The sequence below is a fragment of the Pogoniulus pusillus genome, chromosome 26 (assembly GCF_015220805.1).
Source record: "Pogoniulus pusillus isolate bPogPus1 chromosome 26, bPogPus1.pri, whole genome shotgun sequence".
Lineage (NCBI taxonomy): Eukaryota > Metazoa > Chordata > Aves > Piciformes > Lybiidae > Pogoniulus > Pogoniulus pusillus.
The window spans coordinates 7,742,501-7,797,062 of NC_087289.1; the positions used below are offsets into that span (position 1 = coordinate 7,742,501).

At 40.4% G+C, this 54,562-nt stretch overlaps 2 protein-coding genes across 4 annotated transcripts; one reads left to right on the forward strand and one right to left on the reverse strand.

The window, feature by feature from the left end:
* The first annotated feature begins 5,771 nt into the window (after window positions 1–5,771).
* On the forward strand, window positions 5,772–10,050 carry DNAJC19 (DnaJ heat shock protein family (Hsp40) member C19). 2 transcript variants are annotated; one of them, XM_064165579.1, is made up of 6 exons: window positions 5,772–5,879; window positions 6,385–6,436; window positions 6,709–6,782; window positions 7,112–7,188; window positions 8,092–8,162; window positions 9,418–10,050. In XM_064165579.1, exons 1-6 carry the CDS (start codon window positions 5,877–5,879, stop codon window positions 9,486–9,488), a joined length of 348 nt encoding a protein of 115 aa, XP_064021649.1. In that variant the 5' UTR covers window positions 5,772–5,876; the 3' UTR covers window positions 9,489–10,050. The 2 variants fall into 2 exon arrangements, with proteins under 2 accessions (XP_064021649.1, XP_064021651.1); XM_064165581.1 differs by lacking the exons at window positions 5,772–5,879; window positions 6,385–6,436 and adding an exon at window positions 6,496–6,516.
* A 1,235-nt stretch (window positions 10,051–11,285) lies between these two features.
* FXR1 (FMR1 autosomal homolog 1) lies at window positions 11,286–47,124 on the reverse strand. 2 transcript variants are annotated; one of them, XM_064165576.1, is made up of 17 exons: window positions 47,024–47,124; window positions 37,428–37,480; window positions 34,136–34,229; window positions 32,854–32,925; window positions 30,595–30,743; window positions 30,068–30,161; window positions 28,842–28,958; window positions 28,577–28,747; window positions 23,605–23,683; window positions 21,312–21,421; window positions 20,506–20,592; window positions 19,611–19,818; window positions 17,498–17,701; window positions 16,609–16,809; window positions 15,784–15,864; window positions 13,238–13,329; window positions 11,286–12,306 (listed from the first exon to the last, which is right to left on the reverse strand). In XM_064165576.1, the coding sequence occupies exons 1-17, from the start codon at window positions 47,072–47,074 to the stop codon at window positions 12,136–12,138; spliced, it is 2,034 nt and encodes a 677-aa protein (XP_064021646.1). In that variant the 5' UTR covers window positions 47,075–47,124; the 3' UTR covers window positions 11,286–12,135. The 2 variants fall into 2 exon arrangements, with proteins under 2 accessions (XP_064021646.1, XP_064021647.1); XM_064165577.1 differs by lacking the exon at window positions 15,784–15,864.
* Window positions 47,125–54,562: the final 7,438 nt, after the last annotated feature.

Here is a 54,562-nt window from a genome sequence, read left to right on the forward strand (position 1 = left end):
ATGTGAGGGAAGTAAATACTGGTTTAGAAGTGCACAAGTGAGGATAAAGGGTACCTGTGTCCTGCTGCAGCTTCAGATGCTCTTTAGATACTGGTGTATGCTTCCACCTAGATGCATACATATGCCTCAGATAGAAACTGTGAGATGCCCTGATAGGATGTTATGGCCAGAACTTGAAGGAACATTTCAGGTAGCATTAGAAGCCAAGCCTAGATCTACTGTAGATCCGAGCCTAGATGACTGTATTTTATAAACAGGTATTGGTAAAAGACCCTGAAAACAAGAGGGTGTTCGCACATCATAGTGCCCTTACCCCACTCAGTGTCTTTCCAGTATGAACATGCAGTTTCTCCTGCCATTGGTGACTATACTTAACCACTGGGCTGTCTTAAACACTTGATAATGCTTACAGAGAATGGTCTGGCAAGACACCACCTCACCAGTGTCCCTGCTGTAAGGAGAGATCCAGAGATGTCACTAACCTCTTCCTCTGCTTCCCACATGAGGTGTTACAGAAGACCTAGGCTGCCCTTCCAGCTCTTTCCTGTTCTGCTTACTATCTTGCATCTTCTCTCCCTAAGTCAGTCATCTGCTCCTAAAAAAGCAATCTCTCCCTTCCTCTTTTTAACACAGTGTAACATGCAAACCAAAAGCAAAATCCAATACTGCCTGTCACAGCTTCCATTGTGAGCCTGAGCATTAGTTTCAACTTTTAACTTTAATATCACCAACAAAACTGAAAAATTCTCCATGCTCTCCTCAGGGGAAAAAAAATCCACTTCATGTGTTGAGAAAGCTTCTTATAACATCATCACTGATGAAAGCCATTAAAGCTTTTCTCTTAAGCTTGTAGCTTTTTTCTTTTTGGTCCACCCTCAACTTTTGCTCTCTACTCAGCCCAATTTTTCCTTGATGCCTGACAATGTTGACACTTCAATTGTAATCCTGAGCAGATTGCAAATCTGAATCAGAGACCAGAGACTATCTGAAAGCCGATTCAGGCTGTGATCCTGCAATAATATCCATGCAGGGGAAACAGAAGAGTCAGGACCTTCGTTCTGAGGAACTATTGCTCGCTACAATTCACTGTCAGTGCAAATAAAGGCTTTACTCTTTCCAATTTCTTTGCTACAACTACCACAAGCTTGTTCTCCTAATATTTCACAGAGTTTCACAGAACAGACATACAAAGTTTCAGCACCAATCCAGGCAGAATACAAATCAAAAAAATTAAGAGTCAAGAGTAATAATAATCAACATAAAGCCAGAAATAACAGCTCTGGTAAAACACATCAGCATTCTCTCATTGCTTTTTCCTCAAGTATGAAGCATGATTCAGGACAAGGCAGGCAAAAGATGGTAAGTATCAAATCTGACTTTAGACATCGAGGGAGAACACATTCACCTCTAGATTCTGTTCAGTTAGTTGCAGGGAATTTTGTGACTAATTTAAGAACAACGGCAAGCATTCTCTCTCCATCACTTTCCAACAATCTTAACTGAGCTACAATGACAAACAATGCCCACAGCAAGTCAGATGGATTCTCTTCTGACTCATATGCTACCTGCCACACATACACACTTCATACCTGGTGTCAAATTATAGGGAAATCTTACTTTGATTAAAAAAAAAAAAAAGATCCACAGCCACTCTTAAAAGTGAGAGCACCTCAGTTTATAATTAATGTCACCCACACTATGCTCTAATAGTTATGATTATCAATTTAATGAGAAAGTGATGCCACACATACTCAACTAATTTAGCCCCAGGCAAGAGAGAGTGTACTCTAGCACAGATGTTGAGCACGCAAAAAGATAGCAGGATCTCAAAAAGAACAAATGAAAAGAGGTGTGAAACATCTAATGGACAGGCTGGCATAGCCAAAAAAAGTGGACTGTGGCTAAAAGCAGGACAAAAGTTTGCAGGTCCCTCTCCTCCATAAAGTATTGTACTTAAGCTTTATTTTTACCTTACAGATCTTTAAATGCACATAAATAACGTGCTTTAAAGTGCCTAGGAAACTCTGTTTCTTGATAGCTCAGCCACTGCACATACAGGAATAAGGTCTGGCCAGCTATGAATATGACATCACAGAAGTGTGATTTTCATTTAAATATTCAACAGCCTTACAGAGGTATTTAAAAGGAACACCACAAACCTTCTTAAAGGATAATTATACATTTCACCTTATGCCCAGTTGGTGGAAGATAGAATTATGCAAAGGTACTTCCAAACTTCTGCAGAACTGAATAAATAATGAGAAGTTTTGTACTCCAACTGTGAGTATAGGTCTTAAACAGTAACTTCACCTCCCTCTTGATTTCAAATCCAAGCATTATACAGAGGGGATAAAAACTACAGTGCATCTACTTCACTTGAGCCCTTTATGGGTCATTTTCCCCTGGAAATGACCGCCCACATACCACTAAAAGGCTGACTGATAGAAAAAACAGAGGAATAAGGTTCTATAAAATGAAGTAAAACCAAAATAAATGGAAGCTCTGATGGCAAAAGAAGTCAATTCCAAACAAAAATCCGGCCTCTGGTTCCATGAGATTTGCTGCAAATTCTGGTTTTGATTTTGATATTCCTCATGATGCCTGATTCCTGCTTCCTACAAATAGCAGTAATAACTATTATTTTAGCATCATGCCCCCATGTCTGTATGACCACCAACGTGGCCAAAAAGCTCTATCTGTAGCAGCTTGAAGGACTAAGGCTTCAAAATCATGAAGCTGCCTGTTGTGTAATGAGCACAAGATTATTATTTATTTACAGAACCTGAACAAAGTCAACTTTCCACATTTGGCAAGACTTACCACAGTGTTTGCCAAGAGGGGCATCTAGATTATTAGTTTCTAGGGAACACAACCTATGCACAGGTAGTAATTCACAAACCTTATAGTTTCATACATAATATCTCACAGCTCTGACTCTTCAAGCACTTGTTATTACAGCTACTCAGATACATAAGTGTTTACTGGCTTTGCATGTTGAAATATGAACCACCATGACTGTAAACATAGCTTCTAAATACCCAATTACTTTCTGCACCACGTAGGTTTCCTGAGTGGCAGATGAGGGAAAGAGAACAGATTTAGACAAACTTAGAGCAGCTATCTGAAAATACGTGTACAGAAAAAAAATATTTCAATTCTGATACAGATTTGGAAAGCTTAGTGGCAGCATTTAGGTACTGTGATCAGTAAAAAACACAGAAGAGTTGATGTTCATCATCCATGTCAGAGTCCCCTACAGATGGGCAGTACAAACGAAGGAAAAGTAACTGTTTCTTTATTCAGCTAGAAGGTGGAAGAATGTTTCATGTATACTTTACCTCTGGCACTTACAGCCCAGAAGAAAGACCATAGTCTAAACATGTCAGAAGTCTCCAGAAAAGCCTCTTCCTCAGCTAGTGAGACATTTTGTAACTCCATTTTTGTCCTCTTCACTCAACACAATGTGCTCACGTCAAGTTCTTTAGCTCTGATAGAAAAGCACAACTGACTGCAGGAGGAAACAAAGTTTGTATTGTCTCATGAAGTAAAAATACATCCAGCATATTTTACAGGATTTAAGACATTTGCCCTTCAAATGCTGTATTATCAACCATTTTATTTAATAATTAAAACTGTTAATGATTCCGTGTCTAGGCTCAGCCCACAGTCTTGGTCCCATTGCTGGTATCAAACATGTACCAATAATGCAAATCTCTCCATCCCAGTCTTGTCAGGGCTCCCTGATTACAGAAAAGTTTCCTTTCTCCTCACTAGAGAGGAAATCTCTCTCTTAAGCAAGCCGAGTCATCCCACAGTCTCCCTTTCTGGATGCTGTTTTAAGAGGTCTGTCATAGAAGGAGGATTAGGTACACTATTAACCCATTCCAAACTCACGGGTGTTTGCCTACCTCACAACAGAAAGTATCCAGATCGAACAAAAATGCTCTGTCACAGTGGAAGAAGGAAGCCTTGTGTAATTGACTACAGGGAAGAAGTCCGTTTCCTACTTTATTGGTTTAGATGATACAAAACATTAAACACTAATCCTGGTAGAGTCATGACCACCACCCACACACACTGTTTTTGTACAGCTGTGTTTTGATTGCAAAGGGACAAAGAGGAAACCACCCTAAAAACAAATCTTCTACATGAAGAAACTCTGGTTAGCTACCAGATGTACATCTCTACAGACTTTCCCCACACACACACTAAAACAAATGCCTACTTGTCTGCCACTTGATAGCTCCTCTCTCCATAATAAAGAAGGTCTTAATAGGGCTGTCAGAAGCCTAGTGCTCTGCAACAAACATATTTGATAAAGGAATCAAATTCAAGAGTTTTCTTTTACTTCCATCCCATAAAACAGTTGTGCAGCAGTGTAAGGGACACGCACAAAAGGTTTCTTCTACGCTCTTTAAAAGGCAAGTGATTTTCTTGTAGTGTTATTTGGATGACAGGGAAGGATGGAGACAGGGGACTACCTCCAAACATTACCTCAGAAGGTATTAAATCAGACACTTGAAACTTGAGTGAATAAAAAAAGGAAGCAAACTACAATTAGAGCTCAAAATGAAGTTCTGACATATTCAATGTGAACTCAGTAGTCGCAGAAACTATACAACAGAAAAATTCTATCTTTCACTGCAAGAGGCAGCAAAATTACAAGCTGCTTAGCCAACCATCAGCTCTCACACTAAATAAACTACTTACGTGAAGGCTTGTGAGTCCGGGGCCTTAAGCAACCAAAAGCCAGCTGCCTTTGATCACTAGGTCCTCCAGGAGCCCATGAGGACACTGACATGTTCTGCAAGCACAGAGGATGACACTGAAGCTTTTCACTCCTGCAAGCTAAGTATCAGACAGCAGTGCTCAGAGCTTTGAGTTGGGAACAGTTTGAAATAGTACCTTAGGGCTAAAGGTCTCACTACCACATTATCCAGTTTCCAGAGTTGTGACTCCAGACTGGGATTACAGACACTCCACCGGTGTGCTCTGTATTATTAACAGATGACACTAGGTTATTAATAACAGTCAAAGTTAAGTGCCAGGCCTGTCATTCTCCCTCGTTTCGTGCTAATCTCTTGGCAATCGAGTAACTGAGCCTGTCCATCTGGAACCAGTGCCTGCCATGACATTCCCACAGGCCGCCGGAGTGCTCTGGTCAGTCCCCTGAGCTGACAGCGCAGCAGGGACGATTCCATTAGCGCAGCAATGTCCAGGATCAGATGGTTGAAGAGGCAAGGGCAGAAAGAATGTGGCAAGAGCACAGCTCACAGAAAAACTGACTGGTCAGAGAGCTGGGGCAGACTACTAAAACACGAAAAATGGGACGAAAAGTACGTTTGCTAAGAATCGAATGTGCGGAGGCTCTAGACCAGGGACAGAACCGCTCATGTGCACCAAGAGTAGGGTATGTACTATGAGTTTCCTAACGCCGAAGCGCTGCACTCTGCTCCTTCCGCAGCAGTTCCTGCCCAAAGCCAAAGGCTTGCCCACAGCTCATCTCTGCAGCCAGCCACCGCTGCCACCTCCGCGCCGAACCGCGCCAACCGGCGACCAGCCAGGTCCCGCACAAGCCCGGAGGGCCCAGCCGCCCCCCAGGACACTTTCTTTGCGTAGGCAAAGGCCTCCTGGGGCTGCTCCCGCGCCCCTGCCAGCTCTGCCGGCCCTGCTCGCCAACAGCCCTCACCGCCCCGCCGGGCCCCGCCCGCCGCGCTCCCGCCCCTGCTCCCCGCCCGCCCCCGCCCCGCGCTGCTTTACGGCAGCCGCCGGTGGCTTTGCGGCCGGCCCGGGTGCCGTACGGCGAGCCGGGGCCCGGGGCCCAGCGCCAGCGCGGCCGGCGATCGCCAGTGCGCGGGGCCGGCACCGGGGCAGCCATGGTGAGTGCGAGGGGGGCCCTGGCCCAGCCAGCGTTGCCGGAGGAGCCAGGAGCCGCTTGTGGCTGGGCGAGCAGCTCCGATCCCCTTCCCCGGGCCGCGGTGCTCGGCACGTCCTTGGCCCGCCCCAGCCGCGGTGCTGAGGGGCTCGGTGGCCTGCGCCGCGCAGGCCGCAGCGCGCCCATGGCTCCTGCCCCTTCTCCGAGCCGAAGGGCGGATGGTGCTCCCGGGCGGGGTTTTGCTTGTTCCCCGCAGCTGTGGGTGGGTCCAGCTTCTCCCAAGCGCGTCCGACCCCCAGCCCTGCTGCTGCCACAGCTGCGCTGCTGTGGCCGTTCACCTGTGGTCACTTAAGAGGGGCATGGCAGAACTGAGTCGTGTTATGATCGCTTTCCCGATTTCGACTTCGGTGTTTGAGCCTCTCTAGAGATTGCCGGGTCGGGTTGCCTTTTTTTGTTCCCTCTCCTCTTTTCCTTTGGTAAACAAGTACTTTTATGTCTTCCCTGTGTAGGCCAGCACAATGGTGGCAGTTGGCTTGACTATAGCAGCAGCTGGATTTGCAGGTTTGTAGATGATGGGAAGGAGGGCACTGAGCAGCCAGTTGTGCTTCTCATTGTCTGCTTCAATACTGAAGAATTCTAAGGTATTTTAATAGCAGATACAGGACACTTTTTTGGAGAGAGCCTGTATCGAGAAATGTGTGTGTAATTAAGATCAGAGTTCTTACTCTTTCATGTCCCTCCCCATGTTCTAATCCCCAAGTTACCACTTGTACTGAATTGCAATCTTTTGTGCAACACCATATTTAGCCTTGTTCCACACTGATTCATTTAAGGTCGCTATGCAGTAAAAGCTATGAAGCAAATGGAGCCACAAGTGAAACAAGCACTTCAGAATCTACCAAAACCTGTAAGTTTTTGTTTTATCAATGATTCTATGATCACTCTATTTAGTGAGATAACTACAGACTGTATCTCTGTAGAACACTGCTGTATCTCCTAAATATAGTTTTGTCAGTAATAACAGAATTAATATCAGCAATTTTGGTGATGTTTGAGTAACAGAACTTATTTTGGCAAACTTAAGTATAACTTAAGATACTCTGCTTCAACTCAATTTATTACAGGTGCAAAAGAGGCTTTACAGTATTTAATAGAGACTAAAAGCAGCTACTAAAGCAATAATAGCTTAACTGGTACAAATTAGTGGTTCTTAAACTAACTTGTGCTCTCTTTCAGGCCTTCAGTGGTTATTATAGAGGTGGATTTGAACCCAAAATGACTAAACGAGAAGCAGCTTTAATACTAGGAGTGAGGTAAAAGGAAATGTGTTAGAAATGAAGGTTTATAGAAAGGAGGCTGTGGTGTTAACTAGTTGCTGGGCTGCTTTGAGAAGGACACGGTTGTCAGTGCTTAGGACTCTCCTGTGCCCAGCTTCTCCTGGGAATGTCACTGCCCATTTGAGGCATATGAAGTGACCATTCAGGATTTTCTGTACTTGGGATCCTCTGCTGCATGTTAATTAGCTTAAAGCTTACTCTGGCTTTAGGGACATCCATACACCTGCACATCCCTGGCACATTCAAAAGCCACATACAGGTCCAGGTAAATATGCCCTTTTCAGGAAGCTTTGAGCTTTACTCCGTGGTTCCTGTCATTGCTAGTAAATTTCTGACTAAGCTGCTGCAGACTGACTTCTTGCATGTAGAGTAAATTCATTGCTTATTCTAGAACATCATGGATATTGTATCTTAGAGCAGTAGCTCTCTTGCCTAAACTTGGAAACTTCAGACTAAGTAGACAAATTTATCTAGTAAGATAAAGAGTAAGAAGCATTTCTCTTTTAAGGCAACTTCCAACTGTAAATTTTGTATACAAAGTTTGTTTGGTTTAAAAACAAACAAAAAAAAGAGCAAATTCTATTTTACTCATTTTAGGAAGTTGTCCAACTAAAAATGTGACGACACATTTTTGTTCCTTTCCAGCTGTGTGAATGACACACACAGCCCCCTCCTCCCCAACATTAGACTGCTAGAGCACTTCCTCCTGAGCTTACAGACTTCTGGAAAAATCTTAGAAACCCTTCCCAGGACTTAAGAATAACAGGAAATGATATGTGTAAGCTAAAGGGCTTATGGATAAGAGTGCTTACTTCTTCTGAGACATCTTGGGGGGAATTGATGAGGTTCCTTGAAGTTAGTTTCTTCTCTCTTTTAAAGCCCTACAGCCAATAGAAGTAAAATTAGAGAAGCCCATAGACGGATAATGCTACTGAATCATCCAGATAAAGGTAAGTAAATTAAGTCACATTGATTCATTAATGCATCTTTTTAACACAGATTAATTGAATTGTAGGGAAGAAGTGACTGACATACAACTGCCTCAGCTACCAAAAAAGTACCCTCTAAAGCTCTTGAGTGAAAATTAATTTTAGGGTGCCATAACCCTTAGGGTTTTGGAGCACATTTTTGTGTTTGAATGCTCTAAAGCAAGCTGCCAGATCCAGCAAGTCAGCTTCTTGCTCTATCTGCTGTGCTGAAGAGATTAACACAGGATGTTAAAACAAGACTTAAAATTGCTGTAATTTTAGATGAAAGCCCAGAGTGTATTTGTGTGTTTTAGGTACCATGTGAGCCTGAGTTCATCTGAATGCATTAGGAATTAACCATAAATGGCAGTATTAGGCTTCTGTGTCTGTTGAAAACACTAGCCTATGAAATGTTTGGTTTTTGTGGTACTCTGAAGGTTCAGCATCTAGTTAAAAGTTAATAACTTGAGGCTTCTGAGTCTGCTCTAAATTCTGTTTACTTCAGTGAGTCAGAAGCATGTGTTGGTACTTGGTGTTTAACTTCTTAATCCTCATGTAAAAGGTAAAATATCTTTCTTTCAAGTCACTGTTGATTACTTTTATGTACCCAAATCCAAGGTAAATCCTTGAGCTATGCCTTTCATAGAAAATACTTAGCAGAAGTCAACTTCAAAATTAACTGTATTGGATATGTGCAGAACCTAAAAATAGCAGTCCAAAGCCTGCGAGGACTGCTTCCTATGTTTTACATGGCCTAAGTAAGTTAAATTAAGCTTCAAGTAAATAGTGTTTCTAGTACTAGCAAATAGTAAACATCACTATGCCCTGCAGGTCTTTCCACTCATTGTTATAGTGTCTGTGTATTTCCATTATGGATTCTGTTGCAGTGACTTCCTAAATCGTGTATCTCATGTTTAAAACCTGAGCTATTCCATTGGTACAGCAGTGATTCCTACACTGGCCTTGACTTAAGGGGTGAAAAGTTTACCTTGGAGACCTGTTAGTTTAATGCTTCTGTATCCTTAACAAACTCTATGCTTGAAATCATTAGTGACCAATTAACTTGTAACTGATAAAACGGCAGAAAAAAACCCACTCCAGTAATGCTACTCAGTCATGCAGCCTGGTCTTTAACCTGAGTAACTTTCAGAGCAGTCTCTTCCTCCTCCTGTCTACATTATTAACAGGAGAAAATATTTTTTGCATTTGATCTGACATGAGATTATCTTTCTTGTAGGTGGCTCTCCATATGTAGCAGCCAAAATCAATGAAGCAAAGGATTTACTGGAAGATCAAGCTAAAAAATGAAGAAAATCAGAGAGTGTGTCCAAGAAAATTATTTTTGATAAATGGCTTTTAAAAAGTTCTAATGTCAGTCTTTGACTTAAAAATCAGAAATGAAGTATGAATTCAGGGAGGTGCTTCCTTCCCCACTCATTTCTTAATCACTTTTGAGGGAAATGTTTGCGGGAGTGAAGCTTAAAGTGTTTTTCATAGCTCTTCTTTATAACACAGCAAAATCTGCCACTCATAAATAATTTTAAGTGTAAAAGAATAACTTTGGCTGATGCATGTTACCAGATGCAGGTAGACTTCTGTGCCATTACCTAATTTTTGCTGAACTAGCTGTGTTTAAAGGTCATGCTGCTGCTCTTTCATATGCCAAAGTTTGCATGAGGAGCTGATCTGAGTGGGGAGTGGAAATCAGGAGTTTTATGACTGATGTGTGGTAGTCTGAGTAAAGAAATAAAGTAAACCATGTACGCACTTGTCTCGGCCTTGTGAAAAACAAGGTTGGTTCAACTTCCCAAGTGTCAGAGACTTTTTTCATGGATTTTATAGCATATAATAAATTCTAAGTTTGTAATAAGTACTGTAGTGTTATACATTCTCTTACACTACAAAGAATTCAGAGAGCAAGGTGTGCATTTATAGTACCTGAGAACCAGGAGCTCTTTATGTTGAGAATACCAAGCAGAAGGTCTCCTGCTGCGTGAAGCCAAACATGCCCCAGCAGATGCAAGTATCAGAAGGGCTCTGTTATACTCGCAAGAATCTCCCCAGTCTTTCCTGCAAGTGCTGTGTGTTCGTAAATGCAGTGGGTTTCAGAGCCGTTGTGACTTGAGTAATACCATACACAGTCCTGCATCCTCTCTGTCAGTCTTGGCTGCTGTCACTGCATTTTTGTAGGCTAGTGCTAGGCTGTTTAGTAAGTATTGCCAGAACAGCAGTAAGGAAGAGTGTCATACCTTCAAAAGAGAGAAGCAGATTAGTGAGTAGGGAATGGAAGGTATTTAAAACCTGCAGAGAGGGGGTAGTAACTGCTTTGTTACAGGTGGGAAAAAAAGGACCTGGAACATTGCCATGCAGCACAATGGTGCTGTAGCCGTTTCCCCTGCCAAATACTACTGACATTTAAAACCTAACAGGAAAGGAAGAAAAGCTATTAAGTTTTTCTCCAGTATGGTGACTGCCTTATCAGGAGAGATACTTGTGTACAACTCAGGTAAATTAAACGTATTTGTTCTCCAAGAGAGTAGATTGTTGATGAGCATCAACACCTACATGAAAAACAGCACACCTCCTGAAATGAAACACATTTCATAGTTGGCAGTGTTGAGTGCAGCACCTGGAGGCAGAGGTTGCTTTAGGGCATTTCTGTCCTTACTCTTTTCTAGATAAAATCAGGACAGAGTCTTTTTCAAGTCATCACAAGCAGCTCGCTCTGACTTTTAAGTACATCTCCTCCTTACCCAAAGTTTTTTGTCCACACCTGTTTTCTGTTTCGCTGTTCCTGCTGACATGCCTGAAAAGAAGGGTTAGTGTGTCACACTGCTAACTTCTCAAACACAAAATGCATCTGCATTAATTCCTATATATGTTAGTCAGGGTATGTGATTCTCCAACGAATGGAGTCTGGTTTTAGACTTGTTAACTGAGGTTTTAAAATCACCTCCTTAAAGAATGGAAGGTTTGTTAGAAAACTCTTAGGAAAGAGTTAAAGGTTCAAGCTGCTTTAAACGCGAATTCCAATTGTTGGTGTTAACAGCTTGAAAAGTTTCAAGTCAATTGTAATTTAAATTTTTGATAGAAACAGTCAACAGATGGAAGATCAAAGTTTTATTTTCTTTTACTACCAGCATACAAAAAAAAACATATTGCACATCAAACAACCAAAACAAAAATAAAAATACTCTACTAAGGACTAACATATGTAGTTTATACAGAATAAACTTTCTGGAAATTGATCTTTTCAGTAGTTCAGGTTATGTCTTAATGGACATGACTAATTCAGCTTAGTGTTAACTAAAGCTATGTTTGATTTTTAAATACTGTACAGTTTAATAAATAAACCAAACAAAGCCTCAATGTAGAACAGTCACTGCCAATGTCACCCAGTATCCCTGCAGATTATGAGAATTTAACAAATGTATTCCAGTGGTCTGCAGATTTTTCCTCTACATACAGCATTTAAAAAACATGTATTAAAACAGACCAGTTTCCAGACTAAACTAATGGAGAAATTACATTTCAGTGCAAAATATTTTAGACTGCATTTCTTTCTAGTATTCCTCAGGTGAAGAAGTGGTTGCATATTATTAAAAATGTAACAAAAGCAGCTAATGCTTTCATAGAGAGTATTATGTTAGGGATCCCCCTCACATCTTTGCCATATTTTGAAAACAAAATAACATTTCCTATAGCCAGCAATTTTGTTTATTTAAATGTTACATATACTATCTCAAGGCACATCTGATGATATATTTATAACACAGTAGGTGTCAAAGTATGTTTAACATATGATTTCTTCAGGATCCCTCCCCTTTCTGTATTCCAAAATGGAGGAACTGAAAGTGCGGTGTCAAGACTGGCGATCCATATTCTATCTTTGGCAAGCTTATACAAGCACTATTTTAAATGTAAAGTAAAAGAACTGTAAACTAGGAACTTCAGTTTATGAAACACCATTCAGTACTGCTTCTTCCTGGTTATTCCCATCCTCCTGAACAGTAACTTTCTTCTCATCAGGACTGTGCTGTAGTTTAGAAGGCTCATCCCCAGGAGTTGTAGCAGGACCATTCACTGCCTTTTCAGAGGGGCTGTTTTCATCAATCGCATCTTTTGCCTGGCAAAACCAAAACCAGGGCAATGTTAAAAATTCGATTAAAATACAGTGTTACCTGAATTTCCCTCTGGCTCACACAGCAGCTGTGCAACAGGAAGACCCCTCTTGTCTGTCTGTGCCAGGATCCTGTCACTTACAGCATCCTACTACTTACAGATGTATCCTGTAACGGAGAAGGTATCAGACACTTGTGAGGAAATCACACTGAAGCAACCCTGAGACAGCACACCCCCAGCACATCCAAAATGCTTTAATTCACCACTTCCATTTGTCTAGGCCAATGAAGAAGTTACCTGAAAAGCATTTACTTCCCCTTCAAATCTACAGAGTAAGAGCAGATTGTTAATAATCTAGCAATGGATCTTTCTTACTTTGCTAAACTCTGCCATAACTTGTGGCAATAAGTGCATTGTCACTTCAGAAGTGGAGGAATTCTACTTTAGTCAGTAGTGAATATTATTTTTTATGATACATATATATAATGTCACTGAACTTTTAAGGAGAACAAATCTCAAATCTACCACTTGCAACACTAATTCTTTCTACAGTATTTGGTACAACTTGCTAAACATGTTACCTTATATTGTATTCTCTCTAAAGTCTTTAAAAGTTAGCTCCCAAGACTCATCTATGGGTAATTCACATCTTACTATAATGCTGCATTACTAAGTGTAGTAATTTACAATGTGTGAAGAGTTAATTTGAGCATTACACTGGCCACTAAAGTCGGCAATGACAGTCTGCAAGTGAACATCAGCTCTGTTTACCCAGGGCTGTTGCTGCTGCTTTTAATGATTTGTTTAAAACTCAAATGCATTTGTAGTCAAGTGAGAGTCATCTAAACAAAGCATTCTTCTACTATCTCGCTGTAAGAGAAAAGGAAAAAAGGAAGCACACACACAAAAACAAAAAAGAAAATCAATCATCTCACCGTTTCTTTCTTGGTTTTGGCTAGTGGCTCCTTTGGAGGGTTTCTCTGTCTACTTTGAGATTCAGCTCGTGATATATAATCAGCTACTGTTACTGTTCAAGGAAAAAAATTACAGTGATGCTCACGTCAGAAATACAGTTTGGCATTAAGCTTCAAATGACTTCTCTGTGCAAGTTACGCTATAGCTGGGAGACAAAAGGCCTTCACGCTTACAGGTAGTGACTGCATAGCAAGGATCAATTTGCTTCTGTTAAATACAATTTGCACTAAAATCAGTGGTGACAATCTGAAGGTGGAATCTTAAGAATTAATAAACCAATAATTTTGGTCCAATTGGAAATTTACTGGAAAATAAGGGCTCTCTGTGTTAGATTTCAGGGGAACAGACTGAAGGCTCTTTAAAGTTCAGACAGTTTCTCATTGGGGTTTTACTGTCCTAAGCAGTGAAGAATTTCATGCTTACAAAATGAAGGTCAGTTAAATATGAAGAGAACTGGGGGAGGTTCAGAGTATGGTATCACTTACGATAAAGCAGCCTTCACAGCTTTGTTACTTCCTGAAGCAACTGGCCAGAGAACTTGCCCTCCTCCTGGTACTCAAAATGCAATCCACAGAGTTAACCCTGGCCCGTGGGAGGGGGTTCATGGTGCTGTGTGCAGACACTGGAAGCAGGCCTGTGTCAGCCCCTACTCGGAAGCGGGACAGCCATGTTTGCACTGGTACGGCCACACTTACTGGATGCTGGCCAGGGGTTTTCTGACCTCTTTTCTTCTTACCACCTCAGCCTCTTGTAGCCTGGTTCTGTCTTATCCCGCCCTCTTGTAACCACACCAATTGAGAGTCAATTCTATCTTTAGAATGCATAGTACTACAGATTTAAATACACACGTGTATCTTTGATGAGCTAAAGCACATTAGGGTTGGCAAGCATTATCTGTTGAACAGTCATATTTAGTATTTCATGCATTCAGGTGAACTGTTTTTCTGGATCTAGGAATGGCTGTGCTAAAAAAAAACAAGTCAGAAGTAGAGCACATGCATCTTCTGTTACAGTAACTGGGCTCACTATAACTGGGTCCTTTTATAGCTGTTGAGATTCTGCACAAGGAGAACTGGGCTTTAAAATTAGGTTCTGTACCCAACTCCTTTAATGTAAAGATGAGCCATGTTTTATGCACACAGTATAGGACACCGATTCTTAATACTCCTATGTGTAGCAAGAACCCAAAGTATATAGCAAAGTAAATCAAATAATACAACTAGACGAGCAAAGTACATTGTTAACATTTGGGGAGGAAATCTGTCTTATTTTCACTCACTACACAACTAAGGATTTATAAGGAGACTGAATTGTTAGAGCATTTTCCACAAAAACACTGTAACTACCCATGCTCTTACTGTTGTATTTCAAAATATTTATTAGGCAAACTGAAAATGATATCTTAAACAAAGACATCAACAGAAAATAACTGACAAATCTTGTCTAGGGAATTGTTTTGCTCTTAGGATACTTGGATTTAAAAGAGAAATACCATAGCTTTTGTAGAGATGTCTAACATCCCTTTAGGTTGCTAGCTGAATCTCATTTTCACTTTTTGTGCCCCTTTATAAACTTGTATCACTTTACAAAACTAGACTGGTGAGAGGTAATGGGATGTTCTGGTTTTGTTTGGGTTTTTTTTTTTCTAGGGGGTGGGATGTTTGGGTCTTCTCTTCCCCAAAGTTTTAGTTAGTGTAATGCAACAACTTTTTTCTTCTTAATCAAATGTTGTATTAGCACCACAGATACAAGGAAGACAAATACAGGTGAAATTTGGAAGTTGCCAATCTGGAAGACCTTCTGTTACTACCTCACACCATGTATGTAACAAGTACTTTCTAAAGAGGGCATTCTATTCAAAATTAACTAGTTCACCTTTAACGTTTCAAGTGTTAGTACACACAAAAGGAATGCAACAAGCCACAACAAAAAAAACTTGAAACATGCAATTTCACTTAAATTCCTCCTCCTTCCCACCCTCAGTTTGTAGATGACTTGCAAATATTCACAAAAGCTGAGGAGTGATAGCAGCAGTTTGACAGGGGCACAGGACCAGCGGACACCAGTGAGCTCCCCCACAGTGCTCTGCTCAGTCACCCAGACCCTGCCATCCCAGCTCCTCGCTTCTCAGCCAGCGCTGAAAAGGTTGTGTCACGTTCCGTGCAAGCGCACAGATGCAAGTGAGTGCAGATCATACACCATCAGGTTTGTCATGATCCTGGACCACTGAACTCAACAGCAGTTTGACTGTTGTCTTCAATGAGAACTGGATCAGAAGCATAACTTGTATGTCCAAGCAAAAAGTTAGACATTATAAATTAGTGTCATTAGGCAGATTAAGAACTTTTGTAAGTTCTTCTAGTAGAAGAGATGTCTTCCATCTTTGTCTAGTAGTCTTATTAGTCAAGTAACCTTTTTGTATTACACAGCTATATTGTAAATCAGCAGACACAACATTCTCTCATGCTTTTGACCCTGAGATTACCCACAGCTCCACTCGAATTACCTGGCTGTCTATCTTCTGCCTGACCCCTGAAGCGACGCCTGCGGCTACGATTGCGTCGCTGGGGTTTTTTGTCACTATCATCTGCAATTGCAAAGTTTACCATGAACTATTTCTGATGATAAAATAAATCAATCAATCAATTCTTCAGCAGTTTCAGCATGGGGCATTTACAATTGCCTTTTTTTTTTTTTTTTAAGACAGGCTAAATAAGACAAGCTAGAGGAAAACAGCAATTTCATACCGAAAACATACACAAGAATGCAAACCCTTGTTTTTACTTTTTGGCTTAGGCATACACTTAGTGACCTCAGATTTTTACTAAGTAGTAACCACGTGTCAAATTTTAGTCACATAACCCATAAAAAAGGAGTTTTCTAGAGTATTAAGCAACAGATTATATGCTTGTCCCAGTGAGCATCAAGATAATTTACTGAGGGAAAGTAAAGTACTTCAGCAGAAGCTGGGTAGAGACAAATTAACAGCTACTGAAGAAGCTTTCCTCCACTGAGACCGAGGTCACCAAGGACAAAACAGAACGTCAATCCAACAGCACTGTTTCCATGAAAACAATTACTAATGAGAAACAGGGAGTTGGTGTCTCTGCCAGACAGTTTTTTAAAAAGAGGCACACAAAAATACTGACGGAGCTCAGTAAAGAGATTTCATGGCAGAACCATGGAGGAAGTCTTTCTTTAATCGGACAGCAACCTTCAACAGCACAATTCATCACTAACAAAAACAAACAAGTATTTCACTACACTTACACAGACAACACATTTTTTTTCTTAGCTTGTTCTGGGACTCTCACCCAGCTGTTTTACATACCTAAACCATTCTCATTAACAGAAGCTGTATCAGACTCTGTCATTCCATCCATAAGAACAGCGTCTTCATCGGTCCTTCGCCGGCGTGACCTCCTGCGACGGTTACTACTGTGGTGAGACTCACTAGCATCCGTATCCACTGTCTGGTCTGACTCTGTGTTATCCAGCAGGCTGTATGGGTTGCTGTCTGGATCCTTCAGCACTAAAGCAAAGACGTTTTCATTTAAGATATTAAATACATATATTAATATTATATATTAAACATAATTTAATTTCCAGGCTGACTGACACTGGTACTTGTAAGTTTCAAAATACAAAGCAATCTTACACAAGGTGAAATACATAGAACTACAGAATTTAGGATTTTGTACTGGCTTCTCTCTGACTAATCCAATGGTAAGCATTCCAAGCCACCACAACAGCCTCTTCTATTACTTCCATCACAAAGATTTCCAAGGTGGCATTTAAAGAACTTTTACTGCAAACTGTGTGGAGACCTTTCACTTCAGAGCAGCATGGCACTTTTGACACTTAAGAGTCCTATGAATTAGCACAGTCAAATTCTGAAAAAAGTAACCTCTATTCCATGATTTCTTCTCCCATTCTGTATCTCAACATAAGCTTAACTCAGAAGGCAGGTAACATGCCAAAGCAATCTAAACTTTGACAATACTATGCATGTGCATCAGAGGAAGGAAATGAAGATCACTGTGAGCAGATAAGCCAATAGAAATCTAACAACAGTGTGTGACAAGAAGCTATCACACACTTCGACTGAAATTGACTGTTAAGACTACAATGTAAAAATGGAGTCATTCCTAAGAGTAACAGGTTATAGGGCCAGCACCAAACCCAAGAACTGAATTCAAAATACATTCCAAATGCAGTACCAGAGCTAATGGATGACTTGCCACCACGAGGTCCACCACGCCCACGACCTCCAGAGACACTGCGTCCTCGTCCTCCAGGACGCCGTCTATTGTCACGTTGATGTCTGCTTTCTCTGTCATCTTCTCCTGCCAAGGACCAGTCACTAAGTTCATCTTTTCTCTCAGACTCTGTTTCAGAGGGATTAGAGAGCTCAGAGTTTGTACCTTGTATGAGAAGGAAAAGAAAATTGGAAATTAATATGAAAACTGGGATTGTGTTCTGGTTTCAGATTCTCAAAGGTGTTCCAAACAGCATGGCCATACAGACACACAGACAATGTAATTACTTATAAAAATAAATGGAAGTAAAATTTTGTATCATATTCAATTATAAAAATACATGCACATATAAAATACAGAGTATAAGTTACTTGAGTTTCTAAGATTCTCAACATAAGTTTGTTTGTAATAACATGCAAAATAAGGGCAAAAAGATTGCCCAAGCTGTAATATATGTACATGGATAAATCAAGGATTAAACAGCATTTCCTCTCTTTGTGTATTCACTGCAGGCATTTGGTGCAGTTTCTAGGCAACTTCTCTGAAATTCCCAAGGACAACTTTGCCACCTTATAGCTGATAGCTGTTGCTAAGCAACCTCTTCTGGCTGTTGCAAAGCTACTCGAACGATTTAACTGTTTATACTAAATAGCATCCCTAATATCTCACCATCTCTGAGCTAACCCAACCCACACAGCTTTTTACTACTTGAAAATTTAAAGGCCTACTATTTATTTTAAACAGCCTAAAAACTCTCTCTACTAATCATTCTGAAATAAGGAGATTTAGATCCATAAGGTTTTAACATGCAATTCTTGCCATACTGGGAGGTGGGGAGGAACCCACAACAGTGGTTTTTTGTACCTCGAGTGTGTTTGTATATAAACAAGCTGAACACCTGTACCCTAAAACAAGTTTAGTCAAACAATTTGTTGTGAAATAGTAAAAACTGAAGTTACAAACATCAACATTGTCATCAGAATGAACCTGAACAACAGGACCTGCTCCTGGAAGCTACAGTCAGCGACAGACTGAAATATCCAAAAGAATCACAAGTGTCTGTTCTTTATTGTGAGTGAGCTACACACAGACAATCAAGAGTGATTTCCTGTATTAAATAAATGGGTATTTCCCCATATTTATTCAAGCACCTACATTACTTTGTCTATATTCAAAAGGAGACTGTCTCCATTTGGGAGCTGCTGCTGAATGAAAAGATGTACACACCGATAGGGAGCTGACTACACTTTCTTGTTAATTTTAGAAATGCATCAGAAGACCTCACTACATCTTAAACAAACTCAGTTTAATTAAAATCTAAACATTAAATAAAATAATTACAAGAAGAGGCAGAACTTCTTACTGGCTCAGTTTCAAATTATTTTGGTTTACTTTTCAAAAATACATTCCCAAGGTGCTCATGATGACAGACAAGCAATTTTTATTCCTCCTCAATCAAAACAGATAATGGTAACGCCATGTTTTTTTTTACCCTCAGGTCTCCTGAAGAGTATCTGTAGCTCTCTTTACCACATTGTACAAGGTCACTACTACTATTGAAGGACATGAACTTACAAGACTTCAGTTTGTTTTCTTCAATTCAAAACTTCATCAAGAATGTAAACCTAATGAGTTGTTTTGAGTCATGCAGAAAACAGAACAGCAATTCTGAATTTTCAACCCTACCTTCACTCAGCTATGTTAAATGCTGGACACGATAGATTCCTGATAACTTGTTTGCAGCAGATCATAGAATCAGTCAGGGTTGGAAGGGACCACAAGGATCACCTAGTTTCAACCCCCCTGCCATGGGCAGGGACACCCTACCCTAGAGTCAGTCTGGCCAGAGCCTCATCCAGTCTGGCTTTAAACACCTCCAGGGATGGGGCCTCAACCATCTCTCTGGGCAACCCATTTTAGACTCTCACGGTGAAGAAATTCCTTCTCATGCCCAGTCTGCATCTCCCCACCTCCAGCTTTGCTCCCTTCCCCCTAGTCCTGTCACTGCCTGATACCCTAAAAAATCCCTCCCTATATTTTTTGTAGCCCCCTTCAGATGCTGAAAAAAACTCACCGTAGCCAGATGTGTAATTGGGGCCCCTGCGGCCTCTCCCTCTTCCGCTGTAGGACCGGGAGCCTTGCACTGAGGAGAGGGTGCTCTCGTCAGTTGTGTAACCCTTCTCCTTTTCAGGAACTCTGGCAGAAGGAGGTCTGAAACCCATCCCGATCTGACGCAACTGTTCATCAATCTGGAGCCTTTCCAGTCTTAATTGTTCTACCTCCTACATAACAAGAAACAAAAAACATCCCTGCTGATGAAAAAATGTTCTTTTCCCTCACAAAACATTGTCATCCATCAGTCATCCTAAAATATAGCATTCCTGTAGGAGAATTAACACCACCTTGAAGGTGACTGCAAACAACAGAATTCAAGCATGAGTTCTACAGTTTTGGAAGAAGTCTATTATGTTGTCTCAGATCACCATGCAGAGTATTATTACCCTATTAAACCACTCTTTACCACTTGTATCCTCATCACATTTTAAAACAGTACACTGACAAAGTATTTTTAAGTCAACACCACAACTCCACATAAAGCCAACTGAACTGGATAACTGTTCTAATACTACACAGCATCAGTGTGCTACTATTAAGAAATTTCATCACACCTCAATAGAGCATTAACAGAACATCAACAGACAAAAATCTGCATATTACTTCCCAACTACCTATCATTTAAGCCAGTGTTCCTCACAGTATATTCTTTCAACATCAACAGCTATAGGTAACCACAGTAATGGACAGAAAGGACTAAGTGACACCTATGGGCAAGGAGGTGCCACCAAACCTTAAACCTCAATATACAGAGGAACAGTTTATCAACTACAAATCTCAAAGTGGCTGCAAAAAAATCCTGTTACTTCAACTGAAGTTTCCTCTATAGGTTCCTCCCTCTGAAATCCACTTACCTTTAGATACGCAATGTGGTATTCTAGAAGAACTTGGACATTGCCAATGCTTTCTTTAGTACCAACAAATACAAAGGGTACCATTCCCTACAGAAACACAATGTCAGATTTTATTTGCAGAAAGAACATCATCATCAGAATAATGCCTTTTGTTTAAATTATAAAAACAGTCTGTTTAAATTACAAAAGCGAGATGAACAAGCAAAGACAATAACTAAATCATGGGCTGCAAAAATACACTTGAAATAAATTAGACTGGGGTGAGGCTCACAATTTCTATGTTATGGACTTTAAAACCATCCAGCTTTCCCAAAAGCCTAACATACAGCATTTATATTCCTCTTCACCCAACACTACTGCTGTGTGCTTATCACAGTAGGTGTGTAGAAGTATCCACAGTTTACCAAGAAGCATCCAGTGGTTAATTAAACCAACTTTACAACATGAAGTACCATTAAAAGCTTTTCTCTTTTCTTCATGAGAACATAAGCTCATGTTCTATCCTAGAAAACCACCTGAAACAGACACTGTATTTTTGAGCATGGACATCAGCACCGTTCCACACTGACCATGAAAAAGAAAGGTGCATATGCCACAAACACTGTATTTATAAACTGCGTAACGATGCAGAGGTGAAACAGCAAACCCATTCTGACACCATACAGCAGCACTTCAATTTCAGTTGTGCACCAAAAATTCTCACCTTCTGAGTATACATTGTTCTACACATCCTTTGCTGAAGGATTAAACATGACTGGTATTGCAAATAAAAAGCTAATCATAGGAAGAAAGAAGAAAGTACTTACGTCTTCACGGGGCAGTTTATTTTCACTATCTCCTTCAATTCTCACCCTGACGACTCCAGACTTGTCTACAATCTCCTGAATGACTTTTCCATTTTTTCCAATAACTTTTCCTTCAGAGGGTAAGAATGGTTAATTTTGCACCCACGTGCAAAATAAATTAACAGGCTTCTTGATGTTTAAAGTTACATATTATTTGTAACAACCAACTGACTTCACTGCTCAATTTGAAACAAATTTTGGCCTACTCCAGAGGCACAAAAAATCCCAAGAACCCCCCATCATGTGGCATAAAAAGTGAAAGCTTCCAAACCAATGGGTATATATATATACATAGAATGACAAGTACTGATGAAGAACACTGCTACACACAAGTTTCAAATAGAACTGGACTAAAATGATACAACAATTTTGCAAATGCTTAATTCAGGTTAATATATAAAGATTATTTGGACCTTCTGTCTCCATCTGTACCCTCATTCACTCTTTTCTGACACTTTGACAAGGGTATTACTTCCTTTTTCTTAAGAGAAAGTAAAAAAAAGTTAAAAAATCCTTGTTTTCTACAAATTCATTTTGCCTTTACAGAAGACATGAGCAGCACCCACACTTCCCTTATTATCTTTACAGTATAAGTGATCATGTGGGGATCTAAACCAAAAGGTTCTTCAAAACTTGTATGTTTAAACCTCAAAAAAGTGACTCTGCTCCCCTACACAAAAGATATTTTCTCTCTTCTTTTAACTTATAGGAAACATTTCTTCAATCTGGCACTTAAAAACACTCAAATTATGAGTGAAGGAGGACATAGCCTGTGAAAAAAGAGTCTAACCATCAAAACGATGTGACAGTTCTCCATAATGTACATTCTTTCAATGTCATACAAAGTGCAGAAAGCAATAAAAATCCTGTCTCCTTTTCTCAACAGTTTAAAGAGCTCAGGAGGGTATATTATTTTTGTCTTAAAACATGCTACAGCTGACAATTCTGTACATCTAGGATTTCAATTGGCATTGTGATCCTATTATTACTACTAAAATAAATCAGACTTATTACAATGTTTGACATTTTTCTATGGATAATGGTTAGCCAGCATTTGGGAAAGCACTCAGTCCCAGCAGCTAAAACTCGCAGTTCAACAGATGGTACTCTGCAATCTGGTATGGAAAGATGCACCGGGCACAGTGCAGGATCTTACATCTGAGTCATTAATAATCATGACGCTCCTCTCAACTTGGGTGTCTTCACACAGGGCAGCTAAATACCTGCCTGTTTACATACATGACTACAGGCACTCTGGGTGAGATGCCTGCCTTTGTCATGAACTGGTATTGCAGTTGTCCAAAAGCAGCATTTTCAGTTAAATGCATTATTCTTAGTGCCATAATTGTGATACAGCTATATTCACACTGGTTAATGCCATCCAAACTTCTCAGAAATTTCCATTAACAAAGTTCCCTGGTGCATCTAGGTTTGCTGAATGAGATTATGGAAACAACCAAAATGTTTTCACATACAAAATAATTAGCTGGATCTTAAAACAAGCCTTAACGTCAACAGAGCTATCAAGTTGCATCAGAAACAGTTTGCAGAGATACTACTGAAAAAAACAAACAATGAAACACTACATCTTAACTTGAATTATAAAACCCTGAAAGCCTCATTTTCAGGATTTTGCATATGAATCACTTAAAATTATATAGTCTACAAGAGGCAAGCTCTAAGCCTAAACTACAGGAGGTTAACCTCGCCTTTGAGTAGCTTCCACAATATGCATTTACAAGTTTTAGGAGGCTACATTTCATAAAGCTGAAACATGGAAAAATGCCCATTTCCAAACAGGATGAGACCCACAGGCACTGCTGGTTTGTAAAGCTGCCCAACATCAACCAACCACCACCTCTGACACATCTGAACCCAGGAGGGAGCAATAACATGGAGCTCCATTGCATCACTGTTACATCTCAGCTACAGCACTTCCATATTGCATTCTGGAACTCAGTTGCACTGAGTGATCAATATAGCAAACCATGTTTTACTAGAAGCTGAACTTCAAATATTACCATTGAATTAGATAGTACAAGTCTGTAATCAAGTCATTTTAAGTGTTAAAATCCTGACAACATATTATTCAGGAACATGTAATTCCATACTAATTCTCTGATACATACAGCTGTAAAAGATTAATCACTTTCTACTTAAATGGAGAAGTCAAATATCGAACTGGCATTAAATCCTCTTTGCACAGTCATGCTGATCAGGCTCTCCTTCCCCAAGTTTTAGCAGTATTACATACCAACAAGATTTCTGGGAACTTGAATAAAATCCTCCACAAATTCCAAGTAACTTCTAGCCTTTTTTACTGCATCGGCAGTCTGGAAATGAATTTAAAAATATATAAAAATGGAGCTTACTTATGAATACAAATATGTCACAAGTAGAGCCTTGTAGAAACAGCTACAAGTATTAAAAAAATATCAAGCTGATTTTCAGAAGGAGAGGAAGAGTGAGACAAGGTCAATCCAGTTTTGAAGCAAATGCCAAAGAAATCATCAAGGAAAATGGCCAGCGACAAAACACAGTAGCAAAGCAAAGCATCAGCAATAAACTTTTCCCATGTTATTTCAAGACATTTTAAAATACTATCTGCAACCCATCACTAGTAAACCCCAGACATAAAATATCTGAAAGATGTATCTTGAAGCAGTTTCTGGTTGACATTAATCCAGGAAAAAAAGATAATTTTCTTCTCTCATCCCAAAAGCAGAAACATTTCAACTCTGGAAGCAGAAAAATTTCAACTCTGGAGTCTATTATAAAATAATGATTAATAATCAATGTAACAGTTTCTACAAAGATCTGTACTGAAAACAAATGAATCTGCAAGAGCTCCTACCAGCATTCACAGAAACTTACAAGAGCATTACGTTAAAAGTAGCTTTGGATTGTATCTTATTTCACCTGACTTTACAGTGAATGCTTAGTTGTATGGCTATAAGCAAAACTATAGTTTAACCTCTGTATTTTACTTTGAGCTGCTTCAGAAACATCCTTTTTTTTCTCTCCACAGAAACTGTACTACCATCAATATTGTCAAAGAGATACATTTATTTCACAGTTTTCAGCATTTTTTAACATGTAATAAATACATTATTACACTGCCCAGAGGACTACAGGTAGAAAAAATGGTGGAGAAATTGAATTTTCATCCCTTTTTTGTCTCTTGACAGTATCTAAATTATGTCACCTGATAAAGATAAGACACATCCAAGGCTGAAGTACTCCACAGAACTTTACAGGCTCACTGTAAGCAGTGAGTGACTGGCTTTAGTCATTTCCCTAAGAAAGCTGTACTGATTTTTCAGAAAAGCATGAACTAAAAACCTGTTAGAAGCTCTCTCCTCTACCAAGTTTCTGTTCTCTTACTCTGTATTCAAGAAAATGAAAAGAAAATGAGACTACCAGAGAATTCTTCTTGTGACAGATCCATTTTGCAGGCAAGTCTGAAAACCAAGTGCTGTTTACAAATACATGAATCCTCAGTGAATAATACACTGCCCAAGTGAAAAAAGCAGCTGCTCCTCTAGGTGTGTGCACACTCATGGCACAACTAAACCAGCTGTATCTTCAGCAAAGGGACTCACTGCAGAAAGAAGGGGGGCTATGTTCAGAGCACAGTGCTCTGAATTCTAGGGCAATTTGGCAGTGGCTGGGCAAACTGGTGATTTAAAGGAGCCACAGCATTACAGGAAGGTATAGGCGCACCCAAACACAGCATAACAAGCTGTTTAGAAACGGCTACACATAGAGGAGTTTTCTGTTTTCCCTAAAAAACATCCTACCGCTTCCCTCCCATCTTATGCTTGACATCCTGAATAATTAGCACCTTCAAACTGTGATTTCCCTAGTGTTACACAATACTAGTGCAACCTGAATTCTACAGAGGAACGGTGGACCACACTAAGGAATCTGTCCTAATCAAATCACCTCCAAACTGCAAGGTAGTACAGCCAGAGCACCTCCTTTTAGAATGATGGTTTCTGACCACAGCTCACATACAATGTTTTTGAACAAAGGACAGTGTCATTGGTTAGTGAGGTGCTCTCTTAAAGCTTTGTTATTAAATGACAGAAATCAACTGTTAAGTGAGGCTATACAGATCTGAAACAAGAAACAAAGCCTCAATTAGGACTAAGTATCAAATAATGTAATGGCAGTTTTTATTCAGTTTCCAGTTTACACTGTCTCAGCCCTTCCATCCAATATTTTTAAGACAACACATGAAGAAAGTCTACCACCAGCTCCTGCATCTTTCAGATTAAGGAAGTTCTAGAAGACTGGAAAACTTACAAGCCTTTACTTCTGGCAGAGGTCAGAACAATGCCAAGAGAAATAAGGGTGAACTGGATTTCATGATAATGAAACAAGCAATAAAGTGGGGAAAGCAGATGAACAGGAAGTCGTGGGGAGCAGAGACTATGCTGCCTGTGCACAGCAGCTGATAAAATGATACAAACTTCAACACTCATTAGCAATTTTTCATCTTCAATGAACTCTATCAGTAGGACACAATTTACTACAACATTTGCCTCAGAAATATGTTAGCAATTCTTTCCCAAATAAAGATGAAGGAACAGTGACTGCTCCACAGCAGTCAGGATAATAAAACAAATTACTGCCAGGAACTGCAGATCTCCAGCACACTCGTATGCATATCTGCACTTGGCCACAAGCACTCAGAACTTTTACGCAAGTAGGACCTGCATGACTCATTCACACCCCACAGGAGACAGCACATCAAGCCAACCTGGACAAAGTATTCTCAGTCCTCAGTTGGTAATTTTCTCTCTCTAAAAATTGGTGTGGATGTCAACTGAAAACTAGTAGATAGCTTTCTGGCTTTTAATTACTGTCTACCTGTCTATTGATGTTCTGGTTACTTCACACAGTAGCTCATATTATCAAGACACGTGTACGTTACTTGAAGAGTCTAACAGAAGGATTTAGACCTCTACGTGAATGTGAAACAAGACTTGAGGCTACAGATTGGAGTGAAAATGTTTTGCTAACATCTACCTAGTGTCTATACACCAGTGGAAGGCACTTCTGTTACAAAAGGTGGATCTGTCTCAAGAGTCTGACATCAGTTTCTGAAACAAGGTTTTAGAAGTCTTTTAGATCTTTCCAAGTGGAGGATACAAAACTACCCTGGGAACAATCTGAAAAGCCTTATCCTCACGCAGATAAAGGCAAATTCTTCCCAAGTCATGGCAGGGAACTATGCTTTATCCACTGGGATACAGTTCTTTTTTTCAAGAAAATAAGACATGCTTTAGTCTTAGTTCAAACAGAACTAAACTAATGAAAGCTCCAAAGGGAAAATGACTAATGACTTAGCTTCCTGAAGAAGCTATGATTGATCTGATCTTCTTAACTTTTTACTCAAAGGTCATCATACAGTTAAATATCTTTTAGAAGTAGTGTAAGAACTGCACCCGAACTGAACACAAGTAATGAAGGACTACGGAAAGCTTTCCTGTTTCTGATAAGGCTCTTCCTCCAGGAGTGGCACAAGATTTCAAAAGCAGGGATAGCTACTCACTGTCCAACTCTGAAGTTTACTATGGTCTCCATAACAGGTATAACAAAAAAAGGTTCAGGCAGAAGGGTCCTGGAATTAAAGTGGTTTTGACCAGACGAGAAGAAAGCACAAAGAGCATTCCACACAGTTTAGCTTCCATCTGATCATATGGCTTTCCAACGCTCTTTAAACTATCTTACTGTTCCTCCCCTCAGAGATTCCAGCCTGAGCAACACTGGACGTTCATCTTTATGCAAAACATTATCTGCGGGAGATCCTCTGACCCTGACCACCACATCAGGCACACTGTATTCCCATACACATCACAGCCCAAAATTGGCTGCCTGTGCATTCAGCCATTAGGGCCTGGCTGCTTGCCAATTTTGGTTGCAAAGAGGCAAAAAGAGTAGATAAGAATACCTAGATGCCAAACTCCTCACCATGTGGAATGTTTAGGTTGTCCGGCTTTTTTAGGAGCAGTTATCACTTCCAGGAAAGACAAGGCTGAATGTGTCTAAAGACATCTGGCATTTGTCATCATTGCAGTGCACTACTGTAAGAGGCTGGCGACAGTCACAGCCTTTCTACACATTTCAGCATCACACCACTGGCATTAAAGAGACAGAAACTGGAATACACTACACATTCTACTGTGTTTAAACTTGTCCAAGTCTTCTTCGTGAATTGCAAGATGTGATTAACTGGTTGTACTGGATCAGAGAACAATCTGTTGCCACCCTGCAAAAACCCAGTTTCCAAAACAAAAGAAAAAGGACAAAACCTCAGAGATTCTGAAGAGTACAGAAGATTCTCCTCCTCTCAGCAGCATCAACTTCATCTGATGCTTGGATCACAACCAGGTTCTACTCCTGACACACAAAGAGCATAATTTAAGACCACTGATTCCTGAAGCAGCAGATGGCCAAGGGTTTGTAAATGCCTTAACACCAGAGACTCAGGTGTTAGTGACACCTGTAAAGTCAGTAACACGTGATAAAAAAAAAAACATACCACAAGAAACCTTCTGACAGGTCCCTGGTGACAGTGGTAACTTTGTCACTACTCTTCTGCCACCTGAGTGGATTTTGGTTTTGTCCCAAAATGAACTACTTACAAGATTTAAAATACATCAGGTTGAGAGTCACACAAGTGGAACTAACTTTGAACAAACTAGTATTATCTTGCCAAAGGCAGCATTAAATTGCCAAAAAGATTAGAAGCAGCAGATATAGGATTTAATATGTTTGGCCAGGTCATAGAATGGTCTAGGTTGGAAAGGACCTTCAAAGGTGCAGTAAGGGAAGTTAGAAGTCAGAGGAACAGACACGACACAACAAAACACACATGAAAGAAGGGAGGGGGAGAACCAACAAGAACAGAATATACAGCCTGGAGGAAAAATAAAACAAACAAGAGCAGCAAATGTTATTTCTCTTGGGTTGACCAAAATGTAGAGTGCTATTAACAGAGAATTTGTGCATCAGCACATGGAGGGTTAAGACAAAACATATCTTAGGGAGATCACATTCAAATAATGTGGTACAAACTGCTCTGGTGTGAACATGCACACAGAGACTCAGGCAACTACTCAGCTATTTCCAGTTCTTAGTTCTGGGTACAGCTCTCGCCACTCTGAAAGCAGGTAGAGTGAAACACTAATCAAATTCATATGAAGTTTGCCCCTTACCTCTCCATAGATTCTGAAAGTACCAGTATCCTCTTCAAGTTCAATGGCAGTAACTCCTGGGACCTTTCTGGCTTGTTGTATGTTGCTACCATGTGTTCCTATAGCAAGTCCCATTAAATCTTCTCTGACTACAAATTCCTCATGAAATGCTGCAGCAAGCTGTTTTGTGCACTGAAGGGAAAACAAAATAAGACTCATCCACATGCACACAATGTCATGTACAGTGATGTGCTCAGCTTCAGGCAGCAAGAAGTACATGGCTTACCTCTAAGTGTTTTGTAGCTTCCTCATTTCTCGACATAAGCATAAGCTTAGTACGAATGCTGCGCAGATGCATGTCACTCAGTATATTCACCCTCTTCACTGTTGCTTCGCTGGCAGACTACAGAAGAGAAAGAACATTAAGTTTAATTTTTAAAGCAAATCCACATTTAAAATATAAATCACAACTGAGTAAAACACATGATCTAAATTTCCAGAATGTAACTGTCCATTATTCTTCCTGAAACAAAACATGAGAAATTCAGCACCAGCTCTGCATGCTAACAATTTTCTGTTGCCTCTTACAACACATTTTATATTAAAGATTTTGTTGCAGGATATACAAAGTAACTCTTTCACTACACAGTCTCAAGTTGTGCCAGGGTAGGTATAGGCTGGACATTAGGAAGAAGTTCTTCACAGAGAGAGTGATTTCCCATTGGAATGGGTTGCCCAGGGAAGTGGTGGAGGCACCATCCCTGGAGGTCTTCAAGAAAAGACTGGATGAGGCACTTAGTGCCATGGTCTAGTTGATTGGATAGGGCAGGGTGATAGGTTGGACTGGATGATCTTGGAGGTCTCTTCCAACCTGGTTGACTCTATGATTCTATGTTCTCCAAATAAATTAAGTATTAGTCCACTATAGACATCTTTGCCACTCACTGTCTAAACAGCAGAACTAAGGAAATAAGGAAAGCAGTTCTGGAGAGTGAGGATCAAATGTATAATACTAAGTAAACAGAACTGTGAAGAAAAACTAATGCTGGGAAAAGTCAATGTAATAGAGAAAACTATCACAGAGGCATCAAAGTGAACAATGGCTACGGTGAACTGGTGCAATTCTTCACGTGGAAACCCAGCTTAGGTCAACAGGCAGTCTGTAACACAGTACTGGAGGGAAATCTACTGCTCAAGCAGTGTATGCTGGAGCTAGCTTTGAGGAAATCTGCACAGATCAGTGAAACAGCACTCAGTTATGGATGACAAAAATCAATGAGACTGAAAGCTGTTCCTAAATTAAAGCTATATGCAGTGCAGTACCTACGGCCCCTCCAAAGGTCTAACCCCGGAGTAGATTTAAATGCATCTACTTATATTAATTAAATCTCTCACAATTTGCAGAGTTTGACAAGTTAAACCACTTTCCACACAAATACACAAGCTGGCTATGTACTTCCCACAAATAACATACTGATCACTCATGCAGTGTTTACAAAAAGAGTAAGTTACCAGTATTATTAGTTGAGCAGTTTCAGCATGATAAAAAATGCGACATGCTCCCACAGCTTTCTTGAAATCTTTATGTGCATTTTCATTAGCACACCTAAGGAGACAAAATGATTGCTATTTCAATAAGCTGCATCAAAACAGAACATCTTCTATCATGATAAGGACATTTCAGAGTAGTTTATCAAAAGGACTGCTCAAAAACTGGAAAATTCCAATTCTCCTTAACACGGTTCTAGAGCTTGTTTCTGTGTGGCCTGTTATGTCCATGATGGTTATTTGGCAAGTCTCAGTACCGAGAGCCTGATGTGAATGCATGATCTGTACAAAGCTAAACCAAGAGCTGAAGCTCCCATATCAAAAACTTGTTTTTTTGGTCCTCACTCCAGTCAGCAGTTCCTAAACAAGCTACTGCAGCAGTCACCCACAAGCCACCCATGGACCTGTAAATTTGCCTTTAAAATCTCAGCCAAGTGGGGTTTTCCCCTTCAAATACAGTAAATGCCTTGAGAGTGTGCAGAGCTACTCACGCGTCTCTCAGATCTTCAGGAACATCTACTGTGCACTTGAAAAAGGTGTTCTTTTTGACAGTCTTGTTTTGATTCACAGGCCGGAGTCGCTCATAAGTGACAATTTCATTGTAAGTGGCATCACAAGCAGCATATTCAATGACATAAAACTATGGAAGAATTATTTTTTAAATGGTAGCTTCAGTAAGGAACAAAGGCATAGCAACAGTACCATCATCACCAAGAAGTCCAACACATGAATATACAGACTAAAAGATAAATCTGAGTTGGTATAATGCTACAGTTCTACACAGATCAGCCCAGAAGTACCCATCTGACACCTCAGTTAAGTCCTGGTACCACATCAATATCATTTCAGTACCCCACATCTTTGGTTGATCTTTCTCATGATCATCCCTCTTCAAATACCTACTTCAGTCCAACTTTCAAAGTTCACAATGTTTATTGGATCTCTAATTCTCTAAAAAATATCTAACAGAGAAGAAAACACAACTCATTCTTCACAGAATTATCTTCTCTGCAGTAGTTTAAAAACTGCAAAAGGCAAACTACCTACGAATCATGTAAGAGCAAAAGCAAAATGAAAAGAAAAAATTAAATCCAATCTTTTGGATACACATTACCCCATATTTAGGAATACAGAACTACTAAGAAGATTTAAGTTACTAATAATCTCCTCCTACACTATCAATAATCCACCCAACACATGCAAGTATAAAGAAGCTTTTGTGCACAGTATTCCTGAAGCTGGGCTTTCTGTTAGGGACACAGCCTCCTCCTATCCTCCCCTTCTACTTGGATGCTACTTAGGAGTGCACTTTCTTCTCCTCCGCCTCAAAATTAGCACCTGTTTTTGCCAACACACAATTTTCTCAAGTATCAGGAAACAGTAAAGCACTAAGTTTGTGATACATTTTTCTACATGTTGTTTTCCAATTTCATTAACAAGGTATCCTCCTAATCAAATAAAGCTGCTTTGGAACATATCACAGAAGTTTAATAATGAAAAATAATTATTAAATAGACAATTAAACAGAACTAACACCGTATGTTTAAAAAAAAAAATTCAACTCCTATAGTTAAAGACAGTTCTGAACAGAATCAGAACAATCACAAAACTATCATTAGACACATAGGGGGTCTGTGAATTTTAGTTATTTGGGGAAAAAAATGAATATGAAACCATGTTAAAGACTGGCCAATAGTTAAAGCTGAACTATGAGTTTTTTTGGGAGGGACAATTCCATAAAATAACTATACTTGACAACGCTGTATAAAGATACCAGGATGAAAAAAACCTTTTTTTTCTGAATAAAAATACTAAAACCTCCAAAATTAATGAAACTGGATATGAATTCAGAATTATTTTTTGTCTTTTATGACTTGTGTTTTAAGCAGCACAGCAAGGTAACAGAGTAAAATTCCAAATTTCTGTGACATTATTTCTATCAGTTTGTCATCTTTTTTTTCTTATTAAACTGTTCATCCATAAGGATTAAGATAAAGACTCCTCTTTGTTAACTGTCTACTACTTTGCTATCACTGAGCTCAACAGCAGTTTTTGTTAAGAGCTTTTTAAACAGTATCAGATATTGGACAATTCTATTCTCAACCCTCTTTCCTTTGGAATATACAGTAGAATAGTTTCAAAGCTAAATTTTCTTGCGGTCATTTCACAAAATAAAGCTTTAATGAAACTGCACCAAATGCTGACATAGCTACATACACTTAAGTGTCTGAATCTACAAATCCTTTTGCACCTGTAACTCTCAGGAGTCAACAGTAAAACACAAAAGTTGGCATAAGTAAAAAAGTAAACCAACCATCTTTCCACTGCACTTTGGAGAGGTACACAAAAGAGAACCCAAGGAACACATATGAATAGCTACAGCATGCTTAGCTTAATTTGTGGAGTTTAAACATCACCTTTAACCAGAGGGTAAATGAATCATGCTGCTTTACTGAATTTTTAGCACCAAGTTCAATACACAAAGCAGGTTTATTAGAAGTCCTGTCCTTGTGTGTGCATACACTCCTCTAAGCAAGTAACTATGAAAGGAGGTGACTTGCTCAGACACAAAAACATGATCCTCAGCTGTGTAATGCAGCATGGGTCATTCCAACGTGATCTCAACTTAGAACTCTATTTTATTGTTGTTTTGTATTGGTAGCACTTTAGCCATAGCTCTGTCATCACAAAGACTTTTCAGGTTTGCTTTATTTAACAACATTAAATCAGTAGCTTTTGAAATAATTTACCTCTCCCTTCATCATTCGAACTTTAGCCAGCCACCAGCCACAAGGTTCTTGGTCATTTGCTCTAGAATAAACCTGAAAGTGAAAGTGGTTAAGAAACACTGACAGCACTTGGAGATCCAATTCATTTGCCTGCAGGTGTAACAAAGAACACCCATCCCACCTTTTCTAATTTTCACTAAAATGGAACAGTATGCTACATGAAAGTCACTTTGGTATAAAAACCATGCAGGCACATGCTTCTTGAACAAATTAGTGTTATTTTGTACTACAAGGATTGCAAACAGATTTCCTCTCCTGATGATTCTTTGTTACCAATAATGCAATAATAATTTCTACAGGAAGACAAAACCTTGGCTTAATGCTTAGTCAGGGACAATTCCTCACTAAGTTCACACAGAAGAGACTCCCCAGTTAAGATATTTGCATCACCTCTGGCTTACTTGATACACCTAGGACTACTGAAGTGAACCAATTCAACATGTGACTATATCCCATATTTCACTATGGTTACCAAGTTAATGCAAGATTAGACATAGTGGATACTGATGAATTTTACTCCTTAGACACTTCTGGCAGGTCAAAGTCATATGCACACAGACTAAAGAACAGATTTTGCAATAGAACAAAAATTTCCACATTTAACCTCTAAAAAAATGCAGCAAACAGCATATATTTCAAATAAAGTAATACAAACCCCCAGCATCCATACTACTTTGTTTCTTAGATTACTAGCTAAAAACTTTACATGTATCCTAAAGAAACTCACTGATTTTAAGGACAAAAAGGTGAAAAGTAGAAGTAATTACTGTATTAGAAACACTGCAATGAGTTGGGAACAGAACATGTACCTTTTAATTTCCTGATTTAATACACCATTTCTAATTAATAGTGTTTCTCTGTAAAACACTGTAATTCACACAATTTCCTACCAGATTGTACCATGTATTTCATCTGAATTAAAATCCTTCTTATTGGAAGAGCTCTATTACCTCTTCATACCAAAAGGCTTCCAATAGTTACATTTCAGATCAAGAATGAAAACTACCCACTCTTGACTAACTCTGAAACATTCTCAGCTATTTTACAATTTACATTTTGAGAAAGTTTCATTGGGAGTTCTCTGAGAAAACTGAAAAGTCAGGGTTTCATGGAAAGCCTAATACATCCATTACTAGAGACAAGCTCCATTTTACATCTTCACTTTGGTCATGCGCTTGCAATCATCACTGCCTTGAACATACAATCAGTTATAGATGAGGAAAGTTCATTAGGATATACACACCTCCACTTCATCTCCTTCACCAATTTCTTTCTTGATATCAGGTGGTGGTGGTAATCTGACTTCATTAAAGGGTACCTGGCGCTCTGGTTGCCAACTGGAAGTTGAAGAGACATCACACATTATTTCTAGAATTTTCCTGTTACTTTTTTAGTTTAAGTATATAAGGAGCAAGTTTTAACTAACCAAGTCTGTTTCTTCAGCTAGAAAGCAAACCTTATAAGCAAAGCAACAAAATAATCCTGTCAAGACAAAAATAGGATCTGAGAGGAATTAACTGAGAATCTTACTTTTATCAGGTTCACTTAATGGCTTTCCTAAAAACACAATGAAATGAATCATCAGATGAAGTACTCAAATTTCTGTGGTTCAAGTTATAAAGCCTTTATAGATACAAGCTTATCTTTGCAGTCCACCACGGGATTATTCGTTTCTCACCTCACACTTAACATTTCAGTTGTTACCATCAATGTTTTGAGTGCTTCAGGAAAATCTAACTCTATTAACAAAACATTTCTACCTACAAACTTATTAACACTCCCTAACAAGCCCAACAAACAGATTCTGTTCAACGCATACCTCTGTATTTGCTTATCAATTATCACTATGCATGTAAAACTAGAATTTTATCTTCTTGTACAGAAAGGCTATTTATTTTACCATAGCTGGCTCTACAAAGAATTTTAGTTGTAGAAGAATATATTTTAGACACATTTTACTGAGACCACTGGAGCATTTCACATCCTCTGTGCTCTCCTCAAATTCCTTTTTCTTCTACACTGTGAATGTCACAGAAAGCCATCAGCTGCTTCTCATTCTTTCCATCAGAAACCAAATTGAAGACTCTACACAGGTTGAAAAGAACAGCAACCCATGCCCCCTCCCCCAATTAACTTAGAGTATCTGAGCAATTTTGAGGATACCTGTCAAAGCATTCCTATGCACATCATTTATGCCTACCTTCAAGTACAGACAGGATCCAGAATCAACTTGTAAAAATAAGGATTACTGCAAATAATTTGTTTTGCTGACTTATAATAACATGCAGAGAGAGCTGCTTAAGTGAGTAGAACAAGTTTCAGAGTTAGGAGCAAAGGGCACTCCTGTAACTTTCGGTAAGATTTTTGTTTTCTCTGAGGCAACAGCTTCAGCTCCAGTACCTCACTTAATAAAGACACAAAGTATCCACATCTTCACTCTAGCCATTATTATACACTTCATGGTGAAACTTCTGAAAACAAGACAATTACAAAGACTGTGTTTAGGTATTGTCTAATATACCTCTGGGAAAGTGGACAGAAGGCTCAGTTCTGAGAATACAAGGAATGAAAGTTTTGATGGCAAGAAGGCCAAAACTGATGCATCTCATTGGTGAAATATGAAACAATATGTTTTAAGAAATCATCTAACTGACTACCAATTTCCTACTAAGATGATCTGACAAAACTGATGCCTAACAGCCAGAAGGACTACCCCAAATACCTGGCACAAATTACAAAAAAGGGAGGTAGGTGCCTGCTTCTGATAATGAGTAAGTCTTTCATTCAATATGGCTGCTTCAAACTCGAAGAGGCTGATGTGACATTGCACTTCCACATTCAGTTTTTTGTCTTACAGAGTAATAAAAAATTCTCTGTTCATTCTTCACCTCCAAGAAAATGTCTCAAAAAAAAAATAAAGGACATCTCTCCAGAGATTAAGTATTGCTATGGCCACAAAATCCTCAGTAGTAGTCTGTGCTAATACACCAGTTCTGGGAACCTTACCATAGCTGTAAATGAAGACTGGTTAACACTAGCAGAAAATGCAAACTGACAACATAGAGCAATTTTAGGGGAGTAATGTTCTAACTTCATTAGTGCTCATCACTATCACAACTCAATGATGCACTTGGGACAAGGTGCTCTTGTCAGCTATGGTTCTACCAAAGTATTGTTTAATTTAACTTGGTAAAGAAGGTAGTAATTTATCACATTTATATCACCAACTAATTTGTCTAGAACTGTATATACACTTCCTGGTAAGACCTATTTTTGGTTTACAGAATACTCAACATATGCCTTAGGCCATTCTTTCTGGAACACGGCTACTGCTGCCAGACTTTCTGTAAAACACATGGAGTATACGGATGCTAAATACCAGAACTGTGTTTGCCAACAATTAGACCCCTGCTGGGAACCACAGGCGAGATCTCCTTCAGCTTGCTTCATTTCTGTCATCAAAGTATATGCCATGAAAGCAGAGTCTCCTACCTTCAAGAAAAGTAATACAGATGCTGAATAAGAAACTACAGATTTGCTGTATCACCTCAGACCACAGAATGAATCCCCTCTAAGATTAATTTTTACATGTGTATGTATGTAGATATCTATCTATCTAGGATTACATATCCAGGGCTATAAAAGACTGTTTATAAACACACTTTCACGCTCCCTCGTATTACCCAGCAATTTTTCCTTGAGGAAAGGCTCCAAGAATGATCTACATGTTGGTGCTGGCAGAGTTGAGTAATAATTTTCAGATCAAAAGCTGACACATTTTTAAGCTCTCCACCTACCAACTTGTAGGGAAACAAGGACGAGGATGTAACTCCCAGAGTATCGTAAATTAGTCCTGGAATCTCCCAGGTAATCCATGGTGTTAACAGTATGAATGCTGAACAAGGAGCATTCTTCTGTACTTTACGATCCTGTGGATTATCTGCAACGTGCTACTACAAGTCCCCAGTAGCACTGCTGTGTTTATATATTAAATACAGTGGGTCTTGTGGATAAGTCTCCCTTCAGATTTGTACTCTTTTCCACTAAAATTTAGTCAGGCTGGATATGTGTATTTATTTCCTTACTAGTTAAAAAAGAAAAAAAATCAATCAGGACAAGTCCATCTCTTTCTTGTTGGCTGAAAACACTAATGGTTTTTTCCCAAATTAGATAATAATTTATTTACTAGAATTACTTTGGTATTTTCCATATTTTTCTACTTCATCAGGCCTCTATCACTGATTACTGTTTTAATTAAATTTGGCTGTCACATCTATGGGCATCACTAAAGATAACAAAACTGTAAAACAACTGTGTAATCGATAAGCTGAATTCTGATACAGCTATGGAAGGTGGTGGTTCATGGAGACTGAACAGTACAATGAGTCTGTACTGCTAGAACTATATACCTACTTTCCTAATGACATCTGCTCTGTCTTAACGTCAAACCCAACTAAAACCACTATAATCACTAAACTGAAATAACAGGCTAATACTGGAATGATTTCCCCTTTTTCAGGAAATGAAGTACTTACTTGTTTTCAAATACAACTGTGAGTGAGTCCTCATGAACATCTTTGATAAATCCCTAAAACACAAACATTTGTTAGAAGAATGCAAATGAAATCAAAACAAGGCACCAACTTCAAGGCAGCCTGTAACAACAAGCCACCACCACTGCTACAGTGTCAGTTTAGGAGAGTTCCAAGACACGATCCCACTGTTCACATGAGGGTGCTGATATTCATAGGTGGCTATTCTAAGAAATACACTGCACAAGGATGTGTTTCAAATGACTGCTCGAACCAAACCAGCACATTTGCAACTGAGAAACCTCTATCAAAGTTGATTATTCTATCTACAGGCGTGTACAACTCTTTTACAGGAACAAAAGGACAGAGATATAGACCAAGGACAATTAATTTAACTCACAATATGATGTCAAATGGCCACACATAGCACTATTTACTTTATAGGTGTTCTCAAAACACAACTGAATCCCAGACAACCACCTCATAGAACATGATGAGAGCAAGTTTGGATAAAACTTGGCAATACAAGCTGCCATTGAACTACTTACAGTATCATCTTTCAAGTATCAAAATAGGGACTGTATGAAGCCAAATACTTCTAGGATCTCACAGGGAAAAAAATAGTAAAAAGGAGAGAGAATAGACTATTTCAGGTGGTTTTTGTGACACGCTGTTGTGATTTCAGGACTGAAGTGTAAAGGCCGCTTCCCTTTCTTTTGAAAAATGAAGGGCTTCTTTAGGGCAACTAATCATACCAAAACCCTAAAAGAACAACTTCATAGATACAGTTGTATTCAAGTATCCAAGCAGAAATAAAGCCCCACATCTATCTCTTAAGGAAGGCAGGTATATTGCATTTTAAAGAAGCAGATAAAACGGACAAGAAATACTTCTCAAACTACTCCTGTCTGATATCTGCCCAAGCAGAGAAGGTCAAGAAGAACTTGCAGTGTTAAAGGTGTAAGCAGTTGCATGTTAAAGAGAAGTTCCAGGAAATCTGCTGAATGGATTATACACACTTAAGAAACCACCAGCTGAGGAGGATGAAGAATCTATCAACTGTGCAAGGAGCAACCAGCCCACAGAGGTATTATGTGTCAGCTCAGGGAAGATAAATTTTGACACAGGAGATCCCTGAACATAATGAGGGACAGCAAAGGAGTCTACACTGACAGCTGGTTGCAAGGGACTACATAAACACATCTCCTTTTATCCAAACTCCTACTAGGGCAGTGCAATGAAGACATATACTCAAAACCTGCTATTCTGATTCCTAAACTTCATCCAAAACCATCTGGCAGCAGCAGACAAGACTGGTTCACATACAGGTAACCCTGCATAAAGCAGGTCACCAGAAATCACCTAATGAAATAAACTCTTTCAAAAGCCAGCCTGCCACTGCAAGGGAAGGAAAGCAAATCTCCTCCTTGGAAAGGCAAGCAACTGAAGCAGGTAACAAATACATCTGTAATAAGGAACCTTCCATGCCAAGGAAGTTTTCTGGACAGGTGATCTGAAGAGGAATACTAAAGTCACATCTGCTTAGAGACAAAAATAGCATGCAGAATTTTAGTGCCTGAAGTATTTGTTAGCTAACAATAGAGACAGAGCTGTACTTCTACTACCAGTGTTCCTTTAAACATGCCCCAGTACAGGGATGAACTGACACGCCTGAAGTGCAGGAGTTCTACTACAATTCAGTCAAACTATCCAGAGACTAAATAGTCAGATCACACGACTGCACCTCAAGTTCATGCAATCCAACATATGCTGAATGACAACTTATGAAGAAAAAGCAGTATTCAGAGAAAGAGATTTAACTCTCTACTATGGATAGCCACTTATCTGCATTCCAAGAGACTGTAATTCAAAATCAGCCTTCACCTCATTATGCTGCTTTAAGTCGTAGTTGAGCTTTCACAGTACTCAGCTAGGGGGTAGAATATATATATTTCATTCCTGAGGTCAGACTAAATTAGGTAAAGAAATGATTCTACAGACCCGAATTCAGTTATCTTTGTTAAACAACAGAACTTCAGGATCAACAGATTCAAAATCAGGTACCATGGCACACCTGAAAAGCATTCAGAACTCTGTTTTGCCAAGTTTAGAAAACCCTGAATCCACTGACTAGATGCAGGCTTCATTAGAGGCAAAAGAAGTAAAGAAAAGGAATCCCAACTGCATTGACATTCTAGGATTTCAAACAATTAGCAGTCCATTTCTAGGTAAAGTTGAGCTTTCTGTGGTTTATAGGTTTAAGATTCACAACTCATTTTCAAGCCAACATCCTGCTGAAAAGTAAGAAAGCTGAAGTGGAACAATAATGTAGAGATAGGACTAGCAGCAGACTAACAGCTGACACTGCACAAACGTCAGCTGCATAAACAGGAACACTGAACACTTATAATAAAATCAAAAGTGCAAATTCCAACAAAGAGTCTGTGCATTTTACAACACCATGAGGGTTTCAGGATCTCCTTCACACAAGGAAGTCTTTCAGTTCAAATTGTGCACACTCCCCTTACGAGAATGTAATGCAGACTCATGGCTAGCAGACATGTGCAGAAACTTGCTTGAAATTATCCCAAGAGCATTTTCAAACTGCTTTATCCATGGTATTTGTATATGAGAAAGACTCAAAATCAAATTAAAAAAAAAATCAGGTATGCACTTCAGGTCACAAATGGACATAGATAAAACATTAAGTAAAATGGTGTAGTTTTTCAGATGATTATACTGTTGTGAGGTCTGAAAAATGTCTCATCAGAGTCTGATTGCACAAACACAAGAGTAATGGTGAAGGAGCTGAAATCAGAAATCTCAATCTTCCTATTTCTACAGCTGTGGGGATGAAATCACATTTACAGTTAAGTGAAGCACAGGAACCTATGAGGTATTGTATGGTTCATTTGTGATATAACTAGAAATAATTAGAATTCAATGCAAGTTTTTAATACAGTTCTACAAGAAATTATTCAATTACTGTCAAGAAACATGCTAAAAGTATCATCGAAACATTTGCTGAAAGTAGAAATTCCTGAATGTTACTTTCCTACCTACAACTATGACCTTTACCATAGACTTTATCAGCTATCACAACTCCAAGATAAAACCTGAGAAATGGATTTCATACATGTCAGGATGAGATCTGCTGTCACTGAGTATTCCAAGAGCCTACAGATTGCTGCTTTTTTAAAAATAAGGGTTTACAAAAACCTGTGATATTAAGATATTTTGCAATACATCACAGTGCCTTTATGTTAAAAGTTGTAAAAAATCCTGCAAACTCACAAGGATTTCTTCAGAAAGGGTGTGATGAACACAGAACAGTAAATATCCTGGTTTTCAACTAAGAATTATGAAGTAGTTCTTTAACAGTGAAGTAACCTGTATTATAAATAGATTTGTACTCTAAGCTTGCCCTAGTCATGGCTGATACCAGATCAAAAACATTTTCTATTGAGTAATGATGCACCACCTTCACTTTTGCTCAAATGAACAAGGTATTCCATTACTGAAATTTAATTTAGCAGTGTGGACTAAGATAGGTAGTGCACATACCTAAGTGTGAAATGTTCCTTACATGACACTGCATGCATCCCTTTTCCAAACAGAGGTGATGAGACAGAGCTAAACAAGAGACCACCAAGCACACAATCAATAGATGTGATGGAATAGAAAACATACAGTAATGAACTGTATTGTAAGCAAGTATGCTTACAAATAACAGTCATCTGTTACTGTGGAGGGCAGGAAGGGAGGAAAAACTGATGTGATTTCATCTTGCCAGACCTCAGATTTGGACTGTCCAGATATTAGTGTCAGTCATTCAGTTTACACCGTCAGCTGGACCTCTGGAAGCCCATGTATGCCCTGCTTGCTGCAGCTTACGAGGCAGGCAGAAGACTTACTGTACTACAGGCTATTAATGTCCTGCTGGCTCCCCAGGCACTTTGGTTCAGACCTGTCTCTGCCACTCATTTGGCAGAGGCCAGGCTCCTAGCACTAGCACCTGTGAACTGGGGGTAATATCACTAGGACTCTAGTCTACACTTGTGATCAGAGATCTAGCCTATCTAACACAGAGCAAGCCCATGCTAAGTATGACCAAAAGGACAAAAAGCTATGAGTGCATCATTTGCCATCAGAATTACTACAGCTGAGTCTTCTTCATCTCATAACACACACACACACTCTTTCCCTTTTACCTGGGTTTTGCTCATGGATTTAGGATTAGGATCTGCTGATAACATAAACGGATCAAGACTTACTGATGTGCCCTTACAGTGAACTGTATGTCTCTGTATATATACACACATGCTACTTTTTTTTTTTAAGTCAAATCACAGGCAAAGTCACAAAATCTGTGTAACAGGCAGATGAAATTTAAGTTCCCTCTTCATCCTGCTTTCTTATTTGACTCTGTTAGACTGGTCCAATCTAAAAATGAGGTGCCATAGTTTAGCTACAAACACTCCTTCCAGGGATATTCACTGTTAGCCACACATACCTGCACACTAAAAACTATACTCAGATCACCTTACCACTGAACAAATTTCAAACAGTAAATATTATGGCATATGGTACCATGGACTGCTTCTGAACCAGTCACGTAAAGGTCAAGAAGCCTATATCCAATTACCAATCCTTTCACTCCCTTACAGAAGCAAGAACCATTAACATTTTTAACTAACATTCAGAGCAAACTTCATGCAATAAATAAATGAAATAATTATTACTAAGGCATGTGGTCCACGCTGATCCCCTAAAAAAAAAAATATATAAAGGAAAATAAAGCAAACACAGAAACCTATAAGTAATCAAACTACTGGACCAAAAAAAAAACCCTGAACTTCATGAAGTATTACTTTCATTAGAAGTGACTTATACAAGAAGCAGATGAAAGCAAGCAGATCTAGCTTGCTGCAAAACACACACATTACAAACAGGCATCAGGCAAGAATGAGATCCTAAACTGTAACATCAGTTTTATCAGCTGCAGCCTCGTCTGTGACATTACTCATCATTTTCTTTCACAATCCTAGTTATATGTAAATTCAAGAGTCCTTATGACAGTTATGCAAGAACATTAGCACTGAATCTCTTGGTTTAGGCTTATTCATTGAAGTCTAAAAGACTCACATGACTTACACTACTTTCTTCATACTCATATTCCCAAAGGGCAACATTTCTGAAAGACATGAACCCTCTGATGATTATGTGCATCAGCAATCAATAATTACTGCCTGTGGCATCACCCTTTTATCATCATAAAAGGGTCAAGCAAACGGCACAACAGCAATGACTACAGACACTTCTTGCCACAGCCTACACAACTTTACTATCTCTTGAACGTTGAGAATGTCTGAAATTTCTCACCCATTAGGGCTAGAGAAATGCTGACCACTACAAGACAGCTGAGATCTTTAAACAAAAGTCATTCCAGTCACCATGTTTCCTGGTACAGTAAGTGGGTATGAACAGCTGTGTAGGCCACACTCCTAATGACCATTTCCTATTTTAGTAACCATCAAGCTAAAAAAAAAAAAGCATTCAGAAGCAAGAGCGAGCTGCTTTCAAAGCTATTAATTAAACATGTTAAAACAAATTAAAATGTCACTATATTTTTAAGGGATACATAAATTTTGCCTCACACAAAATCACTCATCATGCTTTGATACTTAACACGTGGAGAAATGCTGTGTACTACTTTCTGATCACTTTTTCCCTTGGCAATATTTTAACTAGCCTCTACCTCCAGGCCTATGCCCACTCCTGCTAATCGGCACTTGGGTTAGTCCCATTACCAGATGAAAAGCAGGTCAAAAGAGAAGTCTGAGTTTCATTCTAGTTTACATTTTCATCTACTTCATATCTTTGCATGATGTAAACATCTACTCTAGAGAGAAAGAGTGCAAGGGCACAAAACACAAGAGACAGTTTTTCAGCACCTCTAAGTCTCAAAGAGGAAGAACACAATGGCTTTTTCACAGTTACTCATATGCCACCAAAGGATTCAAGATGAGGAAGTTGTCTGGTGTTCAATTTATGTACCTTGGGCTCATTTTATTGTAAGGCCCAACCTATTTTCTGTAAGCTGAGATGTGAACTCATGACTAATGTGCAGAACCAGGGCGCTGATTTGAATACAAGAGGGCACAAGCAGGCTGATGGACATACTGGATAAAACAGCAGCTTTCACCTTGCTCTTGCCTTCTTTTGCACAGACACCCTTCACAACTGGCAGGACCAGAGGCAAGGGGCACAAGCTGAAACATGGCAGTTTCTGTATGTAAGGAAGCTATTTATTTATTTTTGTTTTTACTGTAGGGTGTCAGAGCATTGAGCATAGGTTGTCCAGAGAGGCTGTGGAGTTTCCATCCTCAGAGACATTCAAAAGGCAACTCAACATGGCGCTGGGCAACTGGCTTTATACAGCCCTATTTGACTAGGGCTGTGGACCAGATGACCTCTCACAGTCTGCAAGGCTCAATCATCTGTGAATCTTAACGACACTGAGAATCATCTTCCTAAAAACACTGCAGTCAGGCCAGGATGAGGCTGGGAGAATCTGACTTTCACTGTCTTCAACCCACTTAAGATGCCAAAAATTACAGATATTTTACGACACTTTGTATGCAAAACGAAGTCTACTCAAATGTCCCAAACAGAAAAACCTGCAACCTAGCACTTACTTAGAAAGCAAAAACAGTCCTGCTCTCAGGAAGTCCTTGCCACACCTAATACATGCATACCCTTAACTAGTAGGGTTCCTCGATCATGTCCATTCTCCTCCCTGTTCCACAACATAAACCTCACCCTTTTTCAGAAGACCATGATCACTTGGAGCCCCATCAGAGACATCCGTTCTCAAAAGACAAAGGGTGCTCCATACTATAATATATGGCAAGACTTCTGAACTGTGAGGAGTAGCTAAAAACTGGCTCTGCTGTATATTGGTTAAGAATCTGGGATAAAATAAAGGTAAACGCTTCCCTATTCTCCACCTTGTATTACTTAAGGACAAAAAAAGGCAAAAATAAAGTTTGGAGATTAATAACCAAAAGTAAATTTTAAACATAGTATTTTTTTTACAGGTCAGAGCATAAAGAAGTTATTCTGGGCTGTCTACTGTAAGCACAGTTACTGTTCACGGACTGATATATCATGTAAGGTACTTTGACTTTTCATGTACTTTAATAAAGAATACCATTTTCCTTACTAATTTATAGGAATCATACTATGTGTATAAATACTTATTGCTAAAAATGAATTTTACTAAAATGAAGGACAATTATTACAGAAACAAGAGAATCTATAAAGAATATAGTGGACCATGGCCCTGTCCCTAATAACTACCAAAAACTCCACTCACCTAATTGTTCAGGTAATTATTTTGGTTTTTATCTCTGCTGGCATAGCAGGATTCTTCTCATTTCATTTACCAGAAGGTACACTGTGATAATGAATCTCAATTCAGACTATTCAGAGGCCAAACCTCAAATTTCATCCCACCCTACACATCAGAAAATTTCCCCCACCTTTTACACAGCGACAAGGGGCTGAGACAAGCCAATCCTACTCTCATCTTAGCAATGCTAATATTTATACTATCAGTGTGTAAAATACTTCCTAAATCACACTGATCTGCCTCTCTCCTTTGCTTCAGAAACTTTAATTTACCAGTAGCATTATTTAGTTCCAAAACACATGCATAACCTTGGCCTACCTCAATGATAAGACTCACAAAATGGAGTCACTGACACACATATTTCATTGCATTTAGATCACAAGAATAATCTTTTGAAATTGTGTTTCAGTTTGGGTTCTTTTTGGGGGAGAAGGAGTTCTGTGAAGGTTTTTGCCCTTCTTCATTAACAGTGAATTATTCTGAGCTGGGACTTCACCCACTATGGGTCCAATCACTCTAACCTGATTTCATCCACCATGAAGATGCCATCAATGAACTTAATCCTGATTTCCTTGATCTGAAAGCCATTAAAGCCATTTAAAAGTAAAACTTCTACTTTTGTTAGCCATTGTTGACAGGTCTAAAACATATGATGACACTAATCCAAGCCTGACAATTCTATCTGACTTAGGAGATGTCATTGCTGCAGATTTGAAATCAAGCTTCTTGAAATAAATTCTTCAGTCCAAGAATTCAGTACATCTCTTAATACTCCCATTAGTCTTATAACGCTCTTGAGCAGAAGGAATAACTATTATGGTTTAAAAAGGTGTCAGAGATCACAAGACAGGAAATAGAAAGCTAAGGAGAACATCTCCAAATTCTAGGCTTCCTAATGGGCATGAGAAAAGGAAAAATAATATTTAAGAGTATGCCATTCTAACTACAGATGATTCTGATGTTTCTGTGGCATTTCAAGTTCAACTAAAAAGGCCTCTCAGTTCCAAAATTTGTTTAATAATTTTGGTAAATAATTTAAGAGGCTTACCTAGCAAGGGGATATAGCTTACACCATTACATTCTTTCCTTATAAGAGCATGTCCTATTAGTCTCTTTCAATAGCCAGCTAGCTGAAAAGAACTAGTCCTGAAGTAACTTGGTTATGGGCCTTTAAACACCAACTGCCTTTACATATCATACAATTACCACACGACTTCCAAGCCAATCTCACAGCTGCACAGAAGAAATTCAAGGGGGAAGGAGAGCTCCACACCCCCCCGTGTAATGTTGCATGTGCAGTACTGCACTGCATGTGGTTAGGCACAATAGCTACAGATAATTCTGAGATTATTAAATAATCCTAGAACATAGCTATGCTGTGTGCAGACAATACTGGCTGGAATCAGCCCTCCTGGAAAGGACGACAGAAGGCTCTTGCCATAAAAAGTGCTGGGATTCTTAAACATCTGAAGCCAGGCTTAGAGGAAAATGACTGACAGGCAACAGCTGAGAGTATTTTGCATTGATCCTGTAACATCCTGCCATTCCAGGAAGGCTGATGGTGAAGAAAGCTTTCTGATGACACAAATAAACTCGAAATCTTTAAAGAATTATTTGAAATATTTAAAAATCATTCTTTTCAGCTCGGTTCACCCCATCCCACCCAAAGGCCCTACTTCTTCCAAAAATATCCTCCCCACGCCCACCCGCCCTTTCCAAAATGAAGCCCAAGGAAATGCCCGTACTGTGCATCTGCTCCCCCCGGCCCTGCCAGCGCTCTCCCTTCCCGACACACTAACCTCCCTTGAGAGCAACCCGGCTCGTCACCACCTTCCCCAGCCACTGCTACCTCAGCCACTGCCGCCCCGCTCCATCCCCGCCGCCCCACGACCTCCTGCCCAGCAGCCATTCACCCCCGAGCCCCTCCCCGCTAGCCATCCCCCGACCCCCGACCCCCTCCCCACTGCAGCCCCCCCTCCACCACCGCCTCCACCACACCCAGACACCTTCCCTCAACGCCCTTCCCCCCTCACCTTCCCCTCCTCCGCGGCCCGGCGGAGGGGCTTCCCCCCACGGCCCCCAGCGCCCACCCAGCTCCGAACAAGCGCGGAAGCCGCCGGGCGGCCCCCTTCCGCGCTGCCCCCACCACGACGGCTCCGCCGCCACACGCTCCCCGCGCCGGTACCTTGTAGAAGGCCCCGTTAGAGCCGCGCACTTCCACCGTCAGCTCCTCCATGTTGAGCGCGCAAAGGACGCCGGGACGTGCTTCTAGAAACTGTCACCACGGGGGGGAGCGCTGGCGGCTCCCCTCCCCCTGCCCCCCGCGCCGCCGCCGCTGCCCCGCCCCGCCCCTCCTTCGCCTGCCCTGGCTCTGCCCACGCCGTGGGCGCGGAGGCGATCGCAGCCTGCTGCCTCCGCTTTGCCTGTGTGAAGGGCTGGCAGCCGCTGCCGTCTCCCGGCCGCGGCCCGCGGGAGTGGGAGCGGTCCGGCTGCGGCGCGGCCCGCTGGCGTCGGCGGCCCGAGGGGGGTCTGCGGCACCCGTCCTGCCTCCTGGAGGCGCAGGTGGCCCGGCAGCCCCGGTCTGGCCCGAGGGGGGTCTGCGGCACCCGTCCTGCCTCCTGGAGGCGCAGGTGGCCCGGCAGCCCCGGTCTGGCCCGAGGGGGGTCTGCGGCACCCGTCCTGCCTCCTGGAGGCGCAGGTGGCCCGGCAGCCCCGGTCTGGCCCGAGGGGGGTCTGCGGCACCCGTGCTCCCGCCTGGAGGCGCAGGCGGCCCGGCAGCCCCGGTCTGGCCCGAGGGGGGTCTGCGGCACCCGTGCTCCCGCCTGGAGGCGCAGGTGGCCCGGCAGCCCCGGTCTGGCCCGAGGGGGGTCTGCGGTACCCGTGCTCCCGCCTGGAGGCGCAGGCGGCCCGGCAGCCCCGGTCTGGCCCGAGAGGGGTCTGCGTTACCCGTGCTCCCGCCTGGAGGCGCAGGTGGCCCGGCAGCCCCGGTCTGGCCCGAGGGGGGTCTGCGGTACCCGTGCTCCCGCCTGGAGGCGCAGGTGGCCCGGCAGCCCCGGTCTGGCCCCGCGGGAGCGGGTGCCGCGGAGTAACGGAGGGAGCGGCGGCGCTGGCGCTGGCGGCCGCAGTCAGCGCTGCAGGGAAAATGCGGCGTTTGGTTGTTTTAAAAACTAAACCCAAAAGGCCGCGCCTTAGGGGACACCTTCCGCTACCGAGCCGCCGCAGGAGGCCTGGCTCTCCGCCCGCCGCAAGCAAGATGGTGTCCGTCATCCACTCCTGCTCCCTGCTTTCATCGCGTTCCCTGTGCTCGGCTCTTTGTCCCTGCCGCTGCTGGGGCCTGGCCTGGGGGGCGCCTCCTGCGCTTGGTCCCCCTCCTCCGGGGCTCGGCCTCCGCGGGGGGTACCGGGGGCCCTGACGTGCAGCGGGCAGGCTGGCTGGCTGCAAGTTGCGCTCTTTTTCACGTAGACGAAAAAATAATGCAAATTGTAAAATGACTTTGCTGTTTGATAGTGACCCTCACCACACAACCAGACCTGTATTGCGATGAGCTCAGTGCTCACATAAGCTTAGTCATGCAGAGCTTGATGAAAGGGCTGTGCCTTTGCCAAACGCCTATTTTTTTTGGCAATAGCTTTCAAGATCAGTAACTCTTCACATGTTCTTTGTTTTCCTGTTAGATGTTAGCCCCAAATGAAGAGGAGTACACGATGGCATTTTACTTATCAGATGTTTTCATTTTTAGTTTTCCTGTGATCATCTCCCACTGCAGATTTTTTTGCCCTGTCTGCCAGAGGGATAAAGATTTCAGGCAATAACAAACCTCTAAGTTTTGAGAAAGCTGGTCACAGTGTAAGGAGACAGAAATGTGCCTCAACGGAAGGACTGAAGGGGCTCAACCTTATCAGCTTTGTTTGCATGACGCGGGCTAACCCTCACGAATTCCGGGTGATAGATGGTATGCAAGTCTGACCATTGATACTCTGTGTTTGTGCTGTTGAGTGTACGGAGATGAGCTGGGAGGGTTTTGTAGGGGAAGAACTGAAGGTCACAGGTGGAGCCAAAGTTACATCTCTTGGGAGAGTAGAGCCTTGAGTGATTGTGATAAAGTATGAAGGCAAACGAGACACAAATAAAGTGTAAGAAAAACCCAAAACAGCAGTAGGCTCTGCTTGTTCCAGCAAACACCATGCTTTTTCCCACTCAGCAACTCCTATCTTTCTTTGGCTATGAGATAGTGTTTAGAAGAAAAGCATTTGTTTGATCTACACTTTGCCCATGCTGTGTGCATGAATATTCTCATTCTTGCCTAACCTTTATTCCTCAGGAATGTTGGAAGGTACCTTGTATAATTTAAATCTTTCAAAATGACCCACAGATTGTCAATGGTACCTAGGCCACACATAGCTTGGCCCTTGCAAACTGATGTGTGCCCCTTTTCCTATTAGCAAAGAGCACTCCCAGCTTCCCAGGATAAGTAATGAAACCTGTTAATAGGAAACAGACAGTTGAGCTACAAAAATTCTATACCCAAAATTTTGATTGCCCTAAGTCTGAATAGCCTGAGGTGTATTTTTTCAGCTTCTAAGACAGTCTCTCAATGTGAATTGCTGAAAAAAGAGCTTGCAGTTGGAAAAGAAAAAGGAAAACCAAACTATGCTGGTCTCAGGAATAAACCAAGATAAAAACCCAACAACTAATTTCAGAGCTGTGTGAGGTGTCTGAGTTCCCACGTGTGAAACGGGACAGCTCTGGTCAATAATGATAACAAGAACTGGCTTGAGCCCATGCAATCTGCATCTGAAATTGCCTGATAAAATTTGTTTTTCTGGAAGCATGCACGTGATAGTAGCTCAAGTGACAGGGTTCTTTGCAGATTAATATTGGGGAGATCACTATACCTTGGTGAAAACGAGGGTAGAAGAGAGTCATTATTAGGTTGTTGGCCAGAACAGTTAGTAGCACATCCTCAGATGAGGATTAATCTATTATAAGTTTAATTTTCACTTAATGTAAAGTGGAAGTAACTACTACATTATATTACTTGAAGTCCTTAAGAGTGATTTCTTTCTCTCTTCTACTTACATCTTTCTTTGGTACTTACAACTCCTTTCACAAGACTTCAAAAGGTGATTATTTGTTTTGTTTTGTTTTGCAACACCCATAGTGAAACTGCTACCTAATTTCATAGTCAGGCAGATGCTCTAAGTCAAGTTGCACCACCCATTAAAACAGATGGGCCATGCAGGAGGAAGAGCAAGCTTCATGATGCTAAAAGGATAGTAAGCAAGAAATGGAGATATTCTGGGTCCTTGATTGGAAAGAGCAGAAAAGGTTTTGCTTAGTTAAATGAGGGCAAAGGATCAAACACTAAAGGATTAGGATTGTTGTCTTTGGAAACACAGAATCAGAATTAACTAGGTTGGAAGAGACCTCTAGGATCATCGAGTCCAACCTGTCACCTAACCTTTCTAATTAAGTAAACCATGGCACTAAGTGCCATGGCACACAGCTGCGATAACAATCAATTGAGCACTAAAGAAGGCTGAAAGCATGACTGGCAAAAAGACTCACAAGTAGGTATAGACTGACCATTAACAACTTTAGCCTATATAGTTGAAGATATGGGGGGCTGAGGAAGTTTCTGGACAGCTTTTCAAAATGAAATAGTGGAAGTAGCCTATGAGGAGAGGCTGAGGGAGCTGGGGGTGTTTATCCTGGAGAAGAGAAAGCTCAGGGGTGACCTCATTGCTGTCTGTAACTACCTGAAGGGAGGCTGTAGCCAGGTGGGGGTTGGTCTTTTCTCCCAGGCAACCAGCAACAGAACAAGGGGACACAGTCTCAAGTTGTGCCAGGGGAGGTCTAGGCTGGATGTTAGGAGGAAGTTCAAGACAGAGAGAGTGATTGGCATTGGAATGGGCTGCCCAGGGAGGTGGTGGAGTCACGGTCCCTGGAGGTGTTTCAGAAAAGCCTGGATGAGGCACTTAGTGCCATGGTCTGGTTGATTGGCTATGGCTGGGTGCTAGGTTGGACTGGATGATCTTGGAGGTCTCTTCCAACCTGCTTGATTTTATGATTCTATACATGAAAAAAAAGAAAGATAAAAAATTAATTTAGCTTTGCCTTTAAGTGGATAAAACCCTCTTTGGTTTAGCTGTTCTGAAATTTTGGTGAAAGGCCAGTACCTCTGAGAGATGCCCATCCAGAGACTTCCAACCTTAGTAGAAGCTTAGGCAACTGGCAGCACTTAGACCCTCTCTAAATTTCCTATGCATCCCTAATCCTCAGTGGAGACAAGCAACACAGCTGACTGAAGGCTATTAGGAGATAAGGTTACACTGGCCTCATGTCTTACCAAGTGACAAAACTAAATTACACCTCAGAAATCTTGGAGAAGTTCTTTTGAAAACAACATGCTGCCAAGTGTGTGGGGTTTGCTTATTTACCTGTATGCTTTCTTTGTTCCACACCTTGTACTAGGGTATCAGAAGGAATTTTGTGAGACATGCAAAATCAGCTCTAATAGACTTATACAAGTAGAGCAGGGGATCTAATATTTTGTTGCATTACCACTGGTATTAAGACATATGGTCTTGATATAGCTTGTCCTTTTGGACAGCCACTGTATAAAGGGCCTGTGGTTTGTTGGAAAAATTGAAAGAAAACTCCTAAAACCTCCTTGATTTGTATTTCATTCTGTTTTTTGCACTGCTTAAATATTGAGCTGAAGAAGAATCTCCCAATTTTCATCTGCCTTTTACAAACTCATTCCTGACCTTTACAAATGAGTATTTGTCTGGAGGTTAGCTGAACTGAGCATGCCATAACCAGATACATCTGCAAGTATTGTAAGGAGACACCACTTCAGAAAACAGGGTCCATGAAAGGGGTTGCTGTGTGAGAGTATGCAGAAACATCTTTGCACAGTGCAGCTTAAAACCCTCTCTCTGGTATGGAAATTGGAGAAATAAACCATAAACATTCCTGTTATTGTAATTTACACTTAGCTTGAAAGGGAAAATCTTTGGAGCTAGGTTATTTTTTTGTGTGTATTACAGCTGATAGCACTCACATTTATCTGTCTGTTTCTAGACACAATGAACTCTAAAATGTTTCACAGTTTAAAAACGTGCCATGTTCAGAAGGATAAAAAGTGTTAATAATCTACAGAATGCAGTAGGTATTTACTATCCTATTCCACTTCCTGTTACTGCAGTCTAAAAAAGTCACTGAGCTAATTAAATTATATAAGGAAGACGTCAAGAACCAATATTAAAAGAAAATTGGTTTTGACTACAGTCTGTATTTATGCTGAAGCAATGATGAGTAATATGATTCAGGTTTCATTTGTTCAAGATAATATGCATGCTCAGCAAAAGAAAAATACACATCCAGGCAACAGACTACTACGTGAAAGTAATTTCACACTGCATGGCAACACACGAAGCTTGTTTTTTCACACTGGATGAACTTGTGGCTTGCTATGACATTGCTGGACTCCCTATTTTTGTCAGTAGCAGCACAGGAAATTAAGCAAAATAAAAGTAGCAGTTTGATATCATTCTCAAAGCAAAGAGAAGCACTAGACAATGCCTGCTGCAAGAGCAATGTTCATTCTGGCACAATGCAAAGAAACTGCAAAATCACTGCGCTGAAATTTTAATGAACTTCAATGAGAATGTTGCTATTTAATGGATTTCATGCAATGGTCTGAACTTCATTCCTTCTCAAAACAACTTTTCATGGGGTTGGCTTGGTTCAGTAATTTTCATTATCACTTAACATCTGCCCCTTTGGAATGCTAGTATGGATGCAGCTGATCAAAAATATTCTTATGCTTGATGTTGTTTAAAGACAGGAAGCAAAACACACTGAACATCAGAGAGAGACCTTTGTAGTAGTATGAAGTCTTGGTGATGTAACAGTGTGTAAAGTCCTGTAATAGTATTAACTCTAGATATCCAAATCCAGAAGTTCTCATTTCCAAATGTTAGACATTAGATGACAGAACTGCAGAATCACAGGATTAACCAGGCTGGAAAAGACCTCTGAGATCATCAAGTCCAACCTATCACCTAACACCTTCAAATTAACTAAGCCATGGCACTAAGTGCCTCATCCAGTCTCCTTTTGAACACTTCCAGGGATGGTGACTCCACCACCTCCCCGGGCAGCCCATTCCAATGCCAATCACTCATTCAATTCATCCCTCAAAAATGAGGGAAACTTTCTCTATTACTCTAGTCATAGGCACTGACCTTAAGAAATTAAATATTCAGAATAAGGGATTACCCACACAAATAAAGATTTTTTTGTCTCCTAAATACTTTCAATAGAAAACAGGGAAGGTGTTTTTTTTTTCCTATATTACTGATCCAGATTTTTGTCCTTGTTTGACAAGATACATGTCAGACAAGTCTAGATTACTTTTGTTTTGACTTGACACCTGGGCCAACTTTTAATGTCAGTATAAAAAGATATCTGCATTTCTAGTGTTAGTTTGGACCAGAGCAGGTATTCAGGTAATGTAGATTTATGTGATAGAAATTGCTACCTTCTTGTAAACACCAAAATGTGCAGGTCTGATCTCTGGTCCTGAGTACTAGAATTTAATTTCTGAAAGCCAGGGCCTACTCTAAAAAAGGGTCAAAAAATAGTAAGCAAGACTTGTGAGAAACAGTGGACAAGGAGCACGTCGCTATGATAAATACGTGATCTAAGGTATAGGAATTTAGTACCAAAGGATATAAATCCCAAAAATAATAGCACATAAAAGAGGTGTATGTCCAGTAGCATAGGAATGCAGATCAATTCAACTGAATAAATGAAGGAGGGAAGAGTGAGGGTAGGAAGATGTTAGGAATGTATCTGTGTGAAACTCTAGGCAAACAAACTGAAAAGCTTCTTTCTGTTCCTATAGGATTACCTGATATCATCTAAAGCACAAAATAATTCATTGCAAGAAGAGGTTGGTTGTCAGCTCAAGGTACTCTGCTGTCAAGAGTTGCAAAAGCAGGTTTCTGTCTTGTGCTGCACTTTACTTTATGAAGGCCTCAATACAGCCAAGTCCATGGGCAGATATTTTCTTTAGTATTTGAATGGAAGGGATATAAGAATGACTTGAAATGGTTGGCTTAATCTGTGCTCTTCAAGAAAGGAAGGATTGGAGAAGAAAGTTTTCTGCTAATTTGTCATCAGAACAATTATGTAAACATTCTTATCTACATATTTTCAGGTTCCTCTGAAAAGTCTATTTGCAGAGCAACATATATATATATATATATATATATATATATATATATATATATATATATATATATATATATGTTATCACACACATATATATGAAGAAATCACAGATGAAAATAGGGCCAGTGCCCTAGGGGCAAAGATAAGCATTTCACAGACACAGTACTAAGTACTAACAATTTTGATATGTCAGTGTCAGGATCTCAACATCAGTTCTCTTCCCAAAACAGCCTGAGTCAACTTCTTCAAAATTCAGAGGAATCTTTTCTATTACCTTAGTCATAGGCACAGACTTTGAGAAATTAAATACACAGAACAAGATGCACATTTTGGTATTTGCAGGAGATAGGTAGTGATTGATACCACAGCACCTCAAACCCTGTTCTACTGTTAGATATATTGAGGCAGTAAGTATAGAACAGATAGCATTTCATTGAAATGAGTTACCAAGAAGTTAAAATATGTTTTCTGTGGCTTTCAC

Bases quoted from the DNA above. Each gene is read 5' to 3' on its own strand.
- DNAJC19 (XM_064165579.1), top strand. The intron at 6,783-7,111 runs GTAAGTTTTTGT...GCTCTCTTTCAG, and splicing joins TTCAGAATCTACCAAAACCT to GCCTTCAGTGGTTATTATAG. The intron at 8,163-9,417 runs GTAAGTAAATTA...TCTTTCTTGTAG, and splicing joins ACTGAATCATCCAGATAAAG to GTGGCTCTCCATATGTAGCA.
- FXR1 (XM_064165576.1), bottom strand. From the start codon at position 47,074: ATGGAGGAGCTGACGGTGGAAGTGCGCGGCTCTAACGGGGCCTTCTAC. The intron at 34,230-37,427 runs GTAAGTACTTCA...TTCAACTTCCAG, and splicing joins ACAGTTGTATTTGAAAACAA to TTGGCAACCAGAGCGCCAGG. The intron at 30,744-32,853 runs GTAAATTATTTC...ATTCTTCCATAG, and splicing joins TTCGAATGATGAAGGGAGAG to TTTTATGTCATTGAATATGC.